The sequence below is a fragment of the Myotis daubentonii genome, chromosome 4, assembly GCF_963259705.1.
Source record: "Myotis daubentonii chromosome 4, mMyoDau2.1, whole genome shotgun sequence".
NCBI lineage: Eukaryota > Metazoa > Chordata > Mammalia > Chiroptera > Vespertilionidae > Myotis > Myotis daubentonii.
In genome coordinates, this window is record NC_081843.1 from 76,965,798 (window position 1) to 77,037,886 (window position 72,089).

Here is a 72,089-nt window from a genome sequence, read left to right on the forward strand (position 1 = left end):
TGAATGCAGCTAAAGCAGTATTTAGAAGGTAAGTGTTAGCACTAATGCTTGTATTAGAAAAAAAGTCTTGTTGACCTTAAAAACAAAACAGTTAATTGCCAGCAAACAAACAAAACAAAAAAAAACTCTCCTAATTTTAGTTAGTTAATTCCAGCTTCTCATTTGTCACACTTTTATCAGACCTGTCAGCGTGAAGCAAAATAAACCAAGCAATTCATAGCTTCTCCTCTTATAAATTCACTACATAGGTGCCAGGTGTCCAAAGCGGGCATTCCAGGGGACAGAGAGACAGAGGCCATAGCTAATCAGGAAAAGAGAGGAGGCAGTGTATGTCAGTGGTTAGAATCTCAACTCTAGTGAAATAAAAACCACTATGGGTTCTGTGGGGATTAAATGAAATCAGCACATGATCAGACTACATAAATATTAGGGATTCTAGTCATTTTTAATAGCTCCAAGACTATCCTGGTGGACAAATGAGTCTTGTCCAGCAGCCCTGGAGGACAACTTGTATTAGCATCGTATGCAGAAGAGGCCTGGCACCGGATCAGCCGGTTGGGATGGACCCATCTGTGCTGAGACAGATGGCCCAGGTGTGCCCTCTGCTTGCCAGTCTGTGGAGCAAAGGAGTGGCATCACATTGTTGCAGGCTGGCTAGACCAGTGATGGCGAACCTATGACACGCGTGTCAGAGGTGACACCCAAACTCACTTTTTTTGGGTTGATTTTTCTTTGTTAAATGGCATTTAAATATATAAAATAAATATCAAAAATATAAGTCTTTGTTTTACTATGGTTGCAAATATCAAAAAATTTCTATATGTGACATGGCACCAGAGTTAAGTTAGGGTTTTTCAAAATGCTGACACGCCGAGCTCAAAAGGTTCTCCATCACTGGGCTAGACCCAAGATTACACTTGACATTGCTCATCTGAAACTTAGCCTTTAGGCGGTATAATGACTCAAAAGACTCCATAGGGCTTTATACACCATGTTCACTTTCTTTTTCAATAGGTTGCATTTATTTTTTACCTTTTTACTTAAAAAAAAAACCACTTTATTGAGGTATGATTGACATTCAAAATCTGTATAGATTTAATGTATACAACTTATGAGTGTGGGGATAAGTATGTATCTGTGGGACTATCACCACAACCTATGCCATAAACATATCCATCATCTCTAAGTTTTCTCCTGCCATTTTTATTTACTATTATTATTGTGATAAGAACACAGTATACGACCTACCCTCTTGGCAAATTTTTAAGCACACAGTACAGTATTGTTAACTGTGGGCGCTACACAGATCTCTAGGACTTACGTTGAATTTTGTCAAATTCTTCTGTAATTGGTTCTTGTAGCCAGAAGAGGGCACTGTTGCTTCACCCAAATTCTGCACTGTGGCCTGTAGAACCCTGCATCTGGGTCCTATGCTCAAGTGTCCTATTTCTGGCTTTGTTGAAGGCAGCGGTTTCACTTTTTAGTAACCAGCAAGGGAAAAAACAGAAAAAAACAAGCAAGAAAGCCTTTTGTCCGTGGCAGGACATATACAAAAATATTGAGACTTGACAAATGTTTTATATTTTTTTAAGTTATGCAAAATTGTGCACGGAATTCTGAAATATGCAACTGAGACAGAGAAAGGCATTCTGCTGAAATTGAAAGGCATTCTGCCAAAATTGATCAAGGACCTGCCTGGAAAACCACCTTCTGAAAGATTAGAGCAGTGGTTCTCAACCTTCTGGCCCTTTAAATACAGCTCCTCATGTTGTGACCCAACCATAAAATTATTTTATCGCGACCCACAGGTTGAGAACCGCTGGATTAGAGTGTAACTTGGTGTTCCTGTTAAAAAGACACAGAAGAAATTGCCACAGTGTTTGAGAACCCTGGGATGCTTCCCCCCCAGTCACAAAGCGCAGACCGTGGTGAAAGCTTAAGTCCTTGTGAAGGAGAAGGAGGGTGGAATGCTGACACTCACCCCCTGCTCCTGCCCGTGAGGTTTGCCTTTTCCTTTCTTGGCCAACGTCCTTATGAGCCACGGTGCCATTTTTAACAGGCACGTTTTTAATAAGGCAATAATGGCTTCATTTGTAATCCTGGGTGAAACCTGGCAACTGAAGACCATTTCACCGCCCAGGCGGTCTGCGTTCATTCTCCTGGTCCTCTTCTAGACGAACAGTGTAAGGAGGGTGACAGACATGGAGCGCTTTTTCTCCCCCATGTTTATGTTTTTTTCTTCTCCTCATTCCTCTCAAGTTTCCCTATATATGACTTCTTTCCATGGTTTCAGAGTTGGAAGGAGACACATTTGAAATGCAAATACATGTGTGCTGATGGCTCGCCAAGCCTGCACATTGTAAAATCACAGCGAAAGGCTGCAAGAAACCTAATGGAACTGGGGAAGACCCCGGCACCAAGTATTAATACGATACCAATAAATAAATATTTGCTCGGTGAATGACTGATTGATTGGCTGAGCGAATGAATGAATAAAACCACAACTTCTCAGATAATTACGGGTAGAAAAACTGATTTATAACTATTTGAATATACATAATTTTGAGAAATGTTACCATTTCCTCCTAATATTTCCAAATATCCTCGGATACAGAAATAGCCAGTCTTTATTTGGGATTTTATAGTGAATGCTTTCTAAAATTACTCACGAGGCTGAGGGAATTTTGTGAACTCTTGTGTATGTGAGTCTATCCTTGCTCATGCTATATTTTCAAAATGATGAGGAGAAACAGTCCTGGGAACTTTAAGGCAACACACACACATCAGCACCCCTCTTTCTCATTCTCTTCGTTCTGCTAATGTTAATGGGCAGCTTCCTAAGGTTGTTGTTCAGACTCCCGTCGGAGCTGAACTGTGTGCAGCGAGTCAAGTCTGTGCTCCCAGAGTGCCATAAAATCCTTTTAATATTCATTCAAAGGTACCAGCTCTTGGACCACAAAGGTCCCTTCTTCTGGTCCCTTCTTCATGCCCAGACATGCTCAGAGACTTGGCATCTTGCCCTGGAAGCAAAGCACATAGGCCAAACAAAACCTTCATTTTCACTGCTCGGAACAAGGGTCAATTCTTAATGTAATTACTCAGAGCAAATTAAGAGTTTAGATCCAGGAGCCTCCAGGCACCCAAAAGATTATGGAAAATGGGGGAGTGGGGAGATGGTTTAAGATGCCCCAGGGCTGTGAAAGGCCACACCCCTGGTGCGATTCTGATGGATGTGAGTGAGCTTTTACCAAGAGCGCCCTACAAGACATCGGGCAGGAAACAGGCCCATGTCTGTGTCTTGGCAGGCCCTGCCTTGGCGGCGCCTTCCTTTGTAAATGCGCGATTTCTTAAATGCTTTCCCCTCCGCAGCAGCTTGGTTTTGTAAGGTAATGAAGAATGAAGAGTCGTTTCTCCATCATCAATTGAAGACCCAAGGCCCCAGGACAAACCATGAAGACGGTATCCGTGAGAGATGGAAAGAAACAAAGGCTAATTGCATGAATCTGAGCAGTTACTGCACAGGCTGTCAGGCTCCTGGGTGTGCAAGAGGAGCCTCTCAAATACACACTCCCAGAGTGTAAAGTCATGCAGGGCAGGACGTGCCCCTTACTCAGTGCTACTGGGCAGATATGGGAAGGGGAACTTTGAAAAGGACTCCAGTTATTTATATATATATATATATATATATATATATATATATATATATATATATATAGAGAGAGAGAGAGAGAGAGAGAGAGAGAGAGAGAGAGAGAAATATCGATTGGTTGCCAGGAATTGAATAACACTCAACTAAACTGAGCCACACGGGCCAGGGCTCAAGTCGCTTTCATTTAGGAGTTACTAGGAAATAGTTATGGGATTGTAGAACCCTTCTCCTTAAACAGCTTACTAAGGAATCATAGAAGCAAGCATCATATAGCACTTAGCACAAGCCAGGCACTGCTCTATGTGCTGTACATATGCTAATTTATTTCATCTGAAAAGCAATCCTCTGAGCTTGATACTGTCATTGTCTCATATTACAATCTGGCAAACTGAGGCACCAAGAGATAACAATACCTGCTCCCACACACCCCGCTAGTAACTGTAAAAGCAGGATTTCTGGCTTGGTTTTAGAGACTCTGCCCTTAACCACGTAGATGCTAAAAATAAAAATACTACGTGGACACAGAAAGACTAGAGTTTAAATGTTAAGTGTCATCCTCGCCAAGTGATGGGCTCATGGTTCATTTTTCCCCCTTTACTTTTCTGTTTACTCCAAATTTGCACCACACATTGCTTTTGTAATTAGAGAGAAAATAATACGTGGTGCTTTAACATCCTGACCCTAAAGTCTAAAACTTACGACAGGCTGTGAAGATCATTGTCTTGAGGGTCCTGGGGTAGAAATGACATAAGCAGCCTGGACTGATTTACTAATGGCCAGACTTCACAGAGTAAACAGTCACTGAGGGAAAGCGACTCAGTGTGTCCCTCTGCAGTCCTGTGAGCAGCCAGTAACCTGCCCACCCCTTGCCAGGCCACCTGGGACTGTGAAAGGTGACACAGTCTCAAAGGAAGAATGGGTTTTCCAGCCCCAACAGCTCTGAACAGAGGAGTTCCATACAACGGTGGAGCTTAGCAAAGACAGGGCACAAATACACAAAACTTTCCATTAAAAGTCACGATAGAGAAGTGCACTGTATACGCTATCAGCACTGAACAACTGGAATTTGAAATTTAAAAGTCATGCCATAATCCAATTTAATTAACACAATGCATGTAAAGGATGTAGGAAGCAACTGAAAAATTTAAATCTGACCAAGCCCATTTGGATACAGGTGTAAGAATACTCTCGAGGTGTATCATAACAGATATTTCACACAAGTACAGTTAAAAAGGCATAAATACTGAAGGTGGAAAACTAACATTTAGAAAACTATCAGTTAAGCTCCCCGTTTGTCCCCAGAGAGAAAAATAACTGACTTACACAATGCTCATAACTTCTTGTATCACTTATCTTACTTTCCCCCTTATCCTTATCTTTTAAAAAATCCCCTCTTTTTGAAAGTCAGGGGTTTGCTGATAGGAACGGAGGTCTCATTTCCCCACATTTGTGCATCTGTGCTGGGGTGAGGTGTGGCAGTGGGTCCTCCGCTGGGCCCCCAGACCTGTATTCCTGTGAGAAAGAAGGACTTCTTCCCCCAGCTGCTGGGGGTGCTGGCGGCGGAAGACACCCAGCTGTCTGCCCTCTCTAGAACCGCCTCTGAAGGTTGTCCCTCTCCTGGGCGGCTTGCATTCAGAAACTGGGACCACTGCCCTAGGAACCTGGCCTCGCCTGCTCTGGGGACACTCTGCAGGGTCATTCCCACCTGGCTGAGACTGACCCGGGCTCGGCTCCTCCTTCTGCCCGTCCTCCTCCCCTCCCTCTCCTTCCACAGGTGTGGATCCCAGGACGTAAGTGCCGCCAGAGGGATGTCGGCCCTGGCTGGGTGTCCACTTCCCAGCACGAACCCGACTCGAGGTGTTACAGAGAACCGGAATAAATCAAGCAATGCTCAGAGAGTTTGGAGTCACACTTTATTCACCGCGGTGGGCTTAGAGAAAACGAATTCAAATTCTAAGCAGAGCTACAAGCAGAACTTCCCTTTTTATGAAAGAGCCAGCCCTCTGTGTGCTTAGTGGTTATCTGGCTGGTGGCCTTGAAAACTACACAGTTCTATCCAATTAAAAAATGCACCTGGCATGGCATGGAGAGTATGGGCGTATCTAGTCTCTGGCCTACAAGGTCAGACAGCTACGTTTATCTTCCTCATTATTCAAGCATGCTAGAGCAGGCTAGAAAGCAAAGTTATTTTTTAAGAATAAGAGGCCGTGTAAAAAATAGCAGAGACTTCCAAACAGTAGTTTTACAAAATAGGGGTTAGCCTCCTCATTGGGAGAAGAACACAGATCTGTGCGGGCAGTTGGCCCCTCGGCCACACCGACTCCAGGGGCCACGGCCTTGAAGCCCATCTCACCAATAACACAAGGAAGGAAGGAAAGCTGTGCCACCTTCCTCGCACAGATGCCGGAAGCGGATCGTAGAACAAAGAGGACGCGTTTGGAAGACGGGCAGGGAGCGCGTCGGACATTCGGGTGGGGCTCCAGGAGACCCAGGGAGGCAGGACGGCAGCTGCTCAGCCCACTCTTCGGGCTGTCTGTCCCTGGTACCATGGTCGCACCATGTTAATTAAATCATTCTCATTAATTCAGCCCGAGTGTAAATTAGGAAAGAATGAAGATAAATTAGGTTTGAAGGCAGCTAATACATTTAACCCCATGCTGCTTATTTTGCAGCCTAACAAAATAACGTTGTTAGGGGAGATAACAAGGCCAAAGCCTTGGGCACAGCTTCTTAATAGCATTAAAAATGAGACATTGGTTTGGTGTCACAAGGCAGAGCCCGAGACCAGCTCCCAGGGGCGTGCGGGACTGGCCTAACATCTTGCGTGAGGTGGTGGCCATTGAATAGCACGGATGTCTGTAGCGTTTCCTGAGTTGTGTGTGACTCAGCTATCTGCTATGATTACCGCCATCCAGTTTGACCACAGGCCTGTCTAGAAGAGGTCTTCTCCTGCAGATATAAGACTTGCTCGTTTTTTCTTCCTTGTGGCTGAAGTGACACAAATTACCTTTTAGGATTGGCTGAGAAATGTTGGAGAAATCACACAGGTTTTGTTGCTATGCTCATAAATATGCTAAATTGCAAATCACTTTCAGCTGGGAAATAAACATTAGCCCCCTGCATCGAGGCTGAAAACTTTTCACACGTTGGTTCAAGCCAACCAGTGTGCCCTTTGTCGGAGGTCATTGGCAGCAAACACGTTTCCCCCCAAATGCAAGTTTAGTTCCTGTGTGTTTCAGCGGGAAAATGTTTTCCCATTTTAAAACCTACTTACACTAATTTCTTTTCCCTGCCTCATGTTGCTTATCTCCCCGAGGCAGATGAAGCAAATGTATATGGTCACTGAATACATTTCAAGATGTTCCAGGTTACAACGTTTTTCCTTCTCTTTCCTTGAAGCACAGAGAGGTAGCAACATTAGGTAGAAGTAGACACAGGAAACTGGCATCCGTGGATGATGACACAAGGCATAGGTATTTTCAAAGAGAAGTAAACTTTGTGGTCTCCTTGGTTAAAGACACTTTGTGTCCAGGTGGTGCAGATGCAACAGAGATTGGCCTGTTCCTAGCTCAGTGGCCTCCTCTGACAAAATCCCCACTCCACCAACTGAGCTGTGTGTGTGTGTGTGGGTGTGTGTGTTTTAAATATATTTTTATTTATTTCAGAGATGAGGAAGGGAGGGGGGAGAGAGATAGAAACGTCAATGATGAGAGATAATCATTGACTGGCTGCCTCCTGCACGCCCCACACTGGGAATAGAGCCCTCAACCCTGGCATGTGCCCTGACCAGGAATCAACCTGTGACCTCCTGGTTCACAGGTCAACACCCAACCACTGAGCCACACTGGCCGGGCTGTGTTTTTTTTGTTGTTGTTGTTTTTTTTAAATATATCTTGATTGATTTCAGAGAGGAAGGGAGAGGGAAGAAAGAGGGAAAGGGAGAGAGGGAGAGAGAGAAAGAGAGAGAGAGAGAGAGAGAGAGAGAGAGAGAGAGAGAGAGAGAGAGAGAGAGAACATCAAGATGAAAAAGAATCATTGATAGGCTGCCTCCTGCATGCCCCCCACTGGGGAGGGGGCAGAACCCCGCCATGTGCCCTGCTGGGGAATGAAACCCTGACCTCCTCATTCATAGGTCCACACTCAATCACTGACCCACACCAGCCAGGCCTTGAGCTGTGTTTATTTCTAGGCAGGGCCACCTTAGGACGGTGAATGAAGTTCTAGGTAGATATGGTACCAGACTGCAGTAGAAGGAAATATTTCTTACAGAGAGGAAATGTTAATCTCTTAATTTAAACAGAATATTTCCTCCCAAACGAAGACGATAACATTTGGCTTGCTTTTGACCTACCACCTCCAGTGATGGTGAACCTTTTGAGCTCGGCGTGCCAGCATTTTGAAAAACGCTAACTTAACTCTGGTGCCGTGTCACATATAGAAATTTTTTGATATTTGCAACCATAGTAAAACAAAGATTTATATTTTTGATATTTATTTTATATATTTAAATGCCATTTAGCAAAGAAAAACCAACAAAAAAATGAGTTCGCGTGTCACCTCTGACACGCGTGTCATAGGTTCGCCATCACTGAGTCCTAGGCAGACAATACATTCCTATAGAGCGCCTTGAGGCCACCCTGATCTGCTTCCCCCACACCTTGCCGCAGGCCACAGAAGCAAGCTTCTAAAAGACCCGTGCAATAGCTACACATCTCCACCTCCCGCCTTTCCAGCACCTATCTCCGGAGTCCACAGCGTTTCCATTCTTTTGGTCTCCATGGATTTTATCCACGGCTCCGTCAGGAGCAGGGTCTGCGCACGTGGTTCTCACAGCCAGCCCATCCAGCAGCCGCTGGCTTTGTGAAGCAGCCTCGAGCTGCGACTCCACGTACACATTTAAAATATGAAACAGATTTGTAAAGGCTCACGGTGAGGCTGCTGACTTATTGCTAACAAAGGACTTCAGAGGGCACTGTCTTTCTTTGTTTGCAAGGAGCGAAATTTCTCAGCGCGAATACCAGGAGAAACCGCGGGGAAAGAAAAGTGGGGTTAGAATCAAGAACCGACAGTTTGGGTTTCAGCAGCTTCTGGGCTCTGGGCGAGCCGGCACCGCCCCGTAGCCTGTAGGGCTCATTTCTGCGCCTCGCATCTGAAAGGAAGCTGGGAGGTGGGGGAGTGGGAGCCTGAGCTGCAGGGCTGGGCCCCCGCCGTGTGGCTGTGCGGTCTCGGGTTGGACGATTTCCATGTACCTGGGCCTCCGCTTCCTAACCTGTAAAACAAGGGGGCTGGACTGATCACCTCTACCGTTCACTTAGAGATTTAATTCCAAATCCTAATTTTTTAAAGGGATTTTTTTAGCTCCCAGTGGAAAGACAAGCCTTCTTTTCTCCTGGCCCGCGGCGCTTCAGACACGTGTGTGCAGGGCCATTTCTTTGCTGAACTCCAAACTAACAGAACTGAGCGATAGGAGACAGGAAGGGTCCAGCCCGAGAGGGCGATGCAGGCTTCCTCGCTAGTGAGAGGGGGCGGCGCCGCGGCTCCTTTGAGCCGTTCGCTTTGAATCAAGCGGCCTCGGCGATTGGCTGCGAAGCGCGTGGGCACGCCCCCGGGACCGCGCCGCGCCCCGGGCCGCGTGGGGCAGAGTCCGCCTGTGGCTGCCCCACGGGTCAGGGGTAGTAGAGCGGGGGGGGGGGGGGGGGGGGCCACGACCTGTCTGGCCCTGCCGCCAGCGAGACACTCTACCGCCGGCTTTGCCCACCTACAGGGTCTCCGGAGAGTCCAAACTTGTGCCCCTTCTCACGCCACTGCCCTCCCTCCGGGTGTCCCCTCCGGCTCGCGGGCTGTGCGCGCCCAGGGCGCGTGCCGCGGGCCCCCGCTCGCTCCTCGCCACCCTGCCTAGAGCATCTCGGGGGCTCCAGCAGCGCGGAACGCACAGCCCGGGGCGGCACTCCCCTGCCGAGGGTCTCTCCATTCAACGGGCTGGGCCGAAGTGGCTCAGACACTCCGACCCGGGAAAACTTTTCACTCGCGGGCCCCGAGGGCTGCAGCTGCTCGCTAATGGCTGAGATACCGCGTCCGCTTTGTCTCCACTCTCCGCAGTGCCCCACCCCCGCTTCCTTTCTCGATTAACTCCCCCGACACGCTCTTCTCCAGCTCTCTCCTCCATCTCCTCCTCCTCCTCCTCCTCCTCTTCCACCTCCGAAGGCTGCCTCCCAGCGCTTCCTCCCTCCCTCTCCTGGTGTCACTCACAGCGCACCCACCCTCGCCCCTCCCCGCCCCTCCGCGCCGCCCCACTTATAGCCGGCGCAGCGCGGCCGGCGCACACTGCTCGGGCAGCCGGGGAGGCGGGCGGCTGTGCGGTGCGGAGACCAGTCCAGACGCCAGGCGGCTGCCGGCGCGCTCGGCGCTCTCTAGCTCCCTCCCCCCGCGCACAGCCCGCCTCCTTCCGCGGCGCCTGCAGCCGCGGGCTTGCTCTCCCCTCCCGGGACTCGCTCGGGAGACGCTCCGCGGGTCGCGGACACAGAGTCCGCGGCGTGGGGATCGCGAGGCCGAGGCGAACCGCCAGCGGTCGCCGGCCCGAGCCAGCGCCCCGGGCGCGTTCCCCTCCACGGCCGGCGCCCGGTACGCAGACCTTTCGCCCGGGCAGTCGCTCCTGCTCCCCGGGGCTGAGACGTCCTCTTCGTCGCCTCCCCGTCCGGTGGCCGAGGCCAGAACCCAGCTAGTTGTTCCCTGAGGCCGGTCGCCACTGCTGTAAGTTTCCCCCACTGCCCCGGACCTGTTGCGGGCTCCGCGGGTTTCAGGACGCGCTTGGCCCGTGGGGGTGTGTTCGCGAGGGGTGTGCGTACTCCCCGAGTCCGGAGCTCCGACTCAGGCGGAGATGGGGCGCTCTTGTTGGGGTGGAGACCTCCGTGTTTTCCGATGCCCTCCCACAACAAGCAGAAGCCGGGCACCGCCGGAAGGGCCTGCCCTTGGCGGCACAGCGCCCCGGAGAGCCGGTGGGGGATCGAGGAGCGCGGCCTGGGAATGATAACTCCCCCCACCCCCGCCCCCCGCCTTCGGAAGCGGAGCTTCCCTGGGGGTGGATTTCCCGCTGCCTCGTACTTCACAGTCTCCAGGGCCGAGCGTGCGGAATTGTTGGCCCACGTTGCGCCCTCCCCGGCAGAGGGAACATTGGGGCCACGCGCAGACATGAAGTGAGGACACGTTCACTTTTGCGAAATGTCTAGGAAATGAATGAAAACTGGATTTTTTTTCCTGAAAAATTAATTTCTTCTCATGCAAGTACAGTATTTGGCCATTAGTGTACCATTATTAGTTCCAAAGGACAGGAATTGGTGGGCGGGGTGGAGGTGAACCATTGAACTTGTTCCGCTTGTAGTTTGCTGTCGCTCTGAAACCCGGCCAGCCTGTGAAAAAGAGCATTGCGAGTGTTTTAGGGGACTGCATGGTGAGATGCTTTTCTTGTTAACAAGATCTTTTCATAATGTTGTTTCCAATAACGTAAATGCCCCCCAAAATCTGCATAGTTTCCCCTTTGATTGCATAGAGATCAGGTTCAAAACCAAAAGAGATGTGACGGCGGGGTTGGGGGTGGGGGTGGGGGGGCGGCGGAGGACGGACACAGAATTGGAGGCAGAGAACACGGGTCCGGAGCTTTAAGCGAACTGAAGTTCCTGTTCCTAGAAGCCCTTTTGATGTTCAGGGTAATGGCAGCCCTTTTCTCATCGTCTTTGTAGGTGCAGGTTAAGTATATTGTGTGCATTTTTTGGACACTTAGTTGGCATGCAAATATTTCTCTGGGGGCTTAGAAAATGCCAGAAGGATGATTCATTTTATGTTGAAGGTGTGCTTAGTGACTATATAAATGATTCCTGATGATATTTGGGTCTTTGCTAATTTTAAACCAGAAAGCAACTTTCCCTGTGGGTCGTCAGGTATACTTTTTATTTTAATCAGATATTGCTGCAAGGGTATTAGGTTTTGATTGTGACATGCTTCTCCATCTGGGTGTTATCCACGATGGCGGGCTAGGTTCTTCCTCTGGCTTTATGGGCCAACCTGGACAATGCAGGTGCATCAACACCGGATGCATAAAGATGCAGATCCTAAGGTCTTCTTCCGTTTTCCTGAGTGTGGGCCTGGTTGTGAGTCGTGTTCGACATGATCAGGTATTTAATGCTCAGGGAAACGTGTTCTGGGCTCCTGGGATTCCTGCCCCATGTGCTTCTGGTGTTCATGCACCTTGTGTATAGTCCCTCATTCTTCAGCCAGAGCTGCATTTGCTCTTAGCCTGAATGGAGACAGCTTTCGAGGTTGCTTTGGAAGCATTTGCTTAAAAATAACAAAGCTATAGCTACTCATTTGGAATTTTTGTAAGTTTTTATAGCATCTTTTGATCTTAAAATCTTCCTCAACGTGCTTCAGATGGAATGTACTAATTCAAATGACAAGCTACAGTGGTAGAGCTTCAGTGATACTAATGGATGTTTTAACTCTTTGGAAACCTGGTGCATTCACATAGGATCATACCGGTTGTTCTCTGCAGCATTGAACACTGGTGAGAAAAAGGACTAGACTTGTAGAGGCTTGGCTTGAGGTGGGGGTGAAACTTGGCTCCTTACCATTTGTTATATCTAGGAGACTAATGGGTGTTTGTAAAGTCTTTGTAACACCAGAGCCCGGGACTTGGTTGCTTCTTTTCTCCCACCGAGCCGAGCCGTGTTTATCATAATGAAAAGTTACATGCTGCAAATAAAGGAAAACAAGTTGCATCACCTCCTGGTATGTGGCCTGTGTGTTAAGGGCAAGTTAGGCACCTGCTTTTGTTTTCTGTGACACAGCTGGTCAGGGAAGTGGCAGCTTAGTATCTGGGTAAGTTACTCATTTGCATTTATTCATAATTCCTGGGATATAAATTAAACATAAATATCTGCATGGTTGAAGGCAATAAGCAGGCCGTGGGTTTCAGCTGTGCTATCAGGACTGGCTGTTCTGAGCTTGGAATAGATACTGTAACACCCAGTTTACTCTCCTGGAATAAACAGCTTCCTTAGGAATCCTTTGACAGGCAGGTGCTTAAAGCCTTTATTCCTTTGAAGTAAAAGAGAGGTAGAGTGGTGTGTGTGTGTGTGTGTGTGTGTTTTAAGCATGTGATTCAATTTTTGAAGATTGGTGATAGGGATTTCCTATATCGTTAGCCTACAATTTACTTACTGTGGTAAGCCAAAGATAGCATTAGATTCTGCTATCATTTCAATTTAGATACTGAGGAAAAGAGCACTTTAGTCAGCAAATAAATTCTAGGGTGGCCCAAAATTAACAATGGTTGGCAAAATACACGTGCATGCATAGTCCATACATGCACACATGTGTGTTTGTGTGTGTGTATGCGTGTAATTTTGATTTAGATAAGGCAATGTTTGCATCTCGAAATCCCTATTTTGTAGATGCCGCATTAGCAGAAACATAAGAATGGTCCTGGTGATGCACTACCAAATCAAAAAAAAAAAAAAAAAAAGGAGAGGGGCAGATAGCTCCTTTGTTCTTGCAACTGGTTTTCCAAGAATTGATATAAAGCAGGAAGAACAGAAAAACAGCACTCATGAGTATGCTAAAAAATGTTCTTCATTTTATGAGCCTAAACCCTCATTTTGGAAGCTGTCCAGAGCAAGAAAGATGGGTGGTGATTGTGGTCGGAATCTATTCTGTGTTTTCACTAAAGCCTGCTGATCAATATATGGTAATGTGTCTACTAGGCCACCTTTAGGATTCTGTTGTGGTAGAGCTGTCTGGTTGGAAATGATCTGTAACTTTAAATAGGGATCCTGTCATTGGAGAGGTTGCCTAAGCCTGTGACTTTAATGTTACTACATTTCCTACTTATTGTATATTGCAGGGAGACCGGATCTTACCAAAGGAATTCTTAATGGAATTAATTAGCAGGTATTTGTTTTACACATGGCTTGATGTTGCATAGGGCATTGTAGCTGGGGCCTCTCCTGGCGTTACGAGAGCTGGAGGCCTGGCATTTGAAGTGGCCCGCAGTGAATCAGCTGGACAGGGACAGGGAGCTGGGAGAATGAGACCGCGCTCCTCCTGGCTTATGCTGACACACAGTTCTCAAGGACTTCAATATCCTGAAAGTTGGCAGTCAGGTTTTCCAAGATGAACCTGCTTTCAAGCAGTGATTTTTTTTTTAAACAGTGTATAGTTCAAATAGCTCAACAGTATGGCCGTGAATGCCTCTCCTTGTAGGTAGTTGTCTCTGACTTGGTAACAGGAATGGCCATCCATGATTCAGAACAGGAGGCAGCAGAGCTAACAGCAAAACAGTTCTGTTTTCTTTGTCCAAAAGGATCGCTACTTTGTTCTGCTGTTTTTACACATGGGGAGCACCCCTCAGTGGTTTGGTTTTGTTTTCCAGGAGTGGAAACAAAATGTCCGTCAGTGTGCATGAGAACCGCAAGTCCAGGGCCAGCAGCGGCTCCATCAACATCTACCTGTTCCACAAGTCTTCCTACGCCGACAGCGTCCTCACTCACCTGAACCTTCTGCGGCAGCAGCGCCTCTTCACCGATGTCCTTCTCCACGCGGGAAATAGGACCTTCCCCTGTCACCGGGCCGTGCTGGCTGCCTGCAGCCGCTACTTTGAAGCCATGTTCAGTGGCGGCCTGAAGGAGAGCCAGGACAGTGAAGTCAACTTCGACAACTCCATCCACCCAGAAGTCTTGGAGCTGCTTCTCGACTATGCGTACTCCTCCCGGGTCATCATCAATGAAGAGAACGCAGAATCGCTCCTGGAAGCTGGCGACATGCTGGAGTTTCAGGACATCCGGGACGCCTGTGCCGAGTTCCTGGAAAAGAACCTGCATCCCACCAACTGCCTGGGCATGCTGCTGCTGTCCGACGCGCACCAGTGCACCAAGCTCTACGAGCTCTCCTGGAGAATGTGCCTCAGCAATTTCCAGACCATCCGGAAGAATGAAGACTTCCTCCAGCTGCCCCAGGACATGGTAGTGCAGCTCTTGTCCAGCGAAGAGCTGGAGACGGAAGATGAAAGGCTCGTGTACGAGTCTGCAATTCACTGGATCAGCTACGACCTGAAGAAGCGCTACTGCTACCTCCCGGAGCTGCTGCAGACGGTGAGGCTGGCTCTCCTGCCAGCCATCTATCTCATGGAGAACGTGGCCATGGAGGAACTCATCACCAAGCAGAGGAAGAGCAAGGAGATTGTGGAGGAGGCCATCAGGTGCAAGCTGAAGATCCTGCAGAACGATGGCGTGGTGACCAGCCTCTGTGCCCGGCCTCGGAAGACTGGCCATGCCCTCTTCCTCTTGGGAGGGCAGACTTTCATGTGTGACAAGCTGTACCTAGTTGACCAGAAGGCCAAAGAGATCATTCCTAAGGCCGACATCCCCAGCCCAAGAAAAGAGTTCAGTGCGTGCGCCATTGGCTGCAAAGTGTACATTACTGGGGGCCGGGGGTCTGAAAACGGAGTCTCGAAAGATGTCTGGGTTTATGACACCCTGCATGAGGAGTGGTCCAAAGCCGCCCCCATGCTGGTAGCCAGGTTTGGCCATGGCTCTGCTGAACTGAAGCACTGCTTATATGTGGTCGGGGGGCACACAGCCGCAACCGGCTGCCTCCCAGCCTCCCCCTCAGTCTCTCTGAAGCAAGTAGAACATTATGACCCCACGACCAACAAATGGACCATGGTGGCCCCACTCCGAGAAGGCGTCAGCAATGCAGCAGTAGTGAGCGCTAAGCTCAAGCTGTTTGCTTTCGGAGGTACCAGCGTCAGTCATGACAAGCTCCCCAAGGTCCAGTGTTATGATCAATGTGAAAACAGGTGGACGGTGCCGGCCACCTGTCCCCAGCCCTGGCGTTACACGGCAGCAGCTGTGCTGGGTAACCAGATTTTTATTATGGGGGGAGATACAGAGTTCTCCGCCTGCTCTGCTTATAAATTCAACAGTGAGACTTACCAGTGGACCAAGGTGGGAGACGTGACAGCAAAGCGCATGAGCTGTCACGCTGTGGCCTCCGGAAACAAACTCTACGTGGTGGGAGGATACTTTGGCATTCAGCGATGCAAAACTTTGGACTGCTACGATCCAACGTTGGATGTGTGGAACAGCATAACCACAGTCCCATACTCCCTGATACCGACCGCGTTTGTCAGCACCTGGAAGCACCTGCCTTCGTAAGCGCAGTACATCTTACAGAAAGTGAGCACGAGGTAAGCCAGTTAAGTTGTAAGTATGCGTATCATTAAGCGAGCTGGCAAGTTTGCATGTGGAGTGAAGCATGGTCCATATAGCTCCAAAAACTATAAAAATAGAAGAACTTGTATCCCACAACTCAAACACTTGTACTGGCCACAGCTGCACCCCGCTCCCTACTCTAACATACGTAAGCCAGTGGTTCTCAGCCTTTACTGCACCTCAGCATCTCCCAAAGAGCTTTGCAAAAGCCGCCCAGCCTAGAGACTTGGTTTCATGTGATCTGAGTGGAGCCCAGGGGTCAGCATTTTAGGAAGTTTCCAGTGATTCCAATGTGCACCAGGTTGAGAAACCCTGACCTATGCTTATGATGCCAACTAGTATCTAGGGAGCCCTCGCTGTGTGTCTGGAGCTGGGCTGTGTTCACATGGATCGTTTCATTTAATCCTCAAAGCAACCTTGTGAGAGATTACTAGAGCCCTTCATAGATGAAAACACCTCATGCACAGAGGTTAAGTCATAGAGTCCAAGGCCATAGAGTTTAGTAGGCGCAAGACTTGGTCCAGAAACGCACCCAGGCAGCCTGACCCCAGAGTGCATGTCCTTGAGCATCATGCTGACCTGCCACTTCATAAGCTTGACTCCATACCGGTGTCACCCCAGGAGGTACTTGTTGATGTAAGTTTTGCTTCCTCGAACCCTTTCTGGAATGAGATATGGTTTAAGAAAAATGCAATGTTTAAATTTATTCTTAGTTCCAAAAGTATTTATTAGGTTATTTAATTTTTTCTCAAATTTGTTAACTCTGGAGGGAAATTTAGGTCTGCCCTTGTAAAAGGCTGCACCTGCATTGTATGCGCTGGTCTGAGGTGTGGACCCTCTGAGCCATCTAAACTGCTCTTGCAGCAGCCTTTCAGAGTTAATCAGACAGGCTGACCCTATTGTCAGCGCCAACAAAAGTTGTGTTTCTGTGTCATATATCTGAGTACATAATGGTTGTCTTGTGTACTTAAGAGTATATAATACTCTTGGCTCAAATAATTAATAGGCCTACACAGCAGTTCAGTGTTCGCAAGCTAATGGCCGTGTTGCTGCTGTTAGGCAGCCTTAGGATCAGCCCCAGGAATGACTTCGGCAGGTCTACGGGCAGCACAGAGCACACAGTGCGTTGATTTGTTTTGGTGATTCATGGGCTCATTCATTACAATTACTAATAATGGAATAAAATTAAAACTCTGCTTCGGCGGGACTACAACAGAAAACTAACTCCTTCCTTGGAAACTTTTGGCTCTGTTTTCTCTAGCAGGTTTCACACCTTTGAAGGGAACTTTCAAAAGGAAAAAAGAGAAGCTAGGGGTCGTGGCAAGCTAAGCAAAGTGGGGTTTTGACTCATTTGTCTTTCCTTTCCTCATCTCTCACCGCTCATTTAAAAACACCGTGAAAACTGGCCTCGCTTTCACACTTAATCTTTCTATTTATTTCGTTTCTGCAGTTATCTCCTCCAGCCTATTCCAGTTAGTAGAGTTCTTAGCAATGTAATGTTTCCTCGGAATGAAACTCCTTCAGAGGCGCAGGGACAGTCAGGAGCCTCTCTGGGGAGCGACTTGGCTAACAGCGTCCCACACCAAACTGGTTTTCGCAGCCGTGCTGGCATCTCAGTAATCCTGAATAAACAAATGCTCTGAAAGTGGTTATTTCATTTGTGATACGAATGCATGACTCACCTCCAAAGCTGGTTTTTAAAGAACCTCCGAGGGTAAAGCATCAATTAACAGCGCACTAAGTTGGGTGTTAGTCCAGAACCGATTCTGTTTGCACAGGGGAGCCATAAAAATTGCCAGTGGTGGCGGTACTTCAAAATGGTAACTGGTGGAATGGTTGGCACCCTTGGAGCGAGGTAAGGAAGCTGAGGCAGAAAGAGATCACAGGTGCATCCTGGTTCTGGTTCTGCGCTGGAGTCTGGACCTTACTGGATTGGGCTCCTTTGTCAAATGAGTGGTTTGCATTATACTTCCCCTAAGATCTGTTCCCAGTTCAGGCTTGGGTAAATTGCTAAACGGGGTGGGGGACCCGAAAATACCTAGCCCAGTGCCTGGCATATATTCAGTGTCCAAGTCAATAGTTTTAGGTTTCTTTCCTCCCGTCCATTTAGACCTCAGCTGGCAATGGAATTAGCTTGGTGTGTGGTGGGAAGATGAGGCGTCTTTGACTGTTATACTCGTGTTCTCTTTAGACTTCATTTTTGGTGCCTCATTTTTCTCAGCCCAGAGTATGCAGACACTTGAATTCATCCTGTCCCGAACATTTGAACCCTGTCACACACTTCTGGTCCCAGAGAAACGGAGCAAATAGAGTGTTAGGTTCTAGGCGAAATAACATCTTCTTCACCCTTGGTGCTACCAGCCAGAGTCCAGCATATAACAACGAAATGTGACAGGGCCAGGGTCGCCTTTGGGCCTGATCAGAGCCACCCTTGCAGTTTCCCACAGGGAGGGCGTTGGTTTAAATTGCTAAAGGTTACTGCACGCAGACAGTGTTAAACCACTTAAGGTACACGGAGTGAGAAGAGGTGCTGTGTAGGTACCAGTCCTAAGCCGCAAAAACTTCCGGACATTTCTTTGCTCTCCAAATGGGGGTGTTAAAGGAATTAATACAGTGTTAACAGAAAGTTTGCCCTGGTCTAAAAGCTCATCCATCAAGGAGATTTTAACTGACTCCTGCTGCTCTGACAGCGGGTGGGATGGACAAAGAGGAAATTACTTTTGATTAGTCTGCATTTTCATGGTGCTGTGTGGCCCCAACCTGAGAGCATTTAGATTTTGCTTTGTTTTGTTTCTTCCCTTTTTAGAATTTTCCTTTTCTTTTGTTAGTTCCTCCCCCCCCCAAATCCCCCCCCCCCCCAGTAGGCAACATCTTGAAGTTTTATATTATTTCAAGATACATTCTTTTGGCCTGATGTTGATATATAGATTATAAGGAGGTGGGGGTAGGGGCATGACACCGTAGTCTAAAGAATGCCTTGAAAGCTTGAATCACTGTTATGAAACTGCCTAAAGAAACAGCTAAAGAGATGAATCAGAGCCCTAAACACACAAAAGCAAGAAGAATTTAATGCAAGTAATGAGTGGCCCCTCCTGAGTTCCCTTTGTCAATAGAGTGATAGCAATCGGGATGCAGATTCCTGCCAGGGCTGGAAATGGGCTTCACGAGGGTGAGCCTGTGAAAGACGCACCACCTGTGAAATTCTCCTATATCAAACTAGACATGAACAGATGGGGAGGGTGGGTGGTGCGAGGAAACGCCAGCTCCCATGAAAGTGCAGGCTTCCTGGTCGTGGCACCTTGATTGTGTTCACACTTGACGTTGGTAGATTCCATAGGTAATCGCACTGCATACCAGAGCTGGTGCCTCCCAAGTGTGGACTGATGCATTTTGAGAATAAACGCCAGCCTTGGGCTATTGAAGCCAGGGATGTTGTCATACGAAAAGAAGCGAGACTGATTTCTGCCATAATGAATAGCAGAGATGCATTTAAATGAGAGGATTAATACGTCTGCCGTCTATATGGGGAATAAATTGAATTTGGAATCCTTTACGGTAAATGGGCAAAGGAGGGTTTGCACAGGAATCTTGACCCTCTGGCGATTGCTGCACGGTGGCTCTGTTTTGCCACGGAGAGGAATTGCAGGTGTTGGAAGCAGAAGATGGCAACGGATAGCAGCACCTGGACGTATAGGTTTGAATTGGAACATACATGTTTAGGACAGAAGTGGGGGCCCTTCTTTGACACCATTGTGTCCGTCGGGCCAGCCATCTGCATGCATGCATGCATGTGTAGGTGCATTTATGACAAGCACCTCACATATCTTTGCACAGTTCCTACTGAACATTTAATTAAGACCTTTAGAAGCAATATTGGCCAGCTCTGTCCTGAGTTTTAATTTAATTAATTTTTTTTTTTTTTTTTTAGATTTTGAGGTTACTAACAAAAATCTTTTCCCTCTGTTTTAGCTCAAGAAATGATTTCTGTTTTGGAGAGGCCAAATTTAATGAAGAGAAAGAAAAAGAAAAAAATAGAAAGGAAAAGAAGTTGCTACAAGACCTGGATTGTACGATTGGCTGCACCTTGTAAATGCTCTAACTGGACATGAAGGAAGGGGCTGGGGGAGGGGTGGGATTTTCAGTGCAAGTAGCACATGGTTTAACTATGAATGAATGAACCTGTGATCTAGTCCTTGTCTTGTAATTGTGGATTAATGTCAGCATTAATCAACCCCTCAAAGGGAGAGAAAAGCCGGGCCCTTTCCCGTGCTGTACCATATTCAGCATTTGATTTCCATGGGCTCCACCATTTATGTGTAAAATTTGAAATGGTTGTCACCTCTCTCTGAGGAGCAAGCTTGAAGCCTCCTCGCCAGCTGCTGTTGGAGATTGAAAGCCGGCTGTAGGGGCGGGAGGGAAGCTGGCGCTGGCTGCAGAGAGGAGCCCTGGGCTCCGCCAGTCTCCCAGGGGTTGTGCTCCCCGGGAAGGTTCCGAACAATGGGGGCGTTGTTGGTAGCTGTTGGTAGACGATCTCTTCTATTTATAAGTGACTTTAAACCTTCCCCGGGCTGGTAAGAAGTGTGTTCTAGATTTAGCTATTTATTGTGTGATGCCTGCATGCTGAAACAGTGCTTACAGTTGTGTTCACGTGTATGGACGTGTGTGATGGTTGTATGTTTTGCACAATTTTCGTGGCTGTTGTGATGTGCTCTGCTGCACAAAAAGGAAAACTTTGGAGTTACAGTTTGCAATATAACTGGAGGGTGGGATGGGAAGGGGAGGGGTTTTGTAAATGTCAAGACAGGGAAGGATTACAAAACAGAAACTTAAATTACACCCCAGAGGTAGGGAAGGCATGGAGGTCACATTTCTTAGACTCGCCAACTTTTCATGGGGTCTCATGGGCTCTGGGCATGCTGATGGCTCCTGGAGCGATGGAAGGCTTCTTCTTTCCACCCCCTCTCTGCCCACCTGCATCACCTCTTTCAGTCTCGGCTACTGAAATTTGGAAAGGACCAAATCGCTTCGCAGGTTTTTTTTGTGTGTGTGTGTGTGTTTTTTTCCCTTTGTGTAATATCCTGAAATCCTGGAAAATTCTATGGAATAGTTCTGTATATAGGGCACAGGTAAAGACATAGTCCAAAGTTTATATATTTATTTATTTATTACCCTGCGAGAAGGCCTTGCCATAACCACAGTTAACGGGGGAAACACTGCATTGTCACCGACGTAAGTTAATTCAGTCACCCGATTTGCTGGACCTGGGTTCGTTGTTATTCTTGCTGAACAATTCAGCAAGGGTGACAAGTTCTCCAAGACAAATGTGAACAGAACATTGGTACAATGTATGCCCTAGTGCTCACCTGCAGGTAAGTCTCTGAAAGAACTCTTTGGTGCACAAATGTGACACATTTGGTCACAAAACACCACACGATTGTGAGCAGTAGCCGCTGTTGAGGTTTTCCGGGATAGTTGGGAATTGGTTGTGAATACATTCTTTGCTAGTTTGTGGGCTTGTTTACTAAACTGAACATGTGCTGTGATAGGTGTTAGTATTAGACTCAAAGAGGCACTTCCTCAGAGGTGTCTGGGGAAGGCCGGAGCTTGTCACTCTGGCACTGCTTTCCCTGATGTATCTCACATTACTGTACGTTAGAAAATAAGGTTTAAGACTGATAACAACCTTTACATTGTGAGTGTGTTTGCATTGTCTAATGACAGATAAATCCTTAACATTTCTCTGCACCTGAAAACTTTAGACTAATTGTACATGTCCGTCCATGCCATGAGTACGTGGGCTATAGTTGGACCAAAACAAATGAGCCGTTGGAATAAAAGCATCACAGTACTTTCCGGCAGGCGGTCTTTCGCTCCTAGATGTGTTGTAAGCAATGCAAATGTCTAATTGTACAATGGCGGCATGCATGTAGCAGTTACAGCTCTGTAGTTTATGATGCAAATAGGCTGAGATGTGTGTCGCTGCATGGCTTCTGAAAGCAGGATGAATTTTCTACAGCTGTTTCAGAGTTGTGGTCTGTCCTTGAATCCTCTATTAATTAGTGTGTGTGAGCCAGAGGGAGCCGTGGTCGGGGTGGGCCCCCAGCCCGCAGGGAACTTTCTGGACTCCTGCTCTTTGGATTGATGTACGCATTGGGCTCACTACTTGACCATTCTTGCCCTGTGAAACGTCCCACACTTTGAAGCAAATACAATTCACAGCACAGTGCACACAAAAACCTTGGCATAAGACAGAGAAGGTTCTTCTCATTCTGTGGACGGGTTGCTGTGGAAACGGATAACAAAGGGCAGCCTTCCACTTCTGGTATAATTGTGTAGCCCCCTTTTCTCTGGGCCTGACACCTGTCTGAATAAGAGTGATTAGAGCTGAATAATATCCCTCTCGCGGCTATTGAGTATGTGGTTCACGTACAAAACTCTGTGTAAGTTGAAGAAGTGAAGTGTTCATGTTCATATGTACTTGTTTCTTGCTACTACATTTTTGAGGTTTTGTAAAACTGTTATTTTTTTTTTCACAATGTGAAACTGAAGGTCAAATAAATTATTAGAGATTTTCTCTTCATTGTGTGTATGTATCGTTATTTGAATATGATATAATTGTAGCCATTGAAAATGTGCACCTTTTCTAGTTTAATCGAAAGAAGGATTATTTCAAATATTTTTGAGTGTCCTTTATTTCACCATCAAGTCACATACTTTTAGTAAAGCAATTTTACACGTTAAATAATGAAACACTTTCGCCATTTAGGATATTTCTTTAAGCAGGGCAAAATATGGGTTATTCCTAGCTTAGAATATAAAAAGTCATGTACCATGCCGTATCAAGGCAGCTTACTTTATGTTAGAAGGAATTTAGTTTTTGTCTTCCTCGTGGATTATATTTTGACTGGAGTTCAATCCTCTTCATCTGACCTTGCCTTAGAAATCATTTAAAGTAAGTGGAAATGTGGACATTATTTCCCCATAACAGCACAGAACCACCAGTTTAACCCCGTTGGTACACTTAGCTTCCTCCAAGTTGAAAGCCGCCTTCCCAGCTGGCTCAGCCTAAAGCTGATGAAGCCTCAGCCCCCACCTTGTGATCACTGTGTCACAGTGAGATGCTCCTTTATCACTCGGGTCAGATCCCTGGCTGTTCTAGCATGCAGAGTAATGTTGGGCATGATCTTTTTTGGGTAGAAAAGAAACTACCTAATTAGAACTTGGGGAGAGCTCACAAGTAGGCTGAGTGCAAGTAAGGCCTTTGAAGTTTGACCAAGATGCCAGACAGACAGATGCCTCAGGTTTTACGGAAGCATTGCTGAGTTCCGTGTTGGGTGAGGCTGGCCTGGAGCCAAGCCTTGGGAACACGTGTCCTCAGACCACAAGTGCATAATGCTGAGGACCCATGGGAACCCTGTTGGTGACACCATGTATGACACCGTGTGACGGGGAAGAAGGGAGAGTGCAAATGGGAATCGGACCCTCAGATGTTCAGGAAAAGCTTTGATGTTATTTCTCAGAAGGACTGAGAACGATTCATGTAGAGACCATTGGGAACCAACCTTTCATTCTCTGGAGTTCTTTGTCATCTCCATTGAAACGTGTAGACAGGTTGAAGGAAAGAAGATACTTCAAATTCTTAATTTCCATTCATTTGGAAATTTTATTTAATTCAGACAGGTCACCCAAACAGTGCCTGTATTGGTTTGGATTGCCTTCAGCCGCACGTAGTAGAAAGCTGGCCATGGTGGCTTAAGCACAGTGGGGAAACTGGAGGCTGGTGATCCAGGGCTGGGGCAGGACCCCGAGTGGGCCATTTGGGGCTTGGAATCTTCTTTCCACCTTTCCCTCCAGGACATGGGCCTTTGGTCTTCATTGCCTGCAGGACGGCAGCTCTACTTGGTGGTGCCCTTATACTTTCCAGGCAGCGAGGATGGAGACAGACAAAAGGGAAAAGGCATGTGCCAGATGAAGTCCATTTTTGGGGGACAATAATAGTTTTCCCAAAAGGCCCACTTAGGAGACTTCCCATTATCTCTCATTGGCCAGAAATAGGCCACATGAACTTCCAAAGAAATAAGGGAGACTGAGGAAAATGGGGCCCATTGCCACCTCACACGAAACTGATTTTGTAAGGATGAAAGGGAGAACAGATGTTGGATGGGCAACTGCTGCATAGGGTCTGTGATGGTGGATAATCAAAGGGCCATTTTCAATAATAGCCCTGTCGACAGAGTGAGTATGGAGTGCTCTGGACTATACTAAGGACATGCTTTACAATCCCATTTAATTCTCACAACCAATGGAGGTGAGGATAGAGAAGTTTCTTAGCATCTCTGAGCCTCAGCTTCTGTAAAATAAGGATGATTAATATTCTCTAATAGAAAGATTTAATAATATAAATTTAAGAGGAAGCAGCTACTCGGTGCCTGGCACATCATGGGCTTTCAATAATTTTCAGCTGTCATTTTTAAACATGGGGAGAAAAACCCTCAATATGTCTAAATCTGAGTGTTTATTCTGTGAGAGGGATTGTATTAAAAGTTTGTATGCCCATTGCCTTACTTCATCCCCACGGCAACCCTCGGAGAGCTGGCATGAGCCTTAGCCCCATTTTGTAGATGAAGGAACAGATTTTGGGAGATTATTGTTGCCCAAAGAGAGTGGTGGAACTGGATTTCCAGGCATGCCCTCTGACTTGCCCCTCTCGGTCCAGGAATGTGGAGGAAGGTGATTCACGGGGCAGGGGCTGACTGTGGGAACTGGGCTGCCGTCCGCTGTGTCTGGGAAGACTGGACGTCATTGAGACGGTCCGAGGAGGCCTGCAGCTGGTGAGCCCCACCCGGACACCAGGATTAAAGAAGCACATGGGAAGAGTCCATTCAGCAACTCAAAATGCTCCCTGACCACAGGTTTCTGAAGAAAAGACTGTGCAGAATTTAAAAATGAATGCGGGCCCCTGAGCGGTTGTTACCCTCAGTCGTTCATTGAGCTGTACACTGATGCTTCGTGTACATTTTTTTGTATGTAGGATGACTATGGGCTAAGAGATTGAATATGCAAATGCACACTGGACAGACCCTAATCAAAATAGAAATCTGACCCACAACATGCAGAAACCAGCCCAGGAAGTCAGCCTGCGATCTACCAGCCAGACTCGCAGGAAGTCAGACCACTGTCTCTAACAACTGCTCCAGCAAGCCACACAATAACCCCCAAAACAATGAGCACGAAACAGCCAGGACTTGATTAATAACTAAATATGCACCCCTGGCCACCATAGAACCCCCCCTTAGCCCACCTCCAATCAGGGCACACCTGGAGCTTGTCCCTCCTTCCCCCACCATAAAGCTTCCCCAACCCTCTGCTTGACACTGAGTCTCTGGCCAAAACACAAGTGACATTGGCTGACTCTCTTACTATTGCCTTTGCCCGTTCTCATTCGTTTGGTCTTTATTTCCACAAATGTTTGTTGGATAAAATAATTATTTTAAATTATTTTAATTAAAATGAAACGGGGACCAACGTTGTGGGCTCTGGGTAAGCTGGGTTTTCAGAGGATACTGTTTTCATGTCAAATGTCAGAGTAAATGAAATATACACAATACATATAGTATGAGAAAAATGGATTTTGAGTTAATGGGGTTGAGATTAGGGCATCTGGTTTGCCAAAAGGAGAGCAGTTGCTTTGTTTGGGAATATTTTGAATAAAGTGAGAACACTTAAATAAGTTTTACAGCCATATTCGTGGCGCACATGATTGTATGAATAAATGCAAAAACGTAGCAGTTAATTCCTGGTCTTGCTTGTCACAAATCTTAGGTGCTTTGCCTGTCTGACACATACTCAGACAAGCCATCTGTCCTGCATTTGAGTTTAATCATAGACAATGAATGCTAAAGCTCTGTTATTTGTCAGACATTGGACAACTATGCGCAGGACCTAACTTTCAGAGAAAAAAACATGTACAAGGAGGCCTGACTATGAATTAAAAGCAATTTGACTAAGTAAATTATAAATCTACCATAATCTCATGCAGCTCTGCTTACAGCCGGTCTTGCTTTGTGAGTCTGGGGGAAACCAAACGAGACAAAGTTTCTGCCTTTCTCTCTCGTCTGTTTCCTTGGCAACCATAATCTTTATCTGCACAAAGATGCGGGACTGCATCGTGGAAAGGCAGTTGGAATTTCAGCAAAGTCTCTAATCCTTCTTGTGTTATCAGATGATTTGTTTTGTTATGAGAAGTTATTTTGCACCCACTTTTTAGACGGTGCTGGGAGTGTGTATCAGACACCCTAGCAAGGCTGAGAGGATCTTTCCCCCACAAGATACGCTGACATTGTAACCACAAGGCAGATGAAATCAGCCTCTTGGTAGACATACACTAGGCACCTGCAAAGTGAGAAATAAAATGTCTCTCTCTGAGGGTCTAACATGTACATCACCTCTAAGTGGCAAACAGCCCTGTTCCACTCAGCCACCCACATACATTCTGGCCAAGGCATTGCTGCGAGGAGGAGGACCATTCTGAGAGAACGAATCTTGGAATTTTGAAATCCTTTGCATACTCGGAAGGGAAGGAAGGAAGGCAGGCTGGCCGAAGATACCCTCAGGGAGATGTGTCTGGTATGTTGGGGGACTCACCTCACATCCGTTCCTGGGACTTCCTGAGAACGCGCCTGTGCAAGGGGTGCCGGGGGCTCAACCTCCTCTTTTTCAAAATGGAAATACCTGAGCCCCATTGCGGGGCTGTTGGTCATGCACACATCCACATCATCGGGCCACTCTGAAGGGTGGGTGGGGGCTGGGAATGCTGATAAGTTTCATCAGGGACCCTGGGGGACTCAGACGCTGAGGCACACTCAGGGGAACCCCAGGGGTTAGAGGGCCTGTGGGTGGGTCGTAGCAAGTGGAAGAAGAACAAGAAAGGCAAAATTTTACTTCAAAATATTATGGTGGAGGAGGGAATGATGAATATGTAGAGAACAGAAGACTTTTAGGGCATGAAACTGTTCTCTGTGTCCCTGTAACGGAGGGTACATGTCATACATTTGTAATCCCATACATTTGTGAACCCTCATGTAAACTAGGGACTTCGGGTGATAGTGATGTGTCAGTTCACCACTGTGCAGGGTGTTGGCAGATGGGGAGGCTGTGTGTGTGTGTGTGTGTGTGTGTGTGTGTGTGTGTGTGGCAGGGGGTGGGGTGGGGGATGAGGGGAAACTGTACTTTGTTCTCATTTTTGCTGTGACTTAAAACTACTCTTTAAAAATGTCTATTAAATGCCCCAACTCCCAATTACATTAAAAATAAGTTTCTTTGGGATATCACAAATTTTTTTTAAATTTTATTTTATTTTTGTTTTTTTAAAAAATATATTTTATTGATTTTTTACAGAGAGGAAGGGAGAAGGGATAGAGAGTTAGAAACATTGATGAGAGAGAAACATTGATCAGCTGTCTCCTGCACACCTCCTATTGGGGATGTGCCCGCAACCCAGGTACATGCCCTTGGCCAGAATCAAACCTGGAACCCTTCAGTCCCCAGGCCGACGCTCTATCCACTGAGCCAAACCGGTTAAGGCTGATTTTTTTTTAGAGAGAGAAAGGAAGAGAGGGAGAGAAATATTGATGTGAGAGCAAAACATTGATTGGCTGCCTCCTACACCCCCTACCAGGGATTGAACCCACAACCAGGGCATGTGCCCTGACCAGAAATTTAACCGAAACCTTTCAGTGCATGGATCAACACCCAACCAACGGAGCCACACCAGCCAGGGCTCAAATAAATTCTTTAATAAAGCATACAGTATATATATATATATATATATATATATATATATATATATATATATATATATATTCTAGCTAATAAAAGAGTAATGTGCAAATTAACCGTCACTTTGCCCACAGCCAATAAGGAGGGAATATGCAAATTGATGTGATAAAGATGGCAGAGCCAGCCGGAGAGCGGGAGAGTGAGCGACCCGGGAAGCCAAGCCTGGCCAGGGAGCGGGAGAGCAGGTAGGAAGACTTGGTCGCTCAGCCCAGTGACCAAGGAATGGAGTTAGGGGTGATCAGGCCAGGAGGGGAGGGCAGTTTGGGGCAAGCATGCTGGTGGTGGGGGGGGCAGTTGGGGGTAAGCAGGCTGGTGGGGTGGGCAGTTGGGGCTGAGCAGGCCAGTGGGGGGAGCAGTAGGGGGCGAGCAGGCCAGCAGGGGGCTGGGGGAGTTGGGGGCAAGCAGGCTGGCAGGGGGGCAGTTAGGGGTGATCAGGCTGGTGGGGGGTGCAGTTGGGGATGAGCAGGCTGGCAGGCAGAGTGGTTAGGGGTGATCAGGCAGGCAGGCAGGTGAGCGATTAGGAGCCAGCGGTCCTGGATTGTGAGAGGGATGTCTGACTGCTGGTTTAGGCCTAATCCCACAGGGATCGGGCCTAAACCAGCAGTCAGACATCCCCCAAGTGGTCCCAGATTGTAGAGGGTGCAGGCTGGGCTGAGGGACACCACCCCCATGCATGAATTTCATGCACCAGGCCACTAGTGTGTGTGTGTGTGTGTGTGTGTGTGTGTGTGTGTGTGTATATATATATATATATATATATATATATATATATATATATATATTTTTTTTTTTTTTTTTTAAATGCTATCATGGGTGGACGTGTGCTGGAAAGAGAGACTTCCTCCCACTCCTGCATTCATTGTCCCAGGACCTGGAACCAGGCCAGCACCAGTGAAGGCTCAGTAGTGGAGTCATGATGGCTAACTGGGGAACCCAACCACCAATTAAAACATCGTCACTAGGAGGATGTATGTCCCACATTCCAAGCCACCAACTTACTACTCACACTGTCAGAAACAAATCACTCATAACTTAATGACAGTCTGGATCTTGGCAAATACCTACCCATGATTATCTGCACTCGCAGTGTAAGTGCTGACTCAGAGATTTTTATGTCTGCAAATTTTTTTCCTCCACAATACTTAGCATTCAAAATTTAATATATTTTTATTTTCCTTCCCAGGGATTTCTTTGAGCAGAAAGCTTACTTTATAAATGGCAGCATGGTTGTAGAAATGCCCATATGTGGCTAGAAATTCATTTCTTCATTCATTGGTTTACTTGCTAGAAAAAAAAAAATTAGGGAAGGGGTAATAATCCCAGGTATAAAGTGGAAATGTTTAAACAGATAAACCAAACAATCTGGGAAGAACAACGGGTCTTTCAAAATATTCTCTAGAGCCGATGAAAGGGAGCTGCGGGGAGGAGCATTCCTCTTAGATGACAGAAGGATGGCCTTGCTGGTCTGGGCTGAGGCAGGGCTCCTCGAATTTTCTTTTTCTTTTCTTTTTTTTTTTTAAAAAATATATTTTATTGATTTTTTACAGAGAGGAAGGGAGAGGGATAGAGAGCCAGAAACATCGATGAGAGAGAAACATCGATCAGCTGCCTCCTGCACATTCCCTACTGGGGATGTGCCCACAGCCAAGGTACATGCCCTTGACAGGAATCGAATCCGGGACCCTTGAGTCCGCAGGCCAATGCTCTATCCACTGAGCCAAACCAGTCAGGATGCTCCTCGAATTTTCTGTGAAGAGGCACCTTTCACCTTTGGAACTCCTAAGGGTGAAGAAGCCGGGGGTACAGAAGCACAATGAGGGTGGGCATGAGGGTACATGTTGCTGGCTGCTCTGTGCTACCCAGCAAACTAGAACGAAGGCTGTTAGGAGGAGGGGTCTAGGGCAGTGACTACCTGTGCAATCTTTGAATATCCCCCCAAACCACATTCAAAAGCAGAGCATGGCACTGCTCATGCTCTGATGTTCAACATTGGGTGAGTTCCGAATGACTCCTCCCTCTGCGTCTCTGAAATGTAGGCGCTTTCTTGGAAACAGAGAGGAAAGGAGGGTGGGAGGGGCTGCTGTAATTGCACCTGGAAAGTAGGGACCAGGTGGGGAGCAGAAAGAGGGAAATTAGAGCCAGAGAAAGGAGGAGATCTGCCTATCTCTCCTCTCTCTGGGTTTGGCGTACACACAGACACCCTTGTCTACAGGTGGGCCTAGAGAGGCATGAGAGGGTCTCTGACACTAACCTGGATAGAGCCTCCAGGAAAGGTGAGGTGAGAGAGGTGAGTAGATGGAGCAGCTCATGCCCAACGTAGGAGCCTCACTACCAATGGGAAACGTGTTTAGAAAAGTGTTCTATCCTTCCTCCCTTCCTGCATAAGCTCAGACCTGCACTGTGGGCTGAATGCTCGCCCCCTTCTCTGGTCCTCTCCACTTAGTCTTCAGGGCCCTTCTCCCCGTGCATCTCTTGCTTGTCTAATCCTCTACTGATATCTGTTCCTGGAGAATCCAAACTAACTCATTAGGCTGACAGTTGAAGACTAAGATCGAAATTACCCCCGCTTATCAGCTCACAGGATGGCCCTATGATTTCATGTGGGCAAGGCAGATAGGTACAGCTGACAGGAAGGGTTTAGAAGGGAAGAGATCACCCCAGAGCCCAGCTTTTAGCATCTCCGTTTCAGATGGCTAGTTTCTTCGCTTTCCTTTTTATATTTGGGGAGATGACTATGTGTTTTTGAAAACTCCTTAGTATTTGGCAACAATCTCCAGGAGCATAGGGATATGATTGCTCCGTTCACAACAAAGCTGCAATTTTAGGCGGAATTTTCAGAGCATCTCAGCCTCGAACAGCTCAGGAAAACTTGGTGGTAATTTCAGGACACATTGCATCTGCTTATTTCATTTTGTTACAAGTCACCTGGGCAACAGCTCTTCCTGACTCTGCCTCATAAATGAGCCAATATCCAATTAGAACCCTCCGGTTAATAGCAACAGCACGCATCCTGCAGCTTTCCATAACAAAGCCTTAAAGGTAATGGCACTTCTCCATGCTAACAACACCAAACCATTACTTCTCTTTGTAGCTCGAATGGGCTGTTTGCTAATGTTTTACCAGCTCTAATAGCTTATTCTCTGAGGAGAAAGGAGTCTTGGTTTCTTTAAGAAGAAATTAGTTCTTTTATCTGTGGATTTTCAATAAAAGGATTTGGGAGCCATTTAACGTGCATTTTAAAATAACGTGGTTCTGTAATAGCACCAGGGCCCATCCTTTCTGATCATTTGAACAAACATGGCTGTTGCATCTATTCAAGGCTGCCCAAAGGAGGCCTTTGAGCATTGTTATGAAGTAAATATGAAGCACCTGATTTCTACAGTTATTTTTCCTCCAATCCCCCCCCCCCCGACCCCCCCCCCCCCCATCTGCTATAATGTTACTCAGGGAAAGTATGCTGATTGAATGTATCTGCAAGCAACTTCCTGCTTTGGAAGCAGCAGGAAACCCACACGGGTCACTTTCGGTTTATTAATATCCTGATTCCCTAGCAATGCCTTTCTTTAAGGCCAGCTTTCTGCTTCTGGTATATACTTTCGGAAGACGACCACAGGACACTGCTTTGGAAAAGACCACTAACAGATGCCAGTATCTTGATACCTTCCGTCGGGACCAACTTTGCAGGCTACAGCTTCCATCCTGCCTGCAGGTCCCTCAACCCAGTTAGAAGAGGGCAGGAAATGACTGAAAAGAGTCTCAACGGGGGACAACCGAGAAGTGGAAGGTTCCCGGTCAGTGCTAGACACAGGTTTTCTGTGAACTCTCCCCCTGGCCCAGCGGTTCTCAACCTGTGGGTCACAAACCCTTTGGGGGTCGAACGACCCTTTCACAGGGTCGCCTAACTACCTCCTGCCTATCAGATATTTGCCTTACAATTCATAACAGTAGCAAAATTACAGTTATGAAGTAGCAACGAAAATAATTTTATGGTTGGGGGTCACCACAACATGAGGAACTGTATTAAAGGGTCGCGGCATTAGGAAGGTTGAGAACCACTGCTCTAGCCTGAACACAAAGCTCTCACAATATCATGGGATCAGAACTATTACCAGTCAGGGCTTTACAGCTGACCTGGAATCCTGACTCTCAACCTATGCTTAATTTTCTGTGGTGACAATAAAAGCTTATTAAAAAGCTGACGCATTATTTTCAGCCTGTAGCTCGTCTCTGTGATTCACTGAAAGGTCTTAAGGAAGGAGGAGAAGAAACCATATTAGTCACAGGAAAAAAAAAGTTTGAAGCCTCCTTGTTTATGTCATAAAGTTATTTGTGATTGAGAGTTATTAAATGACGAAGAGCCCCTTCTGTGGAAATGTTAACAGCAGGAGATGAAGTTAAACCTTGTCAGTGTGCTGTCCTTCATCCACTTGAAATGTTACTGAAGAGCTAAAATAGAATCACTGACAGCCTCATGCCTCTTGCAAATTCATCCTTAGAATTTAAGTGCAGGGGAAATGACAGATGAAGAAGAAGTTTTTATAAATCCAGAAAAAGTTGACTGGAGAGTTTTCATGTTTCAGCTTGATAAAAATAATTTCAAACTTCTTTTCTCCGAAATTAAAATATCTAAGTAACTGGGCTGTTCCTTTTATAGTGCGATGGTAAAACCAGATTGATTAAAATAGTAATAAATATTCAACTTGTTATTTAACCTAGTAGTCATAGTTCTGGATGAGAATATTTTCTAGGGAATTTGAAGAAGCATTGTTGGAGATGAGGTTTGGATCATCATGGGGGACTTAGGGTAGAAGGTCCCCAGAAATGTGCCAAAGGCCCAAATGAAAAATGATGAGAACATGTTAACTCCCTACTGGAAGGTAATTTTTTAAACTACCCAGCTTTTGGAAAGTAACAATCAAGGTGGCTTCACAGTTAAGCCAGTTATTATGGGTCAAATTTTTGAAAGCCTTTAAGAATGACTTATGCTGAAGAGCTATTAAGCAAGAATTGTTTGAAATTTGGGAGACATCTTCCGCAGAGAGGGTGTTATTCTTGATGAGCGACGTTCCTGTGATGGCCCCTACATTTTTGTGGTCCAAACGTAGTTGATCCACAATGCCATACTTGCTTGGTTTCTGATGAATTTGGTCATAGGCTGAAGCAAGGAGGATTAATCGTACTCCACCTGTTAATCTGAAACTTGCATTTTTCTCTTCCTATGTCATTGAGTTCTCGCCCTGTGAATATTTTTCTAATTGTGTTCTCTTTTTCTCTGGAAGGGAGCTGGACGTTAGGCATGGAGTAGGCACCCTGACCACACTTACGTATCACTCACTCAGCAGATATAGCCAACCAGGACCAGTCCTTGTTCTTTCTTGTTTCACATTCTGTTAGCCTCTTCGATCCAAGCTGCCTAATAGACACTTGACTTCACTTCTCACTGCCTTTTTTGGTTCCTTTGCCAGTTTAGACCTGGAACTCCAAACACATTTGAATAGATGAAATCAGAAAACATATTCTCAGTGGCTTGGCAATGAATAGAACATCTTAATATAATCTCTCATAAGTATTTTATTTTTTATTTTTAATAGAAGTACATTCTGTTGGTAAAGAGCTCAGACCTCCAAACTATTTTTCTCGATATCTTTTGCAATGTATTTGATACCACCATTGTGGTTTGTAGCTTTGGCACTGCTAAACCTCTCGCAGCGATGTGCTGGGATCCATGTCAGATGTAAGATGTTCAGTTAAGAGCTGATGTGGTGGTCAGCAGAACAGATGTGTCACCAATTATATATGTGCCAATAATACATGGGAGAGAAGAAAATGAACACAGATAGCATTTAGCTGGTTAACTGGTGGACCTTACATAGTCTTCCTGTCTTTCTTTAATAGCACCATGAATATTTTTATAAATGCTCTCTCAAAGTACAAGTGACATGATGAGCAAATAGCTGTGTCATTTATCTTTAAATCTTGAATAGAATTATACACATTGGTCGATAAAATGGAAATTGAATGGATGAAAGCATTTCTTTCTCAACCTGATGCCTTCTTTCCTGAGCACTGGGGCTGCTTTTTACACCGAGGCAGCAGGCCTTAAGTCAGGGAGAGTGAGGCATATGGCATTACTGTACTCCTGTAATAGGGACACCTGGCTTAATCTTATTTTCCTAGCTTGCAATTATATCAAGCTATGTCACTAGAAGCAGAATGTGTTCAATTATGTAGTGTCTTTAATCTGGAATGTCTCTGTAGTTGAAAAACATTATTGCTTTAATTATCACCACACCCCTAGGAGGAACCAGAGGTGGAAACTCTGGCCCGTATCCCAGTATTACAGGTGAAGAAGTTAAAGAAGAGACACTGAGTGTCTCGGCAGCCTCTACCACTTGGACAGCCTGGAGGCAGCATGCCAGTAGTAAGGAGTGGGCTCAAACTTCCAGACACTGATCTGTATTTTTGTGCTGAATGTCCAGTGACTATGATAGTTGATGACGCCTGGCCAGTGTAGCTCAGCGGTTGAGCGTCGACCCAGGAACCAAGAGGTCACTGGTTTGATTCCTAGTCAGGGCACATGCCCGGGTTTTGGGCTTGGTCCCCTGTGGGGGGTGTGCAGAGGCAGCTGATCAATGATGTTTCTATCTCTCTATCCTTCTCCCTTCCTCTCTCTCTAAAAAATCACTAAAAATATATTTAAAAAAGATAGTTAATGACACTTCGGCGCACTGAAGTATATCAATAATCGATTTGAATGGAGTCACAGAACCAGCTAAATACAGTAGTCCCTTGTTATCCTGGCCCCCAAGAACTCCAGTGGATGGGTGGCTGAAATCCTAAATAGTACCAAACCCTATATATGCTATGTTTTTTCCCTACACATTCATACTGGTGGTAAAGTTTAATTTGTAAGTTAGGCACAGTAAGAGATTAACAATAATGACTAGTAAAAAAATAGGAAGTTATAATGATATACTGCAAATTATGTAAATGTGGTCCCTCTTCTTTTAAAATCTACCTTATTGTACTGTACTTACCTTTTCACTTAAAGGAAGCACTTTACAGCTTCTCTTTGGGATATCCAAATTGCCAACATCAGCACTCTTTGGAGCCATTATTGAGTACAATAAGGGCTACTTGAACACAAGCACTGCCCTATCTCAGCAGTTGATCTGATAACCTAGACCGGCCACTAAGTGACTAATGGGTGGGAGCGTATGCAGCGTGGATACCTGGACAAAAGGTTGATTCACATCCCCGGCAGAACAGAACAGGACAGCTTGCGATTTCATCATGCTACTCAGAATGGCAAGCAATTTAAAACTTATGAATTGTTTATTTCTGGAATTTTCCATTTAATATTTTTAGACCACGGATGACCGTGGTTAATTGAAACCTTGGAAAGCAAAATCATGGAGAAGGGGGGCTACTGCAAGCCTCATTCTGCTTTATTGAGTATAAAAGAACACTTTCTTGGCATGAGGGGAAATTAAGTCCTTTCAGAGCATTTTGAATCATCGCTTTACAGCGGCCTGAAGGTTAGACCAGAGGAACAGAAGCACTCACTGCTCTTGCTTTTGGATTGTCCCCCTCTATGGTCCCAGCAAGCACCCTCTCCTACACAGATACACAGGGCACCCGCAGACAGACAGACAAACACTCCCCCCCCCCCCCCCATGCACACACCCTCCAGCTTTGCGAATCTTTTTCAGTTGAAGAACTGCAATTCTATGATATTAAGAATTTAATTAAAACTGTATTTCATCTAAAAAATCTCCAAGGACAAAGCGCCTGGTGCCGTGGAGCCGGCTTATTATGGTCTCTCAGAGCGAAGGATGCACATGGCCGTTTGCAAGTAAGGCCTCAGGAATGTACAACAGGCACACACTGCTGGGCTTGCTGGTCGCTTCACATACAGCAAGTACTTATGAGGAGTACATGGCACGGTGGGTGGGTGATATGGAAAAAAGTGCTGATATGAAGTGATCCTGTACGGGACCGCTTTTTCTTTTTTTTTTTAGTCAAGTGCATGAGAAACAGTTGCATCAAGTGTCATTTCGAGCTACTTGCAGCCCATCGGGGGCAAGCAGCGTTTCTGCCCTAAAGGGGAAGGTCTTGAAGTGGAGGGGCCTTGAAGGGATCACCGAGCACACAGGTTCTCATGCCATCAGATACACTGTCTCTTTTGTTAATTACAAATATTCTATACTTTCCCTCTTTACTATCCTAAATTAAAATCCCCAGATAATATACCACCCAATGTTCAAAACTCTGATTGGGCCAGGCACCCTAGGAAAAAGCACTATGGTGGCATCAGGGGGCAGAAGGAGACTGACCTTGCGTTCAGGATCCACACTGTGGGAGGGAAGCAGGACTGGGCTGTGGAAGAGGTTGGGCTGTGCTTTTGAGCAGTCCCACAAAGGACTCCAAGATCCCACAGGCGCTCTGGAGTTGGGGTGATCCTGCAGAATCGTGCCCAATCAGAGCCTTAGGACCCTCCGGTGACCAGTCAGGGGATGCAGACAGCTCCTAGGGATGGTCATGACGTGGGACCAGAGGGAGTGTTGGGACGGGGTGCTGGCACTCAGCTGTGGGCTGTCAGTTGTCAACACTCTAGCATCTGGGGATTCCTGCAGTGGGGATCTGGGTGGGGCACATGGGATCCAGTACAAACTATCATAGAAAGGAAAATAATCTCTCTATATAAAAGCCTAAGTGACCAGAATGACCTGAATGACCGATCACTATGATGTGCACTGGCCACCAGGGGGCAGTAGCTCAACACAGGAGCTGCCCCCTGGTGGTCAGTGTGCTCCCACAGCAACCTCCCCTGACTGGCCAATCTCTCACGGTCCCTCCCCCAGCCAGCAGGCCCCGATTGCCTGATCGGGGCCAGCCCCCAGGCTGGGATGGGGAACCGGGGGGCGGGGGGCCGCAGATGCAGCCCCTTTCCTAGGGGGCCGAGGGCTGGCTCCCTCCTTGGGGCCAGCGGCCAACCCCCTGTGCTCTGTTCCTCCCCCTGGCTGCCAGGCCCCGATCGGCCCGCTGCCCACCTGCGATGGTAGTGGGGTGGTAGCGAGGGAAGGAGGAGTGGGGGAGGCGAGGAACCCCGTGGTGGTGGGGTGCTGATGATGGTGGCGGCATCCAGTGTCCATTCCTTCTGCACCTGGCCCGGCGACTGTCGCCTCCTCTCCGGCCCGGCCCTGATTGGACTGGCCCCGATCGGCCCTGATCGCTGGCCAAGCCTCGGGACCCCACCCGTGTGTGAATTTTGTGCACTGGGCCTCTAGTTTATGACAAAAGAGTGTGGCCCGGCTGGTGTGGCTCAGTGGTTGAGCGTTGACCGATGAACCAGGAGGTCGTGGTTTGATTCTGGTCAGGGCACATGCCAGGGTTGCAGGCTCAATCCCCAGTAGGGGGCGTTCAGGAGGCAGCTGATCAATGATTCTCTCTCATGATTGAACTTTCTCTTCCTCTCATTTCCTCTCTGAAATCAACAAAAACCCCCAATATTTTTAAGAAAAAAGAAATAAGGGCTAGCTAAGTGTATTTATCTAAACTTGAATGTGACAGTTACATATGCAGACTGATACATTGTCATCAGAGGTCTACCAGAAAGTTGATTAATTAATTCTTGGTAAAATTCCAAACAAAACAAGTATTTACACATAGTAATTTCATTCTTGAAAAATTCAATGTATATTAAAACTGTCAAAAAATAATTTGTGCTTATAAGTTAAATGGAGTTAGATATAAGGCTCAGATAATTTTATCAAGTTTTCACTTATGCAGTTGGGCATTCATTTAAAATCAGAGCAGGATGTGGGAAAATCCTTTGTCAGGGGGACGATATCCCACACTCTGCAGAGTGCTTACCCTCTAAATGCTAATGGTGCTTCCCAGTCAGGGCAACAATCAAAAATACTCCCATAGATTTCCATACTTCCCCAGTGGGTCATATCCCTTCCTCTGAGAACTGAGTTGTCAATTCTCTGCTAACCTAAACAGAACTGCTGTCTCACCTCAAGACTGGAGGTTGGAGGTAGGCAAAGATGGGGTAATGGGGACGGAAAGAGACTTTGCTTGGGGTAATGAGCATGCGATGTAGTGTGCTGCTGATGTTTTGTTGAGTTGTACACTTCAAACCTGTATGGTTTTGTTAACCAATGTTAACACCCCAATAAACTCAATTTTACAAAAAGAAACATCTGGGTGACAAGTTTTTAAGGCTGGCCTACAGACAAAAGCCAGCCAAACTCTCAATCGCAGTGCTATGGCCTCGTGAACCACAAACCTAGTTATAGACATTGTTGAGGGCTTCAGTTATTTAGCTTAATAAAAAAAGAAATAAAAAAAGACTTTTTTAAAAGCAAGAGATGTGGCAACCTGTGTTAGGTCCCTATTCAGCGAAGCAGTACAAATTAAAGAGCCTGCACAGCTATGGCTACCTGCACACATGGGCAAGACCCAGAGTCACACCTGGGATCCCACCACCGCGAATGCGGGACCCCCTGGCTCACCCAGGAGGCCTGGGATGTCTCCCTCAGGTGTTTGAACCCCGGCCAGATTGTGAAAGCCACAGTGTGGTTTGTGGCTGACTAACTTCCACCCTGACTCACATCCAGGGAGGGCTGTGTGCATCTTGAGCTCTCTTTACCTAGCAGGGTTTTTATTGCCCACTGTGTCTGCTCAGCTGCTTCTTGCTCTGGTAAAACTGAATTTCTGGAGAGGACAGTGAATTCCTGGGGGAAATAAATCCATCATACCTGTGTAAATACAAGCAAAAGAAATGGTTATTTCTTCATGAGATTGATTTGACCCTTGGGGGGTCAGACCTTGTGATCCCTTTCCTCCTGCATCAAACAGTGGGTGTTAGGATGGCCGAGGGAGGAACGCACAAGGCCAAGGTGGTTAGGGAGTATAAGTTTATTAGGTCATCTGGAGACCAGATGGGCTGAGCCTCAAAATGGCACCGGCCCCCAGGGGTGGAGCCAGAGGCTTTAAAGGACTCTAGGTGGGCTTTTTCAGCAGGGAACTCTCTGGGCGGGTCAGGATCCTGGGAAAGTCTGGAGGGGAAAGATAATGGTCTTAGCAAGTGGAATGTGGACTAAGCGAAAGGGAATGTTGGTTGGGAAGTGGTCTAAAGGTCAGTTCCCAGGGGAGGATATATCAACTCAATTATTTGATCAGACCTAACACTGGACCTTTGAAAGCACAGCAGAAACAGCCGGCCTGATGGGGATGGTGAGCAATGCCAGGCCAAGGACCAAGGAAATGGGATTAGAGAGAAGGGGAAAGAGCTCTAAGCTGATTCCAAATACAAGACAACAGCAACGCCATTTTGGAAATCGACGAGGAAAGCCTCTAATGTAAATTACTTTGTACAGAATGTTTTATGCTAATTCAGATGTTCAGATTTTATCTTAAAGTGCTTATACAGCAAAACTGCTGACATCAATGACAGTCCAGCCTGCATAAGGAATGACAAGACTAGAAATGGCTGCCTGCGCCTTAGAGTAATTTGCATCCAGAAAAGTCGATGCTAAGGAGATGGATGTGTTTTAGCTGTGCACCTGAATAACATACAGACAAGTGTTAGTCATTTGTTTATGAATATTTTCCATTACCACTCATCTCCCAACATATGGCAAAGATTTCTTATTGTTTTCTTCTGTCCCCTCTGTAAGGGGCTGCCAGAAACAGCTGGCATATATCTTTTCATGCTTTTGCTGACGACTTTTCTGATGCACTGGCTTTCTTGTGATTAGAAAAATTATTGATCTACCAAAGACATTAGTTCATTGTTGCTGAGATGCCCAAGTGTTTTTTTTTTTAAATGAACTATTAATCATGATTCTACCTCAGAAAATGAGAACCTTAGGAATTTCTGAACAAATGTATGTTGATATAAGCGCTATTCTATACTCAAAGGATCACAGTGTGGTAATTTTCTAAATAGTGGTAGAACACCTTTGTAGATTTGACTAGTTCACATTTTATCAGCAAAAGCAGTGCTCAAAATTGTGCGCACATAGTTAATTATGACAAAACTTTGTTAAATCTCATATGGCACAGCCTCAGTAATTTTAGTTTAACCTTGATTTTATGCAACTTTTTCTTAGTTGTTTAAAAAAATAAAAGCAATTCTGGGTATTTGAATTTCAAGTAAGGGCTCCAAATGGACTTTCAAATGCACATTTGAGAAACAGGGCCATCGAATTCGGTGGTTCTGGTTGTGGAGGGCACACCTGCTCACAGGGACCCCCACCAGAACCAACGTATGCAGATGCACCTGGACTCTGCCAAAGCAGGCCCCTCGAAATGCCTTATTTTAAAAAAAAGATGTTTTTATTGGTTTCAGAGAGGAAGGGAGACGGAGAGAGAGATGGAAACATCAACGATGAAAGAGAATCATTGACCGGCTGCCTCCTGCATGCTCTCCACTACAGATCAAGCCTGCAACCTGGGCATGTGCCCTGACTGGGAATGGAACTGTGACCTCCTGGCTCATAGGTCGACACTCAACCATTGAGCCACACTGGTCGGGCCTAAATGCCCTATAATTCTCCCAAGAATGTTCTATTACCCCCAAACTCCTTTCTACTTTGGTTTTGAGTCTTCAAGTCTTGGGAATATAGACTGATATGGACAGATGCACGTGGCAATCCTTTAGTCCTTGAGATGAGAGAAACTTTATCATTGGAACGCTCTTCAAATAGGTGAATAAGATTCTTAATCAACCTGGGTAAGGTCATTTGCAGTAAAAACGAAGGAGACTCAGAAACCAATTCTGAAGGCAATTTCAGATGAGGAGTCTAAAGCAATGTGAGCTCAGTTTGCCTCAGTCCGCCAGCCCGCCTTCTTTGGCCTGCCCACGTGTCTACTTCTCCTTCCAGGGAAGCCAGGCTCCTGGACGCCTCCACAGAGTGGGGGCTGGAACAGCCACTCCCAGGCCATTCTGCATTTTCCTTCTAGTGACTCAGTTAGGCCCAGTTTTATCAGGTCTGATATTTCTTGTTCTCTTAGAATTATACCTGCAGCTACCAGTAACATTATAACCAGAAAAATAAAGAAATCTTAGCTACAACAAATTAACTGATGTGGGGATCTTCATGGTTTGGAGGGAGGAAAGGCATTAAAAGGCAATATCTTTGGAAACTCCTTTTGTATTGTTTGCCTGGAGAAAAGACTGCCCCTCCCACTCCCCCCGCCCCCCCCCCCCCCCCCGCCATCTCTGAGCTATTAATGCCTACTCATACTTAAGGTCTCAGGTCTCCGATTGAGCATTACTTCCTTATAAATGCTGACTCCTGAGCTACGATAGACCCCACACGCTCACACGCTCCATGGTGTGCTGCCACTCTCTTTCTCAGGCCTTGTAAGTAGTGCTGGTATTAGTAATCATAATGCATACTTGAAAGTATTAGTAATCTTTATTTCCGGCTGGACTCTGAGTCCATGAGAGCAAAGGCCTTATCCATTTTATTTATCGTCATGTCCCCAGTGCCAAGAACAGGAGCGTGGTATGCACTGGGTGCTGAATAAATATTTGTTTAATGAGTGGATTTTCCGGTGTGATCTACTAAGGTAGAGAAAGAATGGCTGGCACAAAACCAAATAGTAGTGGAGTTGGAAACATAGATACTGGAAGCTTTATTATTTCTTCAGTCCTTTAATTTTTATTTTTTTTTTGCAGATATATAATCTCATATTACTGCTGTCATGTTTATCAGACTTGGCTTTTTGTGCTTTTTTTGTGTGTTTGAAAGTGATGAACTCATAGTTTGGTTCTCTGCTTTGAGAATAGCAGACATCTGGAAACCCTCCAGGAATTTAGGCTAAAAACTCCTTAGATAACTTCACCCACTTGAGCAGTGCTTTTATGTAAATAACGTTTAGCACAACCTAAGAAATGCACCGGAAGGCATTCTGCCACTTGGCCTGTCTGTGAATTGAGAGACCCCCCTCTCACCCGCCCCCTAAGTCCCTCTTTCCTGAAATTCAGGATCAGTTGCTTCACTTAGCACATCTGTGGGTCTGCCACCTCCACTTCCTTGCCTTTTATAAAAGCAAAATTCTTGGAATTTATCTTACAGGCACAAATCACCTTGTAATTCTTTGTACTTAGTAGCTATTGAGCATGTAACTACAGAGCTTAACAATTACTATATACTGTAATCATGCAAAGATTTTAATCTTTCAAATTAGATCTCACCTCCACACTGGGAAGAAAAGGAAATTTACAGGATAATTAGCTTATGGGCCAGTCCACACTTCCAGGGATTGCCAGGAAGTCGCCTGCATGAATGGTCTGAAGGTACTATTTATTTTTTTATGAAGCGCCTTTCATTAAAACCACCCCACATGCTCTGCATAGAAGAAACTGGAGAAAAATTCTCTCACAAGCGGAGCCAGACCGTCTTCGGAAAGGGACCTTCTGCTACCCTTTGAGGGAAATAGTTGGTCCTTCATGTATATAGCCAGGGAGCCAAGTCAAAATTTTAAAGTGAGATGCAAAAATAAATAAATACATAAATAAAAAATGCCCAATCTATGTTTATTTTGCATGAGTTGTTTTCACAGAAGCGTTGGGAGAGTTCTGAGTTGCCTATGTTTACCCCAAACCGGAGCCAGCCTCACCCTGCTCGCAGGAGCGGATTGCACACACCTCTTTTCACCGCTCAGTGACGAACCTGAACCCGGCCCTGGTGGTGCTGATGACACCGCGAAGATCAGCCAACGCTATTAATCAGGGCTCCCTCCTCCACTCCGCCAGACACATTTACTTCCCCGACCTGCCTACCTTCCTGAGAGAGAAGGAGCAAGAGGGTGGGAGGCAGCAAGAGGAGTGCGACCCCGCGGCTGTCCTGCGGCCTGCGGCGGTGGGTGGGGGTGTCCTTGTGCCTATCGTCTCAGATAAATGTGGCGCGTTCACGGTTGACCTACACAAGTGAGAAGGGTGGCGAGGAATGTGGCCAGGAAACGTAGGTGAGTGGAAAAGAGACCTGGTCCAGGGGCACCCACACCTGAGAGCAGAAGCCGGGCAGGTGCAGGGAAATCTCAGGAAATCCCACGGGATACACAGGGATTGTTGGGAACTGAGCTCAAGGTCTTCGGAGGGCTTGGGGCAACTTTTGTATATCCAGAGATACACAAAAAAGGGGATTAAACTTAATAATTTTTCGACAGTGCAATCTCATTAAAGTCATAAGACATCCTTTATTCACAACGATAAAGAGAACCATCAGAATGAAATACTGCAGAAGTGTTGCTGAGAACCAACCTGAGTGTCTCCGAGCTGGTGCTGAGGAGGTTCAGGAGGAGGAGCAAGCATGAGCCTTATTTCCAAGGGTCTTACAGTCTCATTGGCCTGAGCGAACTCGCAGGGAGTAAGAGAAAACTTAATTGCTGGGCAGTTGGATACTTGCTTAAAAAAAAGTCCCGTAGGATTTAGAGAAGGTAGGGAGCGTAGTAGGCAGATAGTTCTTAAAGACCATGATAACGGAGCCTTTCTGAGCTAATGTGTTTCTTTATATTATTATAAGCTTCATTAACATCATCAGTAAAATTATAGTACTGCTAAAAGAGAGCCATAATAATAAATTCTTCACTATGGTTATAGACGGACGCATTCATCCTTCGAGCTATGCTCCAAAGTGGATGAATGCCAAGTATTTTAAATCCTTGCTTTATACTCACGGAGAGAGTCAACTTCAATACCTTCTCTCCAGCGTTTTATCATGTCAGTAGCAGAGCCAGGGGAAAAACAAAACAAAACACAAGTCTCCACACGTGTCACTGGCTCGAATGAAACCACTGGAAGAGCCACCTCAGATTTGAAGAAAGAAGCTGGGCTGGAGAAGTCCCAAATGTCAGAGGAGATAAGGACAACAAGGAAGTGATCTGCCCACGTCTTGGATGTGGAACAGACAGGACTTACATCTGTAGACCTTCAGACAATAGGGAGGTATGTGGACCATATATGGGAAAATTGCAACTGTCAAGATAAGTCAAGATTAAGGTGTGTGAGTGGGAATCTATCTCAGCAAGGAGCAATTCGAGGAATGTTTTAAAGATAGTGGAAGGCAGGCCAGCTGAGGAAGTGGCATGGGGACTCAGTGTAGATTTAGGGGTCAAGGACAGCTTTTAGACCTGAAGTCTTGGGAAAAATTTACAAAGAGAGAGAGAGAGAGAGAGAGAGAGAGAGAGAGAGAGAGAGAGAGAGAGAAAATCTACAAATAAATATATATACTTTTTAAAAGTGAAATTTAATTAGAACTATAGTGTGCAGTACAGACCAGAAGTATTGGTGTGTTTTAAAAGTGACAGCAAAGAGAAGTAGGGGGAAAATGCACATTTAAATGTCATCCCACCAGAAGGAAAATATTTAGTATTTGGAAGAAGGGGATGTTAAACATCAAAGTATAAAAAGTGAAACTAAGCTCAATATTGAATGTGCTATAAAGTTTAGTTCAACTCTTCAGAAAATACTGGGCAGAGCAAATGTCTAAGACCTAGAAATACCAGTCGTTGCCTGTCACGCTGCGGTGCAGACAGGTCATGATAACCAGTGGGACCGAGAGATGATGTTAGGATGGTTCTTAGATTTACCAGACCCCCTTGTCCAGAAGAAGATAGGGATTCAAATCTTGAATTCTTTCCTTCTTTCATTATTCATTCAGTCAGTTTTCCATTCATTCATTGAACAAATGTATACTAAGCGCCCACTTTGTGTCGGTCTCTGTGCTGGCTGTTGGGGATATGACGATAAATAAGGCCCACACGGCCCATGCCTTTGAGGAGCTCTTAGTCAAGCAGACAAAACAGAAGGCTTGGAAAAGATGTAATTACAAAATAATGTAATGATGTGTTGTAATAAAAGAAAGCTCATGGACAATTGTGCTGTCGTTTGAAAAGGGGCTTCCAGTTCATTTCTGAAATTATATGTTGCTTACCCTGCATTAGAGAATTATCCACGTCCCTTACTCAGCTCCGGGAGGACTCCGAGGGCAAAGGAAGGCTATGTCAGAATCACTCGTCATCGTGCAGAGACGGCACAGATGTGACAGGGAGATATGAAACTTGCATCTGAAGGAGACTTTTTTTGCTGTTGGAGAAGCTTTCATTTTTACAGCGTTCAACGTAACTCAGTATCGAACATCGCTGCTGTAAGAATACTGGCATTCTTCCTTATCTACCCGGACAGCTCTTGCCAGATGGCCTTTCCATTCTGCACAAGGACACATGTCATCATCAGACAGAAAGGCAAACTATGCAATTGAGAAGTCAAAGATTCAGTCAATCAATAGGTTACTTGTTAAAATTATATCAAGCAAGAAATTTTATTAATTTTGGAATTGAAAAGACATCTTTTTATTCAGAGAATTAACTAAATTAGAGGTGTTTCAGGGCATTATACAGACAAAGTATACTTTTAGAATCTTATTCAAGAAGAGCAAAGACAAAACTTGTAAGCATTCTGAATTATGTTGGAAAGATACACCAAGTAAAACAGACATCTAAAATATTTTATTCTGAATTTAAAGTAGTTTATTCTTTGTTAATAGGAGGTAGAAATATCATGCATGTTATAGTTTGAAATAAGATGAGAATTGACTGTAGTTAAAATAAATATGATAGATTTATTTTAAAAATACATTTTTATTGATTTGAGAGAAGGAAAGGGAGAGAGAGAAACATCAGTGATGAGAATCATTGTTCAGCTGCCTCCTGCACACCCCCCACTGGGGATTGAGCCACAACCCGGGCCTGTGCCCTGAATGGAATTGAACTGTGACCTCCTAGTTCTTAGGTCGATGCTCAACCACTGAGCCACACAGGCCTGGCTCAAATATTTTTATTTATTTATTTGTTTGTTTATTTATTTATTTTCTAAGGTTTTATATATGTCTCCTTTTTGCCCGATTCAAATGGGTTTTAAGTGACTTCCTGAAATGCTGTTTGAATCAGAAAGAATTTAAATAGAATTCTTTATTCTGGGCTTTATCTTATGAAAGTTGGCAATTCTAGGGAACATCCAAGGGTCATAATTTATACTACTTGATTATTCTGAATTCAGAACCTCCCTCAAAGATCAAGTTTCATTCTTAACAGAAGGAACCAAGACACCAAGCAAAGACAAAACCCACATGTCTAAGATGCTTGATGAATCAATAACCCACCATAGAAAGATTTGGCAAGGGTGAAAGGATGGCTTTCTTTTCCAAGTGTGATTTGGTTTATCAGGCAGATTTAGAAAAAAGGACACACATATAGAAAGAAGCTGAGGATCCAGAAATTGATTCCCTCCAATGACCCATTTAGCATATTTACGTTCTGGAAAGTCTTGGTGGATCCACAGGGTGTGAGGACCTCTGTTTGAAGACTTCTGTTTCTTTGTTACTAATTTTGTGGCCCCACCCCATAACAAAGATACAGAATTTCCGGAGGATGAGGCCCAGGAATCAGGATTTTGAAAAGATTCCCAGGTGATTCTAATGTGCAGCCAAGGTTGAGAACCACTGATCTAACCAGTTAAAACCCATTTATTATATGAGAGGCATGTGGAATCTGCAAGGGGACTGTTGCTCTTCTCCGTACTTGGTGGGGGTGGGGAGGGGGGAGGGAAGCAGGGGACTCTGCATAAGGAGTGACATTTTGGCACCAGCACCACTTGGGAAACCAAAGAAACAAGTGTGCTACCCTAACTGCAATGGCAGGGGTAGACGGGTGTCTTGCCAGCTGGCTTATATTTGTGGAACAGCAGTGACATTTGCGAGGCTACCCACAGCAACACAATGGCAAATAAGTACATCTTTTTGTTAAAAGAAAAAAAAGGTCTGCATGCCCAAAGTATTTTAGGTGAATGAAGGAAGACCTGGTTTTCCCTACAGGGCCTAACAAAGAATTTCAGTCCCCGTTGTCAGTGATGTCTTTGTGGCGGGTCCTAATCTTTTCTTTTTCAAATTTCCTTCAAAGGATGGTTAAGGAGTCTTTAATTAACTATTAAAATGGGTGTTCTAACATGGAGGACAAGATTTAGAAAATCCCTTTAATTACTGGAACTAGATTTTCTCCTGATTTTTAAATACCAGTTTACTCCTCAACCAAATTGGGCTTTAATTAAACTGGGGTTGGGGGGCCGAAGTACTGAAAAGTGCCTCAATTTGCATCACCCCCCTCCACCCCTTTCAATGAAGTTGGCTTAAGGGTGAGGATGAGAGACTCCTATGGTTTATTGTTTAAACTGGAAAATCAGGCAAAATAGGATTTGCTTTCCATACAGGAACTCATGGAAATTAGACACACCCCTGCCACCTCTGATTCATTCAAATGCCATTGCTATAGGATTACCACAGGGTCCCTCCGTGGTATGAGTTTATGAATCAGCCATGCGTTTCTTTCTTTCTTTTTTGTCCCCCTCTGGATACATGAATCAGGCAAAACTAGGCTTATGGTTTCTTTTCTTTTCAAGGAAAGAAAAACCAGGGCTTGCTCTACCCCTCCCTCAATTTAATGTTCAACATTCAATATGGTGCACAGTTTGTTGAGAAAATAAGCTACATGTTTTGTCATTCCCCTTATGGGTTTCAGTCAACACATGGAGGTGTTTGAAATGATCTGCTAATCCAGTTTCCTTTCCTTGAACCATCTGGTTCGAATTCTGTCTACCTGCGTGGAGTGCACCAGTCTCGCCTGCATGTACATATAAGGAAGTCACAACTCATTAACTGTTTAGGGAAAATCCCTGTGGAAATATACAACTTCACTATTGTGGTAGGTTTCCTCTTGGGAGCAAATTAGATGGGACTTTGATGTAAACCAAAGAAACTTGAGGGTTTTTGGAGCACATGAATGGGCCTAAAAAATTAAACTAATTTAAAGGTTTTTTATTTTAAGTGGGAACAAAGTTAGTGTATACCACTGACTCACAAACACATCACTAAACTGTAAGTGGTCAAGTGTAGTGATGAGCAGAATGTGGCTTTACTAGCCTCAGGAGGGGGCCCTCTATCTAATTTCAGGAATGAGATTCCAGTGAAAATAAAATTAATGGATAATAATTTTGTGGCAGATGCTTATCATTGGCTCAACCAATAGACCTACCCAATCATCTTGTTGCCTCCATTTTTTTAAGCTGAAAAGACTTCACCCTTGTTTCCAGCCTTCCTTCAAGGTAGACATGTCTATGTCCCATGGTTTTGGCCAATGAATGCTAAGTCAAAGCTTGCTGGCGGCTTCTGGAAAACATTTCTCTTTTCTGATCGCAGGGAAAGACACCCCTGCACCGATGCCCTTTTCCTTCTTCTTAGACCCTAAATGAAAGATTGAATGTGGATATGAGGTCTACATTGGGAAAGCCTGTAACAATTGAAGGCATCGACCTCACTTGGGTCAGGTATTGAACCAAACCAACAATGGCCTCTCTCTAGACCAGTGGTTCTCAACCTTGGCTGCACATTAGAATCACCTGGGAATCTTTTTAAAATCCCGATTTCTGGGCCTCACCCTCCGGAAATTCTGTTTCTTTGTTATGGGGTGGGGCCACAACAGCAGCAGCAGGCAAGCAAGCTACCAAGGACAGGGGTGTAAGAGTGAGCGCCTCCTGCCAACCCAGAACCTCTTGGGTGGGGACACAACATTAGTAACAAAGAAACAGAATTTCCGGAGGATGAGGCCCAGAAATCAGGATTTTAAAAAGATTCCCAGGTGATTCTAATGTGCAGCCAAGGTTGAGAATCTGCTGCTCTAGACTTCTTCCTGTCTATTTAAACCGCTTTATTGGTTACTTGTAGCTGAGAGCAACTGTAACCACTCACTGTAAACCCTATACACCTGTATGTGCTTTGAGAAAGGCCTTCCTGAGTTGAGTAACCCAATCAACCTTCCTCCGCGGTGGCACCTGGGTCTCCAGTGGGTCGGGACATCCGAGCAGGTCTGGAAAGTGCGCACAGGGAGGATGATATCGCGTGAGTTGAAGCAACAAGTCAAAGACCCAAGAGGAAAGAGGAAAGATGACTTCCCAGCCTCCCCTACACACATGGGTAAGTGATGCAATAAGAATGTTGCCATCTATCTTACATGTTGTGAGTGAAAATGAAAGGTCAGCTCTTCATATAGTGTTTGTCACCTCCCCCCCATCACAGGCCCATCTCCGATTCACTCAGATACCCCCCTTTCCCTCTCCTTCTCTTCCTACTTGAACCTGGACTCTCCCGATTCAGTCATTGTGATGATTTATTTTCTTGTTTGTTTATTTGTTACGGCTGAACTTTGATGCTAACTGACACTCCCTTCTCAGTTCCCCTCACAGTTTCATTTTTCTTAAGCACTTTCCCTTAGCACCTGGTCTCATCTTACACAAAGTTAGTTCCAAGGTACAAGCAAATTTATGCCTGACATTTTAGCCGACCCCTCCCCCCCACCCCCGCCCCAGCCTCAAAAAACTTTGGTGATGAGGAAATAAAAAGAGAATCCTTAAGAGCAGATGCAGATGTTGCATTTCCTGAATTAAAATGGGATGTAATATCTAAGAGCAAAAAACTGCCATAAACATTTTTACTTTTCCTGAACTGGATTGTGTTTTGTTTTTTTTAAAAGAGTGTTTCCTCTTGATCTAATATACAGAATAGAATAGAAAATAAGGCTACAAAAATCTGACTGAGTTTGTTTTTTTATTTTTCCCGGGAGGGATACTACTCAAAGACAAAGAATCTTTTCTGAGAGGAGTTTCTCTTGGGTCCTGGAATAATTCCAAAAACAGACCCCCAATTCAGTAGGTCAAAGGCCCACTTCACCAAAAGCACTGCTTGGGCAGGAAATGGTGGATTTCCTCCTCAATAGGAACCTCTCCCGGAGCAGGGCAAGTCCGGGGGGAGGAGAGGAAGCTGTTTTTGACCACTCACATTCAGAATTTACATTGGGAAGGACGGCCCAGAGTTGCTATCTTCTCTCCAGGTCTGTGGGGATGGGAGAATGCGCTGCCTCTTTTTACAAACCCAAGGGAGCCCTGAGAGAAATGCCAAGAAGAAGGCTCTAGTAACTCCGCAGAGCGGTATCCAAAAGCCCAGAAGACAGTGTTTCCCAAAATGCATTTTGGTTTTTCATAAGACCATAAGATCATAATTAGAACGCTATGAAGCGAAGTTTCCTCGGCCAAATAAATGTGGGGAAACACTGATTTAAATAAAGTTAAATAAGGTTCTTTACTACTGTGATTCCCTAAAAGGGGCATTAATTTTCAGTATTCTCCAAATTTTTTTGGTGTCACAAAGGAAAAATAATTTTCCATCTACCCTTCTAACTTCTTTTGCATGGTCTAATAATCAAATGAATATGAGGCAGATCAATAGAAGAAAATAACCAAACTTATTACATATGTGCATACAGGGGTTCCATAAGATTATAGGACCCAGGGCAAACTGGGCAGTTGAGGCTTATACACTGTTCTGGACTAAGGAGAGGGAGGCAGGAGTCTGGGACTTCGAAGGGGAAGTAGACCGTTCACGGAGAGAGGAGAAAGAGCAAATGTTTGGTAAACAAACTCCTGCTGGGGCCACTGGGCAACAATGGGCACAGAGGCGGAGTCTACCAAACAGCTGCTGGGTTCCTTCCTGTCTGCACCACTGGTTCAGGTTATGCTGAGGTGATAGCTCCCTTCCTTTGAGCGGGTTTTCTACCTGAATTCCTTTCGGCAGGTAACAGGGAAGGTCAAACTTTTCTTTTTGAGTCTTTTGTTTCTTAAAAAGAACCAGCTTAAAATAATCAAAATCCCTAAAAGGCATTTCGTGGGGTGGCAGACTCAGCGTCCGCTCAGTGGCCAGCATACTGCTTCTGCTTTCCCTTTTCGTGGAGTCGCAGAATGTGCCTGAAACCGTAGTAGCAAACAGTCTCTCCAACGTAGGGAAATGCTACAGTGAGAACCCTGTGGCGAGGATCCATCTGCCTTCCCCTCCTCAGTCTTCATCAGCTACATCAGTAATAACCGCTAATTATGTTTGGCCGCTTGTACTTAACATGTTTCTGACCCAGTTCTCCAGCGAATAAGTAACCAACTCATTTACTCTCTGAAGGCTGCTGGAAGACCCTGGTCTTACCCAGAAAGAATGTGCAGGCTGAGTACATTGTTCTGCCCCCTCTTACTGGCCAAGCAAAGTTTACCTTTTTGAAGGGGGAAAGGGCTTCAGAGAATATGGCACTGTTTACACAGGCACAGGAAATTATTGGCAAAACGGCAGCTGTATTTTTCAGAGCCCCAGGAATTGCCCATTGCATTCATGAGGAAAGCCAATGGCTTCCCCCTGTTTGTTTGGTCTTGAAACAAACCCTTGGCTAATTCCTTTGTTGGGAGAGAAAAGAATTTGAAAATGATGTTTGTTTTAAAAAATGAATGACTTAAAAAAATTTTTTTTTTACCAGCTGGGATGATCCATGATTTAAGATCTCTATTCTTTTTAATATCCCTAAAGCACTGCCTATGCCGACAGCTTGCAAGTTGAGTTCTCCAGCCCAGAACTTTCCCTTTGCGCTCCAAACCAAAGTGTGCAACCACCCACTGAACAGCCATTCCAGGTTGCACCACAAATCCATCACTGTTACTCCTGTTCTCTGATTACATCCCCCATCCCAACTAGTGGTACTGTCACAGGCCAAAACCTGGGTCTCTCTCTCTCTCTCTCTCTCTCTCTCCCTCTCCCTCTCTCCTATTTCAGAATAGCTCTCAAAGATGTTCTCTCTCCTCCACTGTCTTTCCCTTAGTTTGCAAAGACAGCCCTGCCTTCTTATTACCCTTCAAGACCTGACTTTTCCAGCCCCACCTCACCCTGTACTTTGTCTCACTAGTTTTAGGCAGTTCCCCTAACTCACCCCATTGTTTCACATTGCTGTTTCCCTTTAAGTGCTCCCCCCCCCCCGCCCCGCCTGCTTTGCCTGATGAACATCTTCCCCTTGTCTGAGGTTTGAGACCTCCACCAAGTGCTTCTCTTTTCAGACCCTCTCCTGAGCTCCCCAAGTGGAAGGCCTTTCCTAGCTCTGTGCCACCACCATCTTCATCAGAATCCGTGATTTGTAGCTGGGCGTGCAGAATTGTGAGAATGATGCGTGCTTGTTGTTTTGGGGTGAACTGGGATGCAGCAAAAGCAAGCTGGATGCAGCCTGGCATGTAATAGGTGCTTAATAAGCGTTCAATGAATAAGCAAGTTGTGAATACCTAGGGTATTTTACTTTCCTCTACAACATGAAAGAAAGGAAGATACTATTTGTGGTCAAGGTGTCTAACAGAAGTTGACGACTGGAGAAGGAAGTTCCTGGGGGAATGCCAGGGACTTGATTACTCTTTCTTTACCATCTTAGAAAGTTCAGTGGGCAGATGGCAGTGTGCTGCCTGCTCCATCAGGACCCTTCTGTGCAAGCATTTCTGATGCCCTGAACTCCAGCTTCACAGAGCTGGGACCAGATGTCACCCAGCTGGCAGCTCACCCCCTGTAGCCAGGGGAGCATCTGAAACATTTCAATGATCCACTAAGTGTTAAAGTTCCTGGTACAAAGCCTGACACACAATACCCACTCACTAAGTGTGAGTTTTCTTGTCTTGACATTCTTTGAAAGGCAAAAATACAAAACTAATTCTTTTCCTGAAAATCGATGTGTGGGATGTGGTTAGAGGATGATTGCTGAGGTGCAGGATGTGTTGCTATAGATTTGTTCCTTTTTTCCCGAAGGCAAATCGTCCCTCTTCCTCTTGCATCCCCAGCCTCTCCCACTGAACTGGCTCTTGCTGTGCCACCTGTGAAGGAACTCAATGTTCTCTGACGGGAGAGAACCCTCCTTCATTCTGCTCCACGCCCCTCTGTAGACTGATTCAGGCTACTGGCACCAAGTGACCTAAAAGCAGGTCTCCTCTGGGCAACTCTGACTCCGCTCCTGTTCCACCCACTGCAGTCTGGACTCAATCCAACTACTCCACTTATATTTCCCCTGCTATGGTCAGCTCTGACCTCCTTACTGAAAATTCAATGAGGCCCGGCCGGCGTGGCTCTGTGGTTGAGTGTTGACCTATGAACTAGAAGGTCACAGTTTGATTCCTGGTCGGGCCATATGCCCGGGCTGTGGGGCTCAATCCCCAGTGTGGGGCATGCAGGAGGCAGCCAATCAATAATTCTCTCTCATCATTGATGTTTCTATCTCTCTCCCCATCTCCCTTCCTCTCTGAAATAAATAGAAACTATATTTAAAAAAAAGAAAAGAAAATTTAATAAAAAGTCAGCCCTTATTTAATTTTTTTAGTCTGCTGCCATCAACATTCTTCTATTTATGTGTTGGAAACCCATCTCCTCTCGGTGCGGTGATATTGCCCTGGCTTGGTCCTCTTCCTCCCCCTCTGGCAGTGTCCCCTCACACTGCTCCCCGCTTTTTCTACCCATGTATTGATTGCAAAGTCTTATCCATCCTTTGAAACCAGCTCAATTTCTACTTCTTCCATAAAAAAAAAAAAAAATCAAATCTCATTTCTAAACTTACTGGTTGTAACTTAATTGTTCTAATATTATTATTTTACATTGAGATGATTATTTCCAGATGAAATCAATATCTTTATCTCACCCTATCTATGAATGGATATTTCTTTCTGGAGGGAGAGAGCCCGAGGAGGGGAATTGGTTTACTCATCTTTTTCTCTCCTTCCAGCCATTGTCACATTTCCTGTCGCTGACATGACTCTCACTCATGGTACCTCATTCTGTATCATTCAGTTCAGTTTAGTTCACGCAACTCAGTTCAGTTCACCGAAGCCACAGGGGCTGTGTATAGAGTGTCAGGTGTTGCATTAGGCCAGAGATGCACACATGAATGAGGCTCAGTCTTTGCCCCTGAGTTCTGAGTTGGGCCGGAACTGGCTTGGGTAAGAACTCCCGAACCTCTACACTGAATTTGAGCGTTAGGCTTGCAGACTACAGTGTGGCTGGTCTGGTGGAGGGATAATTCGAAGTGTGGCCATGGTAACACAATTTGGCATTAGGGGAGCCTAAATCTTTGCAGTGATTGTGTTCTGCTCACACCAGAGAGACTGCTCAGGTGTGCTTTGTGTCCTAGCATCCCTGCCTGTTCACGGGCACAGGGCTGATGTGCTGGCCAGACTTCCACAGGCACCGGTCTACGCTCCTAGGAGTTGAAGAACCTGTCCCCAGATGTCTCCTTCCCGAGCAATGGAAGAGTTTTGACGAGGTGACCTCTATAGACTCTTCTGACCTTACAACTCTGTGATGGTGTAAGAGCAGCCCAGAGCCAGAGGCATGCATTCTGGCGGCAGCATTCATGTCAGCCTGTTTGGTGTTAATCAGTAAACGGTTGCTAAGACAATATTTGAGAGGCGGATTCTAGTGGATTAAGGTGGTGGGTAGAAGAAAGTGAACTTTGAGGAGGACAGTAGTTACAGGGACACATAAAACAATCCAAGCTCAAGCCCCACCTTTTCCTGGAAGCTTTTTATGCTCTATGGCTCATACGGCAACTGGCCTTTATAAAACATTCTGACTTAGAGCGTGATAAGCCTCCTACCACATGGTCTCTCTCTCTCTCTCTCTCTCTCTCTCTCTCTCTCTCTCTCTCTTACTCTCTCTCTCTTTCTCTTTTTTTCTCTCTCTCTCCATTATAGGTATTTCTTTTGTAGCCCACAAGGAGACTTCAATCTCCTTGAGATTGGGACTGTGCCTTACACATTTTTGGGAAATGACCGTGGTTCCATGCTGCAGACAGAGCATGTGTTTCATTGGAGCTTGATTAATAGCATGAAAGTGACAGTGTCCTCAGCCCTCCAGGCTCTCTCCTCAGTCCCAGCCCCCGAGAAGGCTCTTAGAGATGACCATGCTCGGGTAGCTGATCACAGTGGGGCTTCCCCAAAACGTGGGAGTCACCAAATCCAATGCCTCTGTTGAGGTCCTAGGATACCTGTGTTGAGCACATAGTATTGGATGAATAATCAAAGTCCAGTGATCTCCTGACTGACTTTTCCTTTCAACGGAATCAAAGCAAAATGGAAATCAGAAAATATGAATGTGGTTGAAATTCTCACAAGCTGAGATGTGCTAGAACCAGAAATACAATTTAGCTAATGGCCTATTCCTTCAAAACAAAGGTTTGTTTTTATATTAACAACTAGAGGCCTGGTGCAGTCCGGGAGCCCTTGGGGGGTGTCCGACTGCCACCGCTGCTGTGCCTGGCCAGCTGTGAGCCCAGCTTCTGGCTGAGTGGTGTTCCCCCTATGGGAGTGCACTGACCACCAGGGGACAGCGCCTGTGTTGAGCGTCTGCTCCTGGTGGTCAGTAGGTGTAATAGTGACTGGTTGTTCAGTTGATTTGCATATTAGCCTTTTATTATATAGGATAGATTATTTGAAATGATCAATTCTTTTTTCTTTAAATCCTCATCCAAGGATATATTTTCACATTGATTTTTAGAGAGAGTGGAAGGGAGGGAGGGAGGGAGAGAGAGAGAGAGAGAGAGAGAGAGAGAGAGAGAGAGAGAGAGAAACACCAATGTGAGAGACACACATTGATTGGTTGCCTCCTGACCAGAGTTAGGGATGGAACCTGCAACCAGGTACATGCCCTTGTGTGTGGGCTGATGCTCTAACCACTGAGCCACCGGCGAGGGCTGACATGATCCCTTCTTAAATAATTGATTGAGAAACCCCTCCCACACACATGCTCTACATCTCCCTTTGGCCACACAAACAAATGAGAAGACAACAAGGCACACAGACACCAAAACAATGACAGCCTAGTGGTAAACAGGGCAAGCGAATTGCCTCCCAATCTATCTAATAAGCTTTGAGGCTTAAGCAAATATCAGCTCTGTGGTGGAGCCAGCTTTGCCACAACCTAAGTAAACATGCTCGTCTGGTGTTGACACTGCTCTCCAGGCCCTGGGCTGCAGCAAAATGCACCACGTCCGATGGCCCAAAAGGTGGGTTTTCGCACTGGCCTCCTGGGAAAGAGCAGCAGAGCTGGGGGCTGAGTTGGTGGTGGGCTCCACCTGACACTGAATCGATGCCTTTCTGCTGGTATCCAAGGCCCTGAGGCTCTCTGTCCTGGCCAGGGGTATTTTCAAAGCTGGAAATCCCTTCCTGTTCCCCCTCACTGTCCTCCACCCCCTGCCCCCTCTACCCTAACTGCCTCATTCTCAGAGTCCTGTGGGACTGAAGCGGCACCGGGGTCTGTCCAGCCTCCCACTGCTTGCCTGCCTTCTAGCGTCTGTGTTCGGCCCAGTGGAATATCTTAGCAAGATTAAAAGCAGATTGCATGACAGCAAAATGACTAACCCAGTTCTCATAAAGACAATTAAAAAATGAAGCAGATTGCATTGGTTGAAATGATTGTTATAATAAAGTGTATTTTGAATTTGATATTATCTATTGCTCAGAAAAACTGTGGTCATGAGCCTGCACTTGGGGTGGCAGGCAGAATGCCCCGACTCCATGGCCTGCCGCTCACAGGCATCATCTCAGAATCCTCACCTGTGAACTGCAAGGCTAGCCGGACAGTGTCCTTATCACTGTCCCACAGGCAGGAATCTGTGAGGCTGTGACCTTGCTAAGGGCCAGAACCGGTTAGGTATGAATGGAGACTCAAATTCAGATCTATTGCTGGATCCTGCATTCTTCTTAACACACAGCCTTGCTTAAGTGCATCATCATACAGATGATTGCTTTGCTAGCTGTTTCCTACAATTCTTCTCACCCAGGAGAAGTCTATTGTAGTTTATAACGTCAGAGTCTTCCTTTGTCCCAGAATTCTGGCGGGGGTGGGGGTGAGGGTGGGGGTGGGTGGGTGGGAGTGGGGCGGCGGGGGGGGGGGGGGGAGCGGGGATGCAGGAGAGTCTTATTTGCCACATTGAGTGTCAGGCCCCCTGGCTCCCAAATGATCTTTGAATGGGAAAGAGTGGAGTCAATAGGCCATTCCTGATTCTAGTAGCATCCCATTCCTAGCCAGGAACTTAAGTAATGAGAATGAATTATGCGATTCAATTATACTTAATGTAAGTAATTATAGTCATCTTTGTCCTTTGTAATCTTCTTAACATTGTGGTACTTCCTGACTCCGACATAGTTTGGTATGATTATATCTATCAGCTGGGATGATGACTAATTCCTTTAAGCTATTTTCTGTTCTTATTTGTGACGGGGAACTCTCTCTTTGTAAATCTGCACCGAAAAGAACAATTATTACTATTACTTTTATAGCTATAGCTTAACACAGGGCCTAGAATATAGTTAATGCCCAATAAATGGTGGTTATAATAATTAAAATTCAAGGTTTGCTCCGGAACCTGCTGAGCAGGTGATCTTTGAAGCACTGCAGTCACATAATAACTTGGGAAATGCGTGCAAACTTTTCAAAAGTGGCCACATCAGAAACCCAAGGCAAAGCAGCCAAGGAAATGGTGAGCCACAGCGTCTTTTCACTTCTTCAATTCTTCCGTGAAAAAGGCAGATAAGGACTTCCCCAAATTAACGTTCACTTTCTAAATAACCCAACTTTAGAGTGACCATGTGAACACCCTTGCAAGGTTGGGAGGACTTCCACAGGCTTCCACTGATCACCTGGCATTAATGACCCGCCTGAAGGACATTCCAAGGACATCAGGTCAAAGGACTTTCCCCAGAGGCAGGCCCCACCCACGTGGTCCTGAGCTGTTTGGACCAAACTTAGCAGAAAATTAAACACCCAATTCTTTTTCTTTTTTAATTTTATTTTTCAATTACAGTTTACATTCAATATTATTTTGTATTAGTTTCAAGTGTCCAGCATAGTGGTTAGACAAGCACTTTACAGAGTGTTCCCCAGTATTTCCAGTACCTCCTGGCACCATGCAGAGTTATTAGAATATTATTGACTATATTTTCTATGCTGTACTTTATATCCCCATGACCATTGTAACTACCAATTTGTATTTCTTAATCCCTTCATTTAAAGAAAATTGATTTTAGAGAGAGGAAGGTGAGAGAGAGAGAGAGAGAGAGAGAGAGAGAGAGAGAGAGAGAAGAGAGAAACATTGATCAGTTGCCTCCCACATGCACCCAAACTAGGGATCAAACCCACAACCTGGGCATGTGCCCTGATCAGGAATCGAACCCACCACCTTTTGGTGCACAGGATGACACTCCAACCAACTGAGCCACCCTGGCCAGGGCAATCCCTTCACTTTTTCTCACCCAATCCCCCAACCCCTTCCCCTCTGGCAACCATCAGTCTGCACTTTGTATCTATGACTTCGTTTCAATTGTGTTTGTTCATTTATCTTGTTCTTTAGATTCCACATATAAATGAAATCATATGATATTTGTCTTTCTCTGACTTATTTCACATAGCATAATCCTCTTTAGATCCATCCATGCTGTTGCAAATGGTAAGATTTTTTTAATGGTAAGTAATACTCCACTGAGTATATGCACCATCACTTTTTTATCCACACGTCTGTTGATGGGTCCTTGAATTGCTTCCATCTCTTGCCTATTGTAAATAATCCTCCAATGAACACAGGGGTGCATATATTCTTTCGAATTACTGTTTTGCGCTTCTTTAGATATATTCCCAGCAGTGGAATCGCTGGGTCATAAGGCAGTTACATTTTTAATTTTTTGAGAAACCTCCATATTGTTTTCTATAGAGGCTGCAGCAATCTCCATTCCCACCAGTGTTGCACCAGCATTCTCCACCTCCTTGCCAGCACATTGTTTGTTGATTTATTGATGATTGCCATTCTGACAGGTGTGAGTTGGTGTCTCATTGTGATTTTAACTTGCATTTCTTGGATAATTAGTGACAATGCTCATCTTTTCATATAAACGTTCTATTCCTGTGAGCAGGAAAGGAGTGGAGTCAGTCCTGAGTGCCTGGTGAACTGCAGCCTTCCCCCTCCCATCATGTGTGTCCACTTTCTGATTTAGACTCCACATCCCTCACCTTGAAACAATCTGGAGATTTCTGTAGCTGTGCTCCTGTCATCAAAACAGACAATGTTAGCACCGAATTGAGCCTGCACACTGCAATTTAAGGGGAGGCCACTGGGAGCAATTCCCCCAGGGTGCAAAAAGTAAATTCTAAGCAATAGACATTTAATAATCTTATGTAAGTGTCAAATGGGCACATTTTTATCATTGTCCTTTAATACACACTGTAATTCAATACAATTGTAATACACATCTTATTATCGTCCTTAATATGCATTCCATGAAAATGGAATTTAATTCTGAGGACTCTTAGTTATACAATTGGCCCACAACACAGTTGGAATCAGACATATGTTTGTTTCCCAAATTTGCAATGATTCAGAGTCATTTGAGCTCCCTTAGGGCACAAGTTAACCCCCGTGGTACCATCTATTCCTACATTTAAACAGTAGATTCAAAATAAAAATGATAGCATAGTGATTGTAAACATGAAGGAACATGATCACTTGGAATTTTAAATTAGTGCTTAAAATTTTAACCAATAAAATAGTGCAAACTGCAAGATTCATTACTGTAACAGATCAATATGAACTTTTTTTATTTTCTCAAAAAAAAACATTGAAATTAGAAATAGAAATACACTAGAAAGTATTAACACATTAATTTTTCCCTTTTATATACTTTAATGTATTTTACTATTTTCTATGTTTGCAGACATATGCTTACTCTCTTATGGCTATTGTTATTTGATTTATTTAATAATTATTACTAAATCCAATTTTGTTGTTTGGAGAAGAGGGAAGGTGTTAAAAATGATTCAGTCAGGATGTCAAACACTCCAGATACAACACTGAGTCCGAGTTCACTGTCCTTCGGGAGCACTGATTTGGGCTGTAGGCCATCTTTTCCCCCAAGGGACCCATTCCACCATCTCCCTTTCTTGGTCCTTTAAGTTTTAGCGTATTTTCCTACTGAGGCACCAGCATGCCTTGTATCTAACCTACTAGGGTTTTCACACTTGAAAGGTCAGTGACCCCTCACAGCAAATGTCCAGATGAAAAGAAAATTCCAGTTAATCATCTAGATCTTCTGTTTACTCCAAGGCAGGCAGCTGGTTGATTGAACACTTTTATCAGCGTAATGATAGGGTCAATGTCAGGCTGGCATAATTTTATCTTCCAAGTACATCAAGGGATAGCAATAATGTAGGTGTCCTTCTTATCAGTAGAATGGCCCTGGCTGGTGTGTCTCAGTTGGTTGAGCATTGTCCTGTGCACCGAGAGGTCGCTGGTTCAGTTCCAGGTCAGGGCACATGCCCAGGTTGCAGGCTCCATTCCCATTAGGGGGCATGGAGGAGGTGAAGGAGGTAGCTAATCAATGTTTTTTGCTCTTCCTCTCCCTTCTTCTCTCTCTAAAAATCAATAAAAACATATTTTAAAAAAAGAATAGATAAGAGTGAGCAATGTTGGAAAATATAGGTCTCTGTACTGAATTGGGCTCTGATTAGTCATGACTGTAGGATCCTATTTGAGCTTTGCTTTGCCACTACTGGTTTCAAGGATAACTTGATTATAACAGGGGCCCCATGTGGCCCAGTCTCAAGGGTGGTTTAAAGAAACAGTCATTCAACAGAAAAATATAACCAATAGCAACTTCATGTTTAACTTATATCTAGAGCAACTGCAAAAGTACACAGGGAAATATACTCTTAATTTATGCTAAATATCTTCGAAGTCTTGTCTTTTCCTTTCATCCACACTTACAGCAATCTTTGCAGAAAGGAGTGGTCCTTCCCCATCTCTCTCCCTAACTGTTAATTCCCAGGCCAAGACAACAAACAAAACACTCCCCAAACACAAAATACCCCCAAACACCAACAAGCAAAAACTCCCACATCTGCCCTAACTGGTTTGGCTCAGTGGATGGAGCGTCGGCCTGCGAACTGAAAAGTCCCAGGTTCGATTCCAGTCAAGGGCATGTACCTTGGTTGCGGGCACATCCCCAGTGGGAGGTGTGTAGGAGGCAGCTGATCGATGTTTCTCTCTCATCGATGTTTCTAACTCTCTATCCCTCTCCCTTCCTCTCTGTAAAAAATCAATAAAATATATTTAAAAAAACAAAACAAAACAAAACAAAACAAAAAAACTCCCACATCCTTTTTGTTTCCTGTCTCTTCCATTCCTTCTTCCCTCCAGTTCTCTATGGATTTCCCTCATTCTGCGTCATAAAAGCACAGAGACCAGAGCTGGGTGAGCAAAGACCACTTCTTTTTAAGCCCCTAGGAAAGAAAAGGATTCTGTGAACAAACACATAATGACTTTGTCTCACCAAGTTTCCTGGATGGGCTGCTGCAGAAACGATACCTGCATGGCGGATAGGTTGTTTGTATAATGCTACATGAAGTATATTTACCTTTTGCCCCTTGGCATTTCTAACGTGCTGAAGGGAGAACTTGAATTTGGACTCAGCAGTGATCAGAAACCATCAAAAGGCACAGGTTTGAGAATGGTGGCTGACCAAGATGCCTTAACAAGTCACTTGATTGAAGCTTAACTCAGCAACAAGTCATTTCCCCAGAACAGTTGCTCAGAGGTCTGTGCAAAGTTATTTGTTGGTCTCTGTCCGGTTATTGGTGGTCAACTGTCCATGACCAATGGCCCCTTTGTTTGACTGGGAAGTGTTGGCTGCTGAGCTGTGTTAAATCCCCTTTCCCATTCCTCTTCGGAGTATGAGCTCAGGTATCGCCTGGTGGTTGGGGGAGACGTTTGGGAGAGGAAAGGACATTTTACAACGTGAAATTACTGTTGGCTATTGCTTGTTTTTGCCCCAGGGGACCAGAAAAACAAGTTCAACCAGTGTCAAACTCCAAGAAGTGTGTGAAGCTGCATGTTAATGGCCCAGGCTGGGTGTAATAAATTGTCAAGAACAGGGCTTTTCCAGGTTGTTGGGGATTCAGAGGGAAAGTGGCATTTTCACAGCCTCCTGATTATTCTGAGCTGGAGGACTTTCAGACGTTCTAGGGGAATATACAACTACACTTTCCACAAGACTAATCTTTCGGAAAGGGTGTCCAGTGTCATGTCTGGAGACGTTTAATCTTACTTGCTGTGACGGCTTTTTGATCAGTGAACTTTTTCTTTTTTCCTTTTCTCCAATTTCATGACCCAGTTTACTAGTTCACTTCCTATTGTACATCCACTCTGTCAAATGCAGTTTGAGATGACTGGCACTTTGTCTTGATCAAAGCTAAGGAGAATTTTATGTTTGCTGTTTCCTGGTTGTGAGACAATGGGATAATGTTAGGAGCTAACAGAGAATCAGCCAAATATACAATTACTTACTTGGAGACCAGGAACTGAATTGTGTGGACCTCAGGAAGTACCAATGAAAAAGTTATTAAATTGAACATAAGACCCAAGACAAATCAATACAACAACTTATTCTGAAGCTAGTACATATATATGTGTGTGCGTACGTGTGTGTGTGTGTGTGTGTGTGCACTTACCATTGATAAACTCTTTAGTAAAACAATAGAATGTTCTGTACCCAGAATAAAAAATAATGTTAATACTTTTGACATAGTAAATTCCACTTCTGGGAATTTATCCTGAGGAAATAATCCCAGAGAATGAAAGAAAATAACGGGCATGAAGATGCTGTATTATTCAGTGACATATGCATAGTGAGGTCTCCATTTCTCCATAGTTACGTGAAAATTAAAGCTAGTATACTCTGCATCACCTAGTAACTTACTTTAATAAAAATAAAATAAAATGCAGAGTAGATTTTCCTGTCATTTTCTCATTTTATTTTCTCCAGGGTCAGTGACCTGCAAGCTCCTTTATGATCCCCAAGTTGGAGGGACCCAGGGGCCTCCTCCTCTCAAGAAAATCTCCCAGGTCAATAACCTTTTATTTCTGACCTTTTAACCAGCTCTAGTGGGCCATGAAAACCTAAATGCCATTTCTTTCAGATTCCTGGGAAGCTTCAAGTCTCTTGAATCTAATTCTCTCAGGGAGTTTTGCTCTCCTATATTCAGGTCATTGATCCTGCAATAACAACCTCCAGTCACTTCTCCCAGGAAGGAAAGCTTTCCTGAACAGGGGGAAGGGTGATGTCACTAGATAACCCTAGTCCTCTCCAAAGCCAGGAAGTGGGCATTTCTAAGGTCTAGAGCAGGGGTGGGCAAACTTTTTGACTCGAGGGCCACAATGGTTTCTTATTTTATTTTATTTTTTTTTAAAGTATATTTTATTGATTTTTTACAGACAGGAAGGGAGAGAGATAGAGAGTTAGAAACATCGATGGGAGAGAAACATCGATCAGCTGCCTCCTGCACATCTCCTACTGGGGATGTGCCCGCAACCCAAGTACATGCCCTTGACCGGAATCGAACCCGGGACCTTTCAGTCCGCAGGCCGACGCTCTATCCACTGAGCCAAACCGGTTTTGGCCACAATGGTTTCTTAAACTGGACCGGAGGGCCGGAACAAAAGCATGGATGGAGTATTTGTGTGAACTAATATAAATTCAAAGTAAACATCATTACATAAAAGGGTATGGTCTTTTTTTTTTTTTTTTTTTTTTTTTTTTTAGTTTTATTCATTTCAAATGGGCCGGATTCGGCCCGCGGGCCGTAGTTTGCCCACGGCTGGTCTACAGAGTTAGATAAACATGACTAATAGGATGTGGAGTGTCATCTTGGTGGAAAAGTTTGAAAGGTTAATCAATACAGTCCGTAGCTCTTAGTCTGAGATTTATTGGAGAGCCTGTGAGCAGCCCAGGCGTCCTACAATGAGAAAGCAAGCAGTACCCACTGTGTGATGTGCTTCTGGTGCCCACATGTCCTGACCTTGAAATGACTTGCGTGGAAACATCATGGGCTGTGACCATTGTTTGCTGGAACTCATTGAAACAACTTGAAGCTGCAGCATGGACCTGCCCAACAAGAGCATGCCCAGAATGGGGCTTTGGGTCCATTTCTCTTTAAGGGCATCTGAAGGCTCACGCTAAGCAGGAAGTCATTTTTACAGGACTTGACTAAATGACCAGTCACATTGTTTTTGGAGGATAAGCATCCCTTTCCAATTAGGAAATTGATATTTTACTTAAGTAATTTTCAAGACCTTGCTTGGGAGTCAATGTACTTAGTTGGATTCTAACTCTGGCCCTGTCAGTTTAGCCATAAGATACTGGGCTCTTCAGTCTATCACAATTTCTGCATCTGTGCAATGGGAACACTATCATTTGCTTGCTTATCCCGTAGGGTTGTTATATCAACAACAGAAAATGTTAAAATACTTTGGAAATAATGAAAGCAATTATGCCCATTGTGTCCTTAGGGTTTATTCAGACTTTTCTTGACAGCATCCTGGGTTAATGAGCTTCAGAAGCTTGCTACTCACCATGGAAGTGATGTTTTTTCACTCCCCGCTTTCTTTGTTTGGGGGTGTGTGGGGTGGAAAGGCTTGCATTTGTATCTTTCAGACGTTAGTGTGAACTCTATACAGAATGTCTCTTTAACACTTTATTTATCAAGAAGAGTTATCTTTGAAAATATTTGAGATTTTGCAGCAGAATGGCCTAAAAAATAAGCTAATCAATATAAATGTTACAATCTAACAACAGTTAGTTCTGTGTTTACAGCCTCAATCATCTCTTTATTGTATTCCACAACAGGATATTGAATGAACAGTTCTCAGTTTATGAAAACCTTATGCGAATTGTTCATCTTCCCTACTGCCTGCTGGCTACCCTGCTGTGTGAGATATGACTTATGCTCCTCGCTTCCATTTGATAAACATTAAGAGAACAGGAAAGCTACTCAATAAAGGCATTGTTAGTGGGAGAGCAGTGACGGGGGTTGAACCATTTCTGGGATTGACAAATTAATCTTTGCCTGCATGGTAGGTAGATTCATATTTAGTAAATAATTTGTGACTCTCAACAGGTGATGGGTTATCTATAATTTGACCAGATGGTTAAACCTGATTTCCTTAAAATATGTGATCCTCTGATTCCCTTCCCGTAAATCTTTGCCTCAGGCTTTTCTCCTATGCCAAACACAATGGTCTCTTGGTTGTAAAAGGGCTGGTAAATGCCAGGAGAATTCTCCTGCTGTAAATGACATTGAGACTGTACATAGTATTTTTATCCAACTGAGATTATATATTTAATTAAATTTCCTTAACAACTCCTTGAGAATAAATCCATATTTAAATACATTCTTATGTAAAATAATCAATAATACAGGAAAATCAAAGCCCTCCTGCCAAATTGTACCATTCTTCTCTTTCCAATGAATCAGACTCCCTTTCCCTCCTATATCTATGCATTTATATTTATGTGTATACTAGAGGCCCAGTGCACGAATTTGTGCACAGGTGAGGTCCAGCTGGTCTGCCCTGATCAGGTGGGCCTGGGGCAGCCGGGGGAAGGGGCTGCAGGCGGGGCCAGCCTGGGAGGTGGTGGTGGGAGGGGGGTAGTGGTTGGCCGGCCTGCCTTGCCCCTGGTAGAACTCCCAGTTGAACTCTCAGTTGAACTCCCAGTTGAGGGGACAATTTGCATATTAGCCTTTTATTAGATAGGATATGCGCACATAAAATATGTTTGTTTTTGTTTGGTGTATGTGTATACATATTTTAACACAAATGGGGTTATATTTACTCAGTAACTTGCTTTTCTTCTTACATGTTTTAAACATCTTTCCAAGTCACTATGTGAAGCTCTATGTCATTCTTTTAAACTGCTAGATGGTATTCTAAAATATGGTTGTATAATAGTTGATTACAATTTACTCAGACTTCTTCCAATTTTTTCTCATTAGAAACAATACCACACTGAATATCCTTATACATGCCAAATTCGTAAGTGGACATTTTGGATAGACAAGTATGGAGATTTTTATTTTAGAGGCAAAGGTAAAGGTAGTAATAAGTACTTGATGGCTATGGCGATGACTATCTATTTTGTTTGTGGTAAAAGAGATTCTGGTTCCCGTTTCTGTTTTCAGAATCCTTTCCCGAGTCCCCCCAGGGGCTATTCTTGGACTCATCAGCACCTGAAGCACATCACTACTCAAAATAATTTTATCCCAGGAGCATATGGGTTACAGGGTCTTGGACACTCAAGAGTAAAGACACCGAGCAACATACAGGGACACCCAAGAGTGGTTCCTATGGAAACAAAGATCCTTTGAATAAAATTACCCCAGACTTGGAGAAAGCCAGAGCATGTTTCTCTCGGCTTTGAGTTGCAGAGGTGACTGAGGATGAAGCAATGATAAGACCAAGTCAGGTATAATCTTAGGAGCTAATCAGGCCTACGTGATGGCAGGCAGGTTGCACTCCCTGGCTCCCAGGAAGCATGGAGCCCTTACTCAGAGGACGGTTTTTTATTTCCTCCACGCCACTGGGTGAAACACCCAAGGCTCATGGCACCAGCCAACGGTGCTGGAAAATGTCTCTTCTCCTCTCCTTTCCAACTGATTATTTTAATTATTTTTATATTTTATAAGAAAATTTTAGGTAGTGTAATGAGTCAGTAGGACCTATATTTTTAAATTGAGGGAATAGTTTCATAAAAGAGAGAAATCCAAAGCAAGCTGGAGAGTGTATATGGTGAAAATGGCAAAATCAAGACGGCAAATGATGATGGTTATATTAGCTCACATGTATTGAACACTTACAGTGGGCCAGGCGTTGTGTGCTGCTGTTTTATAGCTCATCGAACCTCCCCAGCAACCTTAATATCCCATTTTATAGGTAAAGAAACTTATGAACAGCTGGGTAAGTGGTGGAGCCTGGATTTGCATCCAGAGCATGAACTCTTAATGATAATCATGATTACACTCACATTGTACATTGTTCTCACTTGGTCTTCTGAGAGAATTTTTTTGGCTATATAGATTGATTATCTGTTCCAAATCCCTGACTCTTCTCAGCTTGATGATCTGGGGTATACTAACCATAATTCTCTTGGCTGTTAACTCAAAGGAAGGAAGACCAATTCTAGTCCAAGTATCAGATAAATTCCTTTAAAGGAAAAAGGTGATTCTGGAAGTTGTAATATCTTGATAAAAATATTCCTTAAGTTCAACTCTCTTGGTGATGATTATACTCACCAATAGGCTTGTTTGCTGTTATTTTGATTTTCCTGCTGAGAACAGAAGGTTCTAAGAGGTTGACATGAGAAGTCCAGTTATCTTGGCCATTATGTTTATCCCTAAAGGAATAAACTAGAATTTTGGATGGTTGGACAATCTCTTATGATTTTGGTGACATGACAAGATGCGCATCCAGAACCAGGAGAGATGGAATAATGGGTTGTAGAGAAATGTGCTTTTTCTTTGACTTGAAGACTCCTGTGGCTGGAGTCTTCCTGGTCTTGAGAACAGGCTGTCGGTGGGTCTGGGGGCCGCTCAGCTTCTTGGGGACTTTTGAGCACTCTGATTCTGTGGCCTGGACTTGGAGAGTGACTCCACAATCATCTACCAACTGTGCTTCAGTTTCATGTGTATTTTAATTTATTGCCATTTCTTTCCACCCATTATTTTGAGTTCCTTTGACCTCTTGCTATTCTCAGAGTAGCTGAAAAATCACATGTAAAAATAAAATTTCTGCAAAGCTCCTGCTCACGGAGATGTCACATTCAGATGCGGAGGTTGTGAATGACGGATGGCTCCAGGCCATTTCAAGGGCCACAGCACCCACTGTTCATTTGTAAAAACTGACTCTCCTGTCAGTTTCCTGCCGGAACCATTGTAAGTCAGTGTCAGTTTCTTCACTGAAATAACTTTGTTTTCTGTCTGCAAAGAGGTTTCAGAGGAGTCAGCCCCACCCTGCTTGTGCCCTGGGGAGGTGTACTAGCAATGTGCCCTCTGACACTGTAGAAAGAGATAATGGCTCCTCCCCCTACCACTGCCCCTCCTGGGTTCTGAGCTTGACCGTGCCCAGGACTGAGTGGAGCAGAGACCCCGGCAGCTGGAAAAGGGCTCCAGCTGCACATATTGGAAAAGGCCAGGGTGACCCAACTTATTCCTCTCCTTACATTCTCCCACACACACATACACACACTTCTCTAAATAGGACTCAAGACCACATTTATGCTGGTGTTATGTAAAATAAAGCAACTTTATTTTTCTTCCATAACCTAGGTATGCCTTTATAATCTTGACTTCTTTTACAGGTGGGGAACGGACAGACATAGGCTGGAATTCATCTTAGTTGAGCAGCAGGTTATTTAAGATCTTTCAAGTAGATGCCAGTGTCGAGTCAGATTTGCGAAAAAATATCTATTTTTTTCCCAGTATGTGCAAGAAACTTGCTGGTTTAATTCAATTCCTCCTCCTCTCCCTCATTTATCATTTGGTTTTATCACAAGTCCCCAAAAGGGGGCAGGACCATGCTGGCTCTTTGGGTTGACCATTTCTTTGCAATTCCTTCAAGCCTTAACAATTTCCCATTATGTCATTCTTACCAAGATAAATGAAGGTGAATAACAAGCCTGGGGTGGAGGTAGGCTGGGAGCTGAGAGAGGGTGGGAAGAGGGAGCTGGAAATGAACAATGCTGAACATGCAGACTAACCGTTGGGCCTGGTCTCAGATTTAACAGCCAGTCACCATGATTTACAATCCAAGATCTCGTTCCTTGCATCTCATATCCCCAAGACATGAAGAATGGAAGGAATGAAAATGCCATTTATTTCTTACATCGATGACGTATAAGTTTTTAAGGAGGTTCTCTTGGACATCAGAGCAAGCTGCCCTTGACAGATGACTTTGCTACTGTATTCAATTTCAAGTTCCCACCAAGGAGTGCCAAACAAAATCTGTTATGTTTTAAATTGTCATATAATTTCTGCCCCCTTCCCTCTACTCTACCACACGCCCAACCAACAAATAAATCATGCCAAAGTCTCTTAACCACACACTTTAAAATGAAACAAGCACATGGGACATTTTTCAAACCGACATCCAGACCCATTATTCAGGAAGAACTTTACCAGGTAATGTTCAAATTTTCTTAACAAATCACAGCATTCTGTCCATTTGGGAGAGCATTCGAGGCTGGTCTGAGGAGGCTGCAGAGTTTCCTTTTGCATCTGATATGTACAAATGACCTGTGCTGACACAAAGGGCTTTTAAAACTATCTAGTCACCCACTGAGTCAATTGAATCATCAAATGTGGATGCTGCTTCCACCAACGGTCCAGCTTACAGCAGCAGCCTTCTGAACTCAAGGTGACTGAAGGTGACAAGAAAAAAAAACCAAAACCCCACAAAGCATAGTTTGAAAACTATGCTTAGTTCTTTCTCTCTTGAAGTTCTGTGTTAGTGAATCTGAGGAAGTATTTTCTGAAAAAAATATGTTCTCATGTCTAAAAGTTATGGAACATAGTTAATTAGAAGGTCATTTATTTCTTTTTCTCTTTCTTCCTTCCTTCCTCTCCCTCTGTTCTCTCCTTACCCTCTTCTCTTCCTTTTCCTTCCTTTCTCTTCCCTTCACTCCCCCCACCACCCCTTTGTCTATACCTCATTCTTCTCTTTCCTTTTTTTCCAGGACATAGGAAAGTTCTGGGTGCACAGAAAGTGCCACACCGATACCTTTTGATCTTACTCGATTTGATTGGCAAGAACTCCTGATTGACAGGGGATGAGTGCCCTACTTGACTAGTGGGCATAGCAGGAGACTCTAAGGACAGTATCTTGTGCTGCTCTAGAAAGGAAGGAGAAACCAGAAGGGTTGGAGGAAATTTCCAGAAGAGTAATTTCCCCTGCTTGCTGTGAAAGAAGACAAAAAGGCCTGAGAAGTGAGCCAACTAAGAGGAACCTCAAGAGCCAGATTCCTGGACAAGGAAATCCTTAAACCCCAAACAGGGACGTTTCCTAGGGAGCCTGTGGATGTGGCTTCTGAGAAGAAGCTATTTTGAACATAGAATTATAACCAGATCTCAGTCTGTTCCTATTTAGAATGCATTGCCCACAGGGCCTTGTGCTGATGATAACAGTAGTAAACTTTTACAAATTCTTCTGAAACTAATCAGTTGGCTAACATCTGGCAGGCCATGGGGTACATGATTAGAAGTGAGGAAAAAACATTGATGTGATTAATGTTTTTATGGTGTGAGAGAGGTTCTCCACCTCACTCCTAGCTTCTCCTTCTCTGGAGATAAAGAGTTCAACATTTAATGTTTTAGAAACAAAGAGCGTGTGATAATACCAACATGCTTATATTGGTTTCCTGGCCTCAAGGAGGAGGTTTCTGGGTATCAAAAGTCTGGCTTTCTTAGGGGGTCTCTAAAAAAGAAGACACCCATGGTATTTTAGAAACTTCTCATTATAGAAAATTTCAAACACACATGCACAAGGAGAGCATTGTATACGGACCCCATTCTCCCATCACCCGGAGCCAGCTATTATTAGTAAAGGGGCAATTGTGCTTCATTTATTCCTTCTCCCCTACCGCCTCCCCCCCCCCACCCTATAGAAGTAGCTTGATGAAGATCTCAGACATCATATTTTTATTTGTAAATATTTCAATGTGTATCTCTGAGAGCTATGGGCTTTCTCTCTTTTTGTCTTTTATTTAAAACATATCATCCTCATACCTAAAACATCTCAAATGTCATCTACATTTCATGGACTTTTTAATTTGACTGGTTAGGGAACTTTCAGACTGGCAGGGAGGTGCTCTTGGCGGGTCATTGGGCACCATGTTAATGCCTCTATTATGTGGTGTCCACAGGTATAATTAGGCCTATGACCTTTTCTGATCCAGACAGCAATTAATGAAAATGCAGAGCAAGAGAAAAAGCAAAAAAGAAAAAGCCCTGATTTAGCAATTTCCCTCAGGCATCCTCTTTTCCTTTTGTTATCTCCGTGATCAGTTACTATTTTGTAATTCTCCCAAACCATCTCTGTTCCCCTGCTCTGTCATCAAACCCTCACAGATATTGATGGCATTGTTGTGTTTTAAAGGAAATATTTTTATATATCTAAGTCTATCACTTAGGTGAGAGTCATTGAACTCTGGGAAAATTTCAGATTGGGTTTTAATTATGGTGTGGGGTTAGTGGCTAAGACGTGAAAAGAACACTAGTGTTTCTTAGAGTGAAGGGGCAACAAGTTAAGACAAGGAGGCCTTTGTGTCTGGCATAGAATTGCTTCAGCAATGAAAAAAAATAAGGCAACGATTGACCCCTGAGTCTAGAACTTTCTTCAGCATCTCTGACAGAAGATGAGTGGGATGAAATAATTTTTCACTTCCAGTCTTTACAAGAGATGTTAATCACTATGACTGTTGTTTGATGGTCCGTATGGAGTGTTCTGAACTATAGCAATTAGTCAAAAAGCTCTTTAGACCATTATTTGTGGGTTCATTTGTTTATTTTTTCCAATTTTTAGGCACAGCCACTGTCATCTAATGCAAATCAATTCAGCAAACTTAATGGACATCTTCTACTAAATGCAAGGTCTGCAGTTAGGTATGAGGAACCAAAAGTGGTTAGGAGCAGTCCAAGGACAGGAGCTGGGGGAGAGAGGCTTTTATAAAGTAAAAAGGGAAAGAGGCAAAGCAAGAAACTCATTTGATTGGCTATAGCTTAGGCGTTTGCCTATTGGGGAAGGCCTAGTTGACTGTGATTGGTTGGCCATAGTTTTCTGTTTCCTAACCTTGAGGCATTTACAGGCTTAGGTTTTGGATTGCTTATGTCATAGCTGCTAACAAACTTACTAGAGCCACCTCAGTCTAATGACGTCCTTGTTTAATTAATTTAACAGGAGAGAAGGGAAGGAAAGGAGAGATGAGAGGCTTCGTGAGGCAGAACTGAGATGACTTGGAGAGCGGCAAAGGTAAGAGGGACCTGAAGGTTTTTATGCGTGTCCAGGCTTCCCGGCTCTTTCCCATAATATGTTGCTCAGTACACTGATCTGGAGTTGTTCCATAAAAGACGGAAAGAGTTCCAAGGACAAACACATTTGCAAGTGCTCTGGTCTATACCTCTCCTTTGGAGCGCCACAATACAAATGATCACATTAAAAATTCTTAATGGTTACAGGAAGAACACCTGTTTGAGTTGAAAAGAGAAGTGAGAAGGGAGAGCTGCTTGGCTGGTGGGCAATGGGAGGATAATTACCCTTCCTGATCTGTTGAGTGAAATGCCAGTGAATTTCCAGCTTAAATAGGTCTTTGCAACTGTGTGTGGGTCTGGAGATGAGAGCATAGATATTTGAAAATGCTTGGAAAATTGTTCAGCAGAATTATTATTCGGGCTGAACATGCCACTCTTTCACAGGGAGAGGATTTCTGGAGATTGTCCTTTAACCCACAGACAAACTGTTCAGACAGTTTGGGAGCAGATGGGATTATTCTGAGAAAAGCAGTCACTTTGCAG

At 44.8% G+C, this 72,089-nt stretch overlaps 1 protein-coding gene across 3 annotated transcripts; it reads left to right on the top strand.

Moving 5' to 3' along the window:
- Positions 1–9,963: 9,963 nt before the first annotated feature.
- Positions 9,964–22,492, top strand: ENC1 (ectodermal-neural cortex 1). Of its 3 annotated transcripts, none has more exons than XM_059694325.1 (4): positions 9,964–10,399; positions 13,545–13,591; positions 14,073–15,887; positions 19,882–22,492. In XM_059694325.1, the coding sequence occupies exons 2-3, from the start codon at positions 13,575–13,577 to the stop codon at positions 15,853–15,855; spliced, it is 1,800 nt and encodes a 599-aa protein (XP_059550308.1). In that variant the 5' UTR covers positions 9,964–10,399; positions 13,545–13,574; the 3' UTR covers positions 15,856–15,887; positions 19,882–22,492. The 3 variants fall into 3 exon arrangements, with proteins under 3 accessions (XP_059550308.1, XP_059550309.1, XP_059550310.1); XM_059694326.1 differs by having other exon boundaries at positions 17,363–19,950; XM_059694327.1 differs by lacking the exon at positions 13,545–13,591.
- The last annotated feature ends 49,597 nt before the right edge of the window (positions 22,493–72,089 follow it).